A 72,089-nucleotide genomic window follows, 5' to 3' on the forward strand; every position below is an offset into this window, starting at 1 on the left:
TTTGAGAAAGTTTTCCTAAATAGTTGTTTTTAAGGTTCAAAAAAATGAACAGACAAAAAAACTTTTCACTATGACAAAAAGTATTAGCCATAGATTGTGATTTAAAATGACTATTTCTTTTTTCTTTTTTTTTTTTTTTTTTTTTTGTAAATGATGTGAATGGTCATGTTTAGAAAAGTATTTTTTTAGTCATTTATTTTTCACGAAATGAATTTGAATAGATTAGTTGAGATCGTAAGGTGTGATTTATGTATAGCCAACTCGTCAAAAATTAATGACGTTGGAAAAAACTGAGGACATGACCTTGTAGAGGCCTATCGTTAGCTGCCCATTGACAAAATATAGAAGTGGAGAAGACACAATGTTTTCATAAAGGTCGACAGAAATACATAATATTTTGACAATAATTTGAAAAAGTCAACCAACATGTCGATGAATTGACTTAATCAATAACATTGATTTCTAGGATTCAATTATCACGTGTCATCACAAATATATATAGTTCCGCGCATGTTTGGTTGTGCAAAACCCCTAAAAAGAACACAAAGACATGGTAATTGAATTTCATGTTTGATTCTATTTGTATGCTAGTGTTACTTCAAAAGAAGTACTCATCCAATGTGATTGTGGCCCCAAAGACCTACCATCCTAAGTGGAGTTGGACTGATATGGATCCTTTTTATATAACAAAATAAGGGCATTTATACCTTTTGATACGAATAATTTACTTAGATTCGAGTAAATCTTATTGTGATATGCATAATTTTATATTTATAAAATCATTTTTACGGAGGATGAACATGTAAAGAATATATTGTTTTGGTGCAAATTGAAGGGTTTGAAAGCTCAAAGGGTAGAAAATGAAGGACTTCAAAAATTAGGAGATCACAAGTGTAATTTTAGGGCAAAGCTCTGGTTAAATTTTTGTAGTCATCCACAAAGGAATCTTCATACTGTAGAACCAAATATTTTTTATATTCATGTTGGGTCCTTTTCAACTTGGATTTTTCAGGCTGGTATGATTTGATAGAATCAAATCAATCGACAAAATGTGTAGCCTAGGGTAGCTACAAAAAATGGGTCAGTCGCATCTGGGACACTCGCTATTCAGAAAGCACCCAAGTTTTCCCCCAAAGTATACATAAATAATTCACAAAATTGAATATGTTGCTTTCTGACGTCATATGACTTGTAAATGCCATCAACAAAGGTAATTTGGATTTTTTTTTTCCAATTATTCTACATCTTTTAAATCCATTTTACTTAGAAAAAAGCAGATTTTATTCCTAAGAAAGAGATAAAAATCCTCATCCATGTCCACATATTTTACACTAATTAAAAAAGTGATACCCCATCCACCGCGCAATTCACTTAGACAAAGAGATTTGGTCTCCGCATACTAGGACAAATGGATCATTAGGGTTCTTCTAAGTTTAAAATAAATAAAAACAGAGGACTGGATAAGGATGTTTTTTTTTTTTTTTTTTGTAAGAAACTGGATAAGGACGTTCATTTGCCTCAGATGCAACAACCTTAATGCCACCAGCTGTTATTCAAGTTTCAATTAAAAATCTAATGAAAAATTTAAATAATTAATTGTGATAAATATTTCTTTACTAAGAAAATTGCAAAATAAGTCTTTAAACCTATAATGAGGATGCAAATTTAGTCATTTTTTAATAAGTCTTGAACTTTTATGTGAAATTTTAATATAACCATTTCAGTTAATATTCGTCAAAATTGCTAACATGGCTTACTAGTCATCACTTGACGTCTCAACGTGACACATCATTATATTAAAAATTTTAAAAAATTATTGAAAGGACTATATTGGATCTTCACTCAAAGACTTAGAACAATAATTAACAAAATTTAAAAATTTAAAATTGAATCTACAATCGTAATACAATACAATATATATGTGTGTGTGTGTGTGTGTGTGTGAGAGAGAGAGAGAGAGAGAGACTAATGAGATAACATCATCTTTATTCATCGCCACTCAAATTGAGACTCCCTGCCTTACGAATCAACCTTAAATCATATCCATATTGATTCTTGAGTGTGAAAAATGTCATTAGCACCACTATTCCACACCCACGTGCTTATCTTAACTTCTGTGGATAGCCCACCTTTCCCCAAAAGAAATGCAAAATTTGCGTCTCCATTTGCGGCGGTTGACAAAAGAAAAATGTGGAAACACACGAGGAGATTAACCAAAGGGTTTGATCCCTCTTTTTCTTATTTAGTTAATAATTGGGAGGACTTCCATGTGAACCCAGATTAATTCTTAATTCTAGAAGTTTGAGAAAAGTGGCAAGTTGTAATTGATGAAATAATTGAAGACGTGGGTCGGACGCAGGTGCCCAATAAAATTCTTTTTTATCACATTTTTTTGAGAAATTAATTTTTTAAGTACATCTTCATTTGTCATTTTAAAAATGAAACGTGTCGAATTTGCTGGCTCAATTTAGAAATTAAAAAGATTTTTTTTTTTTTTTGTATGGTTAAATCGTCCTTCCTCTAACCAAGAAGCGATAACCAACATGCCATTGTCCTTATCTAAGCTTAACCAAGTGGTTCCAATTGACCTATTTTTTCATGTGCTTTTCTGGAGATGATACCGCATTCCCTCCTCAAAACGTTTGGATTTGAAAAGTCCAACCACCAATCTATTCCTAGAGATGTATTTTTCAATTTTATCTTATTTAGTATGTCGCTTTCAAAATAATGTCTATGCAAACTCAACCGAAAGTGGTCCCAGAGGGAGAAAGAGAGTTACAATAACTAATTCATCCCATAGATAGTCGAACGTAGAAGAAATGGTGATGACAAGTGAGAAAAGTGCACTAAAGAAAATTGAATTTTTCGCCAGAGTACTCAAAAAAAAAAAAATGGAATTAACAAGAAAGAGAAGAAGACAAAGTGAACAAGGCGAGTCACATGGTACGATGTTGTCCCACATGCTACTGTTTCTTTGCACGCTGGGATAGCATCACATTTCATCTAAGATTAGTTAATCTATATAAATAGGCAAACCAATGTGCTGTTTTCTTAAAAGGAGGCCATTTTAGTAAACCCATAAAATCATTGGTAATTATTGAGTGGAATGGAGAGCTTTAATGTTGCTATGTCGTACATGATTTTCTCGTCAAATGAGTAAATGGTTTTCTTTTTCGAGCTCCTCAGCTGTTTAGTTGAAGTTGTTAGATTTGGTGATTTGGTAGGTGAAGTGAGTCCTTAAGATCGTAGAAGGATAGAAATTTCTACAGTATTTGGGTATAGTGAGGCTCTAGCGAACAAGTTCTGCAATATCAACCGATCATTGATCCTTAGGCCCAAGTAGATAGGGCAAATTTCATCAACATAGATTTGCACACAATCCCAACAGTAAGAAGCGAGGAAGGTCGGCAATCTTGAATTGGCAATGCATAAATTACTGGTGCCATTCTTCCACCGCATACATGTACGACGCATTCATCGACTCGTCTTAAATATCCGTGGCTTCTCCCGAGCCGAGACACTATAAAGGCATTGAGCTGCTCAAAGTTCTGCACAAGTTTCTCGAAGAGCGAACAGGAAGGGAATTCAAAACTTGATTTGCATTTAACTTTCTCAGTCCAATTTACATGTTCAGTGAGCATGGGTTAGCACATAGATCAACCGGAACAAAAACCTAAAAACTCAGCTTTTGCCCAATTCTACTTTGGCACTCGCAGCAAAAAGCTGCGGAAGGAATTAAAAGAATCTGTACACTCTATAAACGAAACTAAAGGAAATGTGTGGATGTCCCCGTTCAAGAGAAGAAACTATCTTCGATGCTTCAATCTCTGCCAGCTAAGATTCGTCTCCGCTTATAGACTAATTGGTACCGATGCAACACTCCTTTGCAAGATCCCATTCTGTTTTCTCTTCCGAAACCCGTCTCTAAGCTTGCGCTTGTAACTTAATCCGTAAAATCTGCTCTGGTCCACGGATCCAGCTACCTGCAACACGTAGCACGACGACCAAAAGTTTAACTTGATGACTAGCCATGAAGCTTTAATCAGGTTAAAGGAGATACATAAGCCAGCATCAAGGAGCAATCAGGACCAACATGCATTTCACACCATAGAACATAGTCAAAACTTGAACAGTTCAGTCAAAGATGATGAATGCAAAAACATACCAGAGATAAAAGGGCCGTACTCCCAGTGTCATGGGATGCTACAGAAGCCAAAACAAGATTAGTAAGTAGAAGCATAAGGTACATGAAGTAAAGAAATTAACTAGACGAAACTAGTTAGGGGAAGGCATAAATAAAATTCTCAAATATATACCCCTTGTCGCTTTGCATATAGAACGGTGAAGATATTTTTGTATCATTGTTGTCCCTGAAAGCCCAAGAGGGGATAACCCAGTAGCTCTTGCATATCGGAAACAGGCATCTCTGAAAATCCAAAGGATGCTTCCCATGTTGTCCGCACTTTTTTTTTTTTTGGGGGTCAATAATAGTGTTTCATTCATTCCTTAAAAACGACGAGCTTTACATGGAAGGGATAAGTTGGAATCATAACACAAGATAGTCCAAAGGGGAGTGGGTGGTTCTCGCTGCCAATTTGAAGGAAGAAGTTTAAGGTGTTGTGCCTTTGCAACCCAATCTACAGCATGATTGGCTTCTCTCGGGCAAAAGGTGACTCTTGCGTTGGTTAGTTGCGCCAAAAGTTCTTTGCATTCCTGTACTTGGTCCTGCACAGCCCATGGCGCTACTTCCCGGCCCAGAACGGATTCGACAAGCGTGCGGCTATCACTTTCACAAAGCCAACTCCTTCTCAATTCAAGTACTTCCCCCACGTGACAAGCTTCCCTCTGTTTCAACATGATGGTTTTATTAGTGATGGGCTTAAGGCCCGTCCGCCCAAGTTGGGCCCAAAAAGCCCGGCCCACGGGAATACGGCCCATGGATGGAGGGACATATAAAAGGAGGAGAGAGAGAGAGAACGTACCGGTTGAAGAAAACAGAAAGCAAACGTACGTCTTTTTCTTCTCACGCTCTCTCTCTCTCTCTCGCTTTTCTCTCTCAAAAGGAAAACAGTGAAGCACAAAGGCAAATTTCCTTCACCGGATCGAACAGGACCAAGTTTCTCTTCCTCTATCGGCGTCGGTGTTTAATCTGTGGCTTAAAAGGTACGCTCGAATCCGTGGTGTACTTTAAGATTGGTGATACGTGTTGTTTTCCCGGACTCGTCTTCCGCATTGATTTAGGGGTTTGATTTAGTGTCGAATCCGCTTTTCGGGGATCTGTTATTCCCAATAATGGTATCAGAGCCCTAGTTCACGTTTTCCCCACCTGTTTGATTTTTTTTTTATTGATTTTTCACGAAAGTAATTCGGCCGTACGGATCGGGGCGAGAAATCCCGACACCCGAGCGTTGTTCGCCCATTTTTCCGAGTTTTCGTAAGTCAAAATCAAATTCTGATGGCATAAGGGGGAAAGGGGTCGTCGAGACGAGTCCGGCGATATGTCGAACGCCGCCGGAGATGCCGCACACGCCCACACGCGCGGCCGAAGCCGCTGCGTGGGCGCGCGCGTGGGCGCGGTGAACCGGCACGTGCGCGACGCCGGCGGCGAACCGGCACGCGCTGGTCGGCAGACCGACGCGTGCTGACATCACTCAACGGTCAGTAACCGCTAGGGTGACGTCATCGATGACGTCAGCACGACGATGGTTGGCCCGGCGGTCACCGACCGGCGACCCGACCCGACCCGAACCGCGGATGCCCGGCACGCGCGCGGCACGTGCCGTCGGTTCGCCCGAACCGGCCCGACCGGTCCGACGACCGACGACCTGACCGTTGACCGTTGACCCAAAAAAAAAAGAGGAAAAGAATGTGTTTCTTTTTCAATTAAGTCTATGTGGATTATTTGTGATCCCTTATTTGTTCTGCATTTGTTGCAGGAACAGTTCTACATTTGTTGCACGAACAATGCCTCCCCTGAGGTTGCGCACACCTATTCGCGCAATTACCGATGAACAAAATGATAGGCATGCTAAGTTGATAGTGAGCCGATCGATCATCGATGGGAGAGTGGAGACTTAATTGATCATGTCCTTGAGGTCAATGGGAAGATTCAACAGGTCATATGGAATGATCGTCCTATTCCACAGTCAGAGATGGTGCGATTTTTTATAAACACTCTTCCACCTGAATGGCAAGATGTGTTGAATCGCATATGGGATGTCAATGGAGTTGCTTCATATAAGAAAATTGTGATGGATTTTGTAAATGAATATTACTGCATTGTTACAAGGGAAAAGATCAAGAAATTGAACAAAAAATGATCATTCCCAATTCGTGTGCTGACTCTGTGTTAGTTGTATTGGCTGATTTATGTTAAGTGTGCTTTGTGGACATAATTATGTAATGTTTACTACCTAATTTTTTGTTGATGTAGCAACCAATATCTTTATTGTATTAGTTGAAAGCATTATTGTTTTATTGGAAGTCAATTATCTGTTGCTTTCTGTTATTGCTGGTTGCTATGGGTAGTTATAGAATTTTTTGTAACTTCATAGAATTTATTTTGCATAAGACAATTATATTAATGATAGTTTTAAGTTAGGATTATGGAGAATGATTGGAAACATAGTGACATTTTGATTCTGAAGCCTTACTTGAAATTATTCATTAATATGATGGGTCTATGTAAATAGGGATGCATAAATGTTGGGCATTAATAATTTGTGCATATATGTCGATGTGTTCGAGATCAATGGCTTCAATACAAATAGCATAGTTGCCGAGCTGAACAAAGGTGAAAAGCTCAATGGTGACAACTATGAGATATGGCATATGAAAATCCAATATGTGCTGGAAGAGCAAGAGGCACTTGAGGCTCTTAACCTGACCATGGTAGAACTTGAAGAAGGAAATACTGCACGGCACAAAAGAGATAAGGAAGCTTTTGCTGCATGGAAACGAAAGAACTCTCTTGCTCGCATCACGTTGTTGAGCAACATGGAAAATGACATCATGCGAGAGTTTAGGCGTTTTGACAATGCCAAGGAAATGTGGGAGGCATTGGCAGCTAGATTTGGTCATACTTCGGTGACCAGATTGAGACAGCTCACTATTAGGTTTGACTCCTATAAGAAGCCTCATGGTCAGACCATGAAGCAACATCTTAGAAAGATGTCAAACATGATAAATGAGCTGAAAGATGCTGGTCATATCCTCACAGCCGAGCAGCAGATGCAAGCAGTGATTCGTTCCTTACCTCAGAGTTGGGAGCATATGAAGGTGCACCTAACCCATAATGAAAATATCAAATCTTTTGAGGATGCAATGCGCCATCTTGAGCTGGAAGAGGACCGCCTCTTGGCGGCTAAGCGGATGCAGAACTCTATCATGCTAGTTCTAGCTCAAATGGAGCTTCGAGCTCCAAGCACAAGCGCCCTAACTGGTTTGATAAAGGGAAAGGCAAGGAAGAAGGTCCTTCAAGGAAGAAACCCAAGTTTAACCAACATGAAAGAGGAAAGCGTCCTCGCATGAAGAAGCTTGCAAGGGTGAAATGCTACAACTGTGACAAGAAGGGTCACTATGCTCGTGACTGTCGTGAGCCAAAGAAGGTATGCACCCTTTGTACTTTTCAGAACTTTACTTTTGTGTCGAGTTTTGTGTTCTTAACTGAATCTAATCCTTTGTGGACTGTAGATTCAGGAGCGACGGACTATGTAGCGAAGAATAGAGGATCCTTCGTGGAATTCCGACGAGTACCAACTGGAACTAAGTGGATCTATGTGGGAAACAACTCCATAGCTGAAGTGAAAGGAATTGGCACATGCCAACTGAATATGCGTGGTGGACGCACTTTGTTCCTACATGATGTGTTGTATGCTCCGGAGATTTGTCGGAATTTAGTATCTGTATTAGTGTTAGTTAAATTAGGTTTTAATATGAACTTCTATAGTAGAGGTGTGAATTTGTTTTTGGATACAAATTACTATGGTTGTGGTTATTTTCTGGATGATTTCATTGTATTAGATATTGATTATGTTAATGCAAATGTTTGTTATTCCCTTCTCACGTCTCCTAATACATATGATAATGATGTGAATGTGTGGCATGCTAGACTTGATCACATTGGCCAACAGCGTATGAATAGACTAGCCAAAGAGGGCTTGTTGGGCAACATTGAAAAAGTCGATTTGCCTATATGTAAGCATTGCCTAGAAGGGAAAACAACAAGGAAACCATTTGGGAAAGGTAAAAGAGCAGAATTTCCTCTGCATTTAATCCATTCTGATGTCTGTGGTCCAATGAATGTGAGGGGAAGACATGGGACTGTTTATTTCATCACATTTATTGATGATTATACTCGATTCGGATATGTCTATTTGATTTCTCATAAATCTGAAACAACAAGTTGTTTCAAAAGGTTTATGAACCTGGTAGAGAATCAATTAGACAAGAAAATAAAAGCATTGAGATCCGATCGAAGTCGAGAATATTTATCTGATGAGTTCAGAAAATTATGTGATGAAAAATGAATAGAAAGACAGTTGTCTATTCCATATACTCCTCAACAAAATGGTGTTGCGGAGAGAATAAACAGAACCCTACTAGAAATGGTTAGATCCATGATGGCGTATGCTAACTTACCTATTACCTTTTGGAGTGATGCGTTGTTAACTGCTGCCTATATACTTAACCGAGTGCCTTCCAAATCAGTTACTTCCACTCCATATGAGTTATGGACAGATAGAAAATTGGACTTAAGTTTTCTTAAGCCATGAGGTTGTGCTGCCTATACACATGAGTTCTCTCACAAGTTTGGGAAATTGAGTCCCAGAGGAAAGAAGAGTATTTTCATAAGATACTCTGAACACTCGAAAGGATATGTGTTCATAGGTGAGCAGGAAAGTGGGAGTATAACTGAGTTTGAATCACGAGATGTCACATTCTTAGAGGATGAATTTCCTAAGAAGGGCGAAATAGGGGAAGATTGTTCCCTATTTGAGACCTTGGATCAGGATAATGATGTTAGTGGAGTTCGTCCAAGTGGGAGTAATATGAGAAGTGATGAATTGAATTCAACTCATTCTCAATTGCAACCACATGATGAGACGACATCATCATTACCTAATCCAAGTGGAAGCATGATAGGGAATGATGTGCAAAGTGTACAATCTCCCCCATACGGCGAACAAGTCGCCAAAGTATTCCCCGTCGACGTTTTGACATTGAAGGGGAAACTTTTATGGTTGCTCCACAAGATGCGGATGAGCCAAGAAATATTAATGAGGCTCTGAATTGCCCTAGTAAGGAAAAATGTATTAATGCAATGGAAGAGGAAATGGAGTCAATGAAATCAAACCAAGTCTGGGAACTGGTTGATCTTCCAAAAGGACGCAGAGCTATTGGGAACAAGTGGGTTCTCAAAATAAAGCGAAAGGCTGATGGTTCGATTGAAAGGCATAAGGCTTGCCTTGTGGCGAAGGGGTATAATCAACAGGAAAGAATTGATTATGAAGATATGTTTTCTCCTGTAGTGAGATTTACCTCGATTCACATTATTCTGGCAATAGTGGCTAGTCTGGATCTTGAGTTACATCAAATGGATGTAAAGACTGCTTTCCTCAATGGAGAATTAGAAGAATAAATATATATGGAACAACCTGCTGGTTTCATAGTGAAAGGCCAAGAAGAAAAAGTATGTCATCTTTTGAGGTCGATATATGGTCTTAAGCAGTCATCAAGACAATGGTATATACGTTTTCATAATGCCATAATGGCATATGATTTTACGATGATTGATGAGGATCATTGTGTATATATCAAAAGATCCAAGGATCAATTTGTGATCATATCATTATATGTTGATGATATACTAATTGCCGGAAGCAATATGGAGTTTGTTCATACTGTCAAGAGTTGGTTGTCTTCCAACTTTGAGATGAAGGACATGGGTGAGGCTGCATACATTCTTGGAGTTAAGATTTCAAGAGATCGTTCGAAGAGATCGTTGTCTATTTCGCAAGAAACATATATAAATAAGGTTCTTGAACGATTTCGTATGCAAGATTGTAAACCCATAGACACTCCTATTGCAAAAGGTGAAGGATTGAGCCATAGACTGTGTCCAAGGACTCCACAAGAGAAGGAACAAATGAAACATGTTCTTTATGCTAGTGTTGTTGGGAGCTTGATGTACGATATGATATGTACAAGACCCGGCATATGTTTTGCAGTTGGAATGGTGAGTAGATACCAATCCAATCCAGGTCCAGCACATTGGAAGGCCGTTAAGAGAATAATGAGGTATCTGAAGGGAACTGCTGATTACAAGTTGAATTACCAAGGAAAGGATCTACGACTTGAAGGCTATTTAGATGCTGATTGGGGAGGAGATTTAGATGAAAGGAAATCTACCTCAGGATTTGCTTTCTTATTGAGCAATGGCGCCATATCATGGAGTAGTAAGAAGCAAACATGCATAGCCTTATCCACGATAGAAGCTGAGTTCGTGGCATTATCGGCAGCAGTACAAGAAGGAGTTTGGCTTAAGAGATTCTTGGATGATTTAGGTGTTATTAAGAAAGCTGCAAATCAATTATTGGTTAATTGTGATAGCCAAGCAGCTATAGCATACACCAAAGATCCAAAATATCATGGCAAGACCAAACATATAGATACCAAGTATAACTTTGTCAAGGATGTGGTTGCACGAAAGGATGTGAACTTATAGTACATATCTACGCATAGAATGGTAGCAGATCCTATGACAAAGCCAATACCTAGAGATGTGTTTTGTGGTCATATAAAATCTCTAGGATTACGTAGAGTCTCGATGTCTTGGATTGTAATTTCCCGAGTTGTTCACATTTATGAACTAGTGTTGTTTCATTATTAATGCCTATGAATCTTTGTTTAATCTTTATGCATCTTAATACTCAGTGTATTATTTTAAGTTGAGGAAGTATGTCAGACAGATAAAAGATTAGCCCACTCACACGGATAATCGCCTCTATTTAATGTATGATAAATAGAGATGAGATTGTTTTTAAGCTTATTATCTAGGTGATAATCGAGAGCTCAAGCTTAAAATACGTATGTCGCATTAACTGAGTGTTAAGATGAGGACATAATACTTACTATGTCTGAAAGTAAAATACCCCACATATTTTACTTTATCTGTCTAAGATACCAGATGTGAGTTCTGATGAATTTTGTAAATAAGTAGATACGTGAACTCAAGTTAGACATTAGGTATGTCTGAACTATCATCTGTACGGTATTGAAAGGTGAAGACATACGCTCCATGGGAAATGAGTTAATACTGTAATACGTATTTCATACTACGTATGCATGAGCCGACCAATAAGAGTGGAAAAAAAGTTTGATCTCAACTTTTATGACGTGTGAGACTCTTGAGGAAAAGAGTTCCTCAATTTTAGTGCCCTCATGACTTTTACTTATTCTCAAGGTTTCTATTTAGTGTTTGCTATTTTAGGATGTTGCCAATGGTCATGAGTTGATTCGATCTAATTGGACATTTCTAGAAAAGCAAGCTGAACTGAAATTGAGAGTTTGAAGGAAAGAGGAAGATCGATTTTGGGGAATCACGTTATAGTTTTGTATTCACTGGTTGACCAATTATGATTGTCTTTGTAATAATTATAATTGTGAATACAATATATGTATCATTGTTTAAAAGAGATCAAGGGAGATATAAATGTGATCGATCAATCTAGGGTACTGCATACTAAATCTACTTAAAGCATGATGCCCATTAATGAGCTGTTATATATTCCTAAGAGATGTATAGCAACGAGCTCTCAAAGTATGCTGGTCGCACGGATTATTCACCGGTATGAATGTTGAAGAGAGGTAAAGAGAATCATATTCGGCCCACCATGTGCGAGTGGGAGATGATGGTTTTATTAGTGATGGGCTTAAGGCCCATCCGCCCAAGTTGGGCCCAAAAAGCCCGGCCCACGGGAATACGGCCCGTGGATGGAGGGACATATAAAAGGAGGAGAGAGAGAGAGAACGTATCGGTTGAAGAAAACAGAAAGCAAACGTACGTCTTTTTCTTCTCACGCTCTCTCTCTCTCGCTTTTCTCTCTCAAAAGGAAAACGGTGAAGCACGAAGGCGAATTTGCTTCACCGGATCGAACCGGACCAAGTTTCTCTTCCTCTATCGGCGTCAGTGTTTAATCTGTGGCTTAAAAGGTACGCTCGAATCCGTGGTGTGCTTTAGGATCGGTGATACGTGTTGTTTTCCCAGGCTCGTCTTCCGCATTGATTTAGGGGTTTGATTTAGTGTCGAATCTGCTTTTCGGGGATCCGTTATTCCCAACACAATAGAAGCAAACCTTGACGCAGGGTTAGGGTTTCCGCCTGCAAGGAGGAAGACGCATGAATCTCTTTGGCAAAACCATCTACCATGATGCCGTTGGAGTCACAAAGGATGCCTGCAATCGAGTTGAGCGATTCTCCGTCTACCCACGAGCTATCCACATTCAACTTCAAATCTGGATCTTTCAGCGCTATCCAGTTCGGAGGGTAAGTTCGCCTTTTCTCTCATCTCTTTGCTCTTGCTCGGGTTCCAGCACCGATAGCTCTGTTTTTGTGCGAGGGCTGTTGCGATTAACACCTCAGGTGGTGCCTTCTTGTCCCGGAATACCAAATTGTTCCTGTTTTTCCATATTTGCCAAAGCACCTCTACGATTAATTCTACATTAGGTAAGTTTGTTTTTGCTTCTAGAAATTCCGCCATCCATTTGTCCATTCTAGTTACTGTTTTTTGTAGTGGTTGAGGTTTAATCGTGGATCTGACCATATTCTCTGGACTGTTTTGCAATAAAAGAAGATGTGCTTGACTGTCTCAGGGTATTTAGAACAGAGAGGGCATAGTGGGTCAAGTAAGATCTCCCTTTGGTAGAGTTTTTCTTTGGTTGGTATTGCATCCTGATATAGGCTCCACAGAAATATTTTCAGTTTGGGGGGGATTGATAGGTTTCATAGTCTTGTCCAGAGGACCCGGGGAGGCTGGTGTGAGGATGAAGCTCTGTTTCTGTCCTGTTGTGGGGAATTGTTTTTGACGCTATTATAACCACTTTTAACTATGTAGCTCCCATTTTTGTTACCTGTCCAGATCAGTTTATCTGCCTTTGGCTACGTAGCGATTGGTATAGACAAGATTTCATTTACAATTCTTCTTTCAAACATCTAGTTTAACAGCAGTTCTTTCCACTCCTTCCTTCCCTCATCAATTAAATCAGCCACTGTTTGAGGATCTTCTCTGTTTGCTGGACCTCCTAGTACTCCTTGTGATAGCCAGTGATCTTAACGGATGTTAATGGACTTCCTGTCACCCACAATCCATCTTAGGTCTAGTGCAATGGCTTCACGTCCCATTAGAATACTCTGCCATCCCCAAGATGGTCTTTGACCTCTGTTTACTTTCCATAAGACTCCATTAGGAAAATATAAACCTTTCAGGATTTGGCTCCATAATGCTGAAGGTAATTGGGATAATCGTCAGGCCTACTTTCCCAACATTGCTTTGTTGAAAGTAATTAGGTCTTTAAAACCTAAACCTCCCCTGTCTTTTCTGGACTTTAGAACCTCCCATTTTTTCCAATGCATGTTGTTTTGGCTTCATCTTGCTTCCACCAAAATGCTGCAATTCTTTTCTCAATTGCTCGACAAACTAATATAGGTATCTTGAAGATTGACATTGCGTACTGCGGCAGTGCTTGCACCACAATTTTGATCAAGATTTCTTTCCCAGCTTTAGACAGGTATTTTTCTTTCCATCCCGCTAGTGTCATGTTCACTCTTGCCAAAATCCATGCAAACATGTCTTTTTTTGTTTGGCCCCAGTCTAATGGTATTCCAAGGTATTTTCCAGTCCTGTCAATGCTTGGCACTTGCATTTCTTATGTCATATTCTTTTTCAACTCCTATGGGCAGCCATTGTTGAAAACCATTCCTGACTTATTCAGATTGATTGCTTGACCCGTAGCATAGTAATATTGATTTAGTACATCCACCAAACTTTGACATTCTCTAACAGTCCCATCCATAAAGAAAATAGCATCATCAGCGAACAGCAAGTGGGATAACGTTGGATAATACCTGTTTAATCCGATCCCTTTAATACTTCCGTCTTCCAAGGCTTTGTGTAGCATCCATGAGAGGCTATCAATATGAATAGGTAGGGGGATAGTGGATTGCCTTGTTTAATTCCACGTGTAGGAGAAAAATACTCTGTTTGCTCTCCGTCGATTTTCACATTATAAGAAACTGTTGACATACATTGCATAATCAAATGAACCCAGTGATAAGAAAATCCCATCTTTAACATGCTCGTTCGAAGAAAATCTCATTCCACTCTATCATATGCTTTTTGCATGTCCAGTTTCAATATCGCCTGAAATTTCTTTGTCCTCTTCTTGATTCTCATTTGATGGAGCACTTCTTGAACAATTAGGATATTGTCTTGGATTTGGCAACCTTGAACAAAAGCACTTTGTTCATGTGATATTATCTATGAAAGCCATTGTTTTAATCTATTTACCAGGACCTTCGATATGATTTTATAGCTGAAATTGCATAGGCTGATTGGTCTGAATTGGCTAATATTCTCTTAATTTTTAACTTTTGGTATAAGAGCAATGTATGTCATGTTTAGAATGGGATCAAGATTACCTGACTGAAAAAACTGTTGGACCATAAGCATAACATCCATTTTTATATCATCCCAGAAGTGCTGGTAGAATTGCCCATTTAGATCGTCTGGTCATGGAGCCTTTATGGAGCCTAATTGGAAAACAGCTTCTTTCACCTCCTCCTCAAATATATTAGCCAACAAGAATTCATTCATCTCTGTAGTTACAACTATTTAGCATTGATTTAATATAGGCTGGAGATTCCGTCGTCCCACCAAGTCATAGAGAGACCGATAATAGTCCATAATGTGTTGTTTGAGCACCTTGGGATCCCTACTCCAATTCTGTTCATCAACTTTCAGCATTGTTATTTTGTTTCGCTGCCTCCTTCGAATTGTAGTGGCATGGAAATGCTTCGTATTCTTATCTCCTCATTGGAGCCAATTGATTCAGGACCTTAGTCCCCAATACATATCTTCATGCCTCCATAGTTAATCAATGTTTGCTTTTAACTTCTGAATTTCTTCCTTTCTGGTTTCTCGAGTATTGTTATTAGTAACATCCGTTAGGCACTTCTTGAGTTCTTTTATTTGATAGGATGCATTAGAAAATTTCTTTTTGCTCCATTCAGCTAGTGCCTTTGTTACTTGCTGAATTTTTTGTGGCAATCTTCTGTGGTCTTGATAATTTCCAGCCCAAGTATCCATAACAACATCTCTACAGTCCTTTTCATCTAACCAATAAGCTTCAAATCTGAAATCTCTTTTCCTTTTGCCATGAACAGGATATAAGGAGAGTAGAAGGGGGTTGTGATTCGACCCCACCACTGGTAATGCCAAAACTTCAGCATTTGGAAAGGTAACTTGCCATTCCATAGTACATACTACTCTGTCTAATCGTTTTTTCACCAATTCTTCCCCTTCTCTATTATTGGTCCATGTAAACATCTAGTCTTTACTATCAATATCCATTAGTGAACAGTCATTTAACATATCCCGAAAAGCTGCAATTCAGTAATAATTAGTCTCCCTTTTTCCTTCTTTCTCCCAATTATATAGGGTATCATTAAAGTCTCACATACAAAGCCATGGTAGTCGATTAGTTGTATGAAAACCTCGTAGTTGGTGCCCTAACTAGATTCTCTCCTAGTAGTTTGTTGAAGCATGAAGGAATGTAATCCTCATGATTTTGCCACTATTGGGATCTTCACATTCTGTATCTATTAAATAGTTTGAGCTGCAATTCACTTTTACTTTAGCCTCCTCACTCCACATGAGTGCTCGTCCCCCGGCAATTCCTGTAGGCTGAACCAAAAAGAACTGCTGATAGTTAAGTCTCCTCCTTACCATTTCCACCGTGGTTTCCTTATTTTTGGTTTCCATCAAGAAAACCACATTAGGCCTTTTTAGAGCCACTAAGGCTCGAAGCTCTTGGAACGTCAAGGGGTTGCCCAGCCCCTGACAGTTTCAGCTCAAAATCCTCATGATGTCGCCAGTGGCTTATTAGGGCTAGCCACCAAAGCCCAATCATTCCCCTCTTTCACCTGGTGGATAGGTGTCTCTAGTAGCTCCATCTCTTCTATCATTAACAAGCTTGATTCGTCAATCTTCTTCTGTTTTTTGCTCTTATGAACTTTGGCCCCTTCCTGTTAGAGCCTCCTCTTTCAATCTGTCCTGCTTCAGTCGAGTCTAGCAAGTACAATGGTTGTTTCCCTATTGATTTTCTAGTTGTTGTATCCCTCATATCTTCTGTTCTGTTTTCATTCGGTGATGGATTTTCTGCCCTTTTTTTGCTTCAATTAGGTCCAGCAGCTAGTCCATGGTAGCCCACAATCTCAAGATTAGACTGGAGGGGAGTATCAGGTACGCATTCCTCCTCCTCTGAAGTAGATATTATTGTTCCATAAAAAGCTTCCTAGTGAGGGCTTTTGTCTCTAACCTCTGATTTAAGCCATGGCCCGTATTTCCCTAGCTTGTTTGCTGCCCATTCTGTTTTTTCATAGGATATTTCTTCGCAATTGGTGACATAATGCCCTAGCTTTCCACAGGAATAGCAGTAATGAGGAAGACGCTCATACTTGAACTCAACCCATAGCTTTTTTTTGCCAATCTTCACCGGAGCCCCTGTTTTAAGGGGAGCTGAAAGTTCAATTTCCACTCTTGCTTTTCCTGTTTTATAGAGCATATTTCCCATTTTCTCTAACTGAATTTCCTTCACTTTGCATACATAAAATAAGAACTGGAAAAAGGAACCCATATCTTATCCAAAATATGTACCTCACTATGGCCATAGACGCGATTTCATTACCTCTTTGCAAAACCATGAGATAAAAACCCCGAAAATCCAACTGTTTAGGCTTTGATATGCAAAAATAAACAATAATGCACATCTTACTCATACATACTGTCCACCAAATAATTGGCAAACAAATTACCGTGCTAGTATGCTACCAATCTATATGATCATGGGAAAGAGAAAAGGTCACCAACAGAATAATGTGAAGTAAAAGGAAAAGAGAGAGAACAAGCGACTTCCTTCTACCCACTACAGTTTTCTTTACAGTACTTGTGGTGTATGAGACAATTCATCACAAAGCTCAACTAGATCATGTTTAAAAGAAAGCCTTTCTATCTCTTCTTTTTCCTTTTTTCCATGTTTTTGTTCTTCTTAGAAAAAACGGATTAGACAAGCCAATTAAGCCAGCTCTAAAACTAATTTCAACATGAGAAAGCTTACTCCTAGGTCTTCCCACCGTAGCACAACCATCACAAAGCACAAGACCATGAAAAACCAATCGACTTGATGAAAACAGCGAAGTGATCCAACTACTCTTGATAATACAAAAATCAAAAAATAATAAAATAATAATAATTTATCTTTTCAGAAATTAAAATAAAAATCAAAAATATTCTACAATTTCCCAAAAAAGAAAAAGTCAAAAATGATTTATATTTAAAAAAATCAAAAAATCCGAAAATGCAAAAATAGAAAAAAGACCAAAAATATGTTTTTCTCCACAAAATGCATGAAAAATCCTTAAAAATCCAAAAGGCCTTAGGGTTTAAACAAGATTAGGTAGCGGAAAGGACATTAGTGATTAACTAATGTAATTAAGTTATTGATCCTAATTTCTCTGATTGCGCGGGAACGAAATATTTCTCCCAATATTTCGTTTGGGTTTCCAATCAACCCACCCTAAATTGAATAGTGATGAATTAACTTACAAGTTAAAAACTCGGAGCATAAGTTGTGAATTGGTGGGCTTGAGAGAGCCTGAGCTAAGCATAATAGACTTAGCAAGCCATTAGCCTCTACAAGCACCAGCACATTAGGGCACCGAAAGGGAGGTCGTGACAACAAGCAAAACACCTATTTAATCTTACACCCTATTTTCTGATAATCCAGAAGATACATGGCTACACTACTACGTTCTTGTTTTACTCTCTCTTTTTTCTATACGAAGATTGTACTATATGGGGAACAACACATGATTGATCGAAGTCGTGCCTAATTTAAGGGAGATGAGGTTGAGAGTATCCTAGCCTTAAACCAACCAATTTAGATTTTCTACGAACCTTTCAATTTGGATCGACTTTCTTTTAGCCAAGAAGACTTGCAAAAGGGGCATGTTTCCACCTTTCTCGATGAGCGGGTTTACAAATATGTTACACCAAAATTTAATTTTAGTTAAATTTGCATGCGGTGAAATACATAACTTGTAATCTACTAACCAAAAATATGGTTTTAGCATGATTCTTCCAACCCTACAATGGCAGAAAACATTAGCCCCGGGAGTCAAATTATAGAGCTTATCAAACATCAATCCCTACCGGAATACATCAGAAAAGTGCTGAGAACGAAACGCGAGGAGAAGATAAGAGATGCACAGGACGTGGATACGTGATGGCCAGACGAACTCAAGTGTTGACTGGCGACTGGATTTAGACACTGAATAATTCGTGCAAATTCTTCTTCGACTAGACACCACAAACATCGTTTGACCCAGAGCAGGAAAAAGGACGAAAATGCCCAAAAGGAAGGTGGTCAAAATTCAGCCGTGACTTCTGATTTCCAGAGGGCATTAGCTGCCAACATTAGAGCATGATAGCATACGTTTTCAAAGACTTTTATCATGTACCTTGGATCATTATCATCATAGAAAAAACCTAATTCAATAATTGACTCGAAATATAAACGTTACTCATGTGATGAAAATCTCCTAGAGCTTTATGCATGGTCAATGGACCTACTAAAGATCCTTGGTTTGACTATCATGGACATCAACTCGGGGAAATCAACCAGATGTTATGATTTCCGCGATGCTTGTGCAGCTAGGTCCCATGAGATGGCCTATAGTATCTGATGAATGGACCTATTTATGTGCACAGATCAGACCATGGTGATAGGTCCGACTCCCTCCGTTGTCAAGCGCAAACATTATATCTGGAGCATATTCGATTTTCTCTCATATGTCGCCTTTAATAGGAGATCATAGGCACTCTATGGTCTCAATTTTTTTGCTCTACTTCAATTCGTGCCTTTAAGTAAACTTTTTTTTCACTTACCGAAGTACTTGTTCTCAAAAGAAAGAAGAGATCTTATTCTTGAAAAACGCCCACGTTAGGAACACGCTAAGCAAGTAAGGCCCTGTCCCACTGTATTGAAAGCGAGAACCACTACAAGAGGTCGAACCGAGGACCTATGGAATTGGGGACCCGATCAATATTAGATCAAACAACTGGGGGGGCTGGCTACACTAGTACACTAGCCTTTATTCTAGCCTATATTATACTCAATGACTATGTTAGTTGAACTAGCTCATTCGTTGGCTTGAGATAGAGCTACTTTAATACCAACATGAGGGACTGGCGGGGCTATAAAGAAAGAATAAAGTAGTTTCAACAAGATTCCATAACGTATAATCCTAAACTTTTTTGACCATCCCATACGGGCAGGTCGAGTACAAGATACATTTCTCTCTTATTTATATAAGATCGATTCTTTTGACTATTCATTTGAAAGTTTGATAATACTGGGAGTGATTCTAGGTTACTTATCTTGATTTTTCTTGTCCAAAAGAGCATTTATTTCGAGTTATTTCTCATATTTTGGAAGTGTTTTCCTTGTGAACGAGTACAATTCTCACTTGAGTAGGAGACTATGAAAAAAAAAGTCTTAATTTTATTGTACGAATGTCAATTTTGTTTTAAACCTTTTAATTTGACCAATTTAATTTCAAACATTTTGACAATTTGTCAATTTAGTTTTCCTAATCAATTTCAGTAAAAAAAATCATTGATGCGGACATCTACCACACTACTATGTGATACAGTTAGCACTAACGTGGACAATTTTTTGCAATTTTTTTAAAGGAATTGAAATTTTAAATTTTTTTTTTCCTTTTTTCTGTCATTGTGCATCAGCCACTAGGGCAAAGGCCTACAAACCCTCGTCGACCGCTAGCGAGGGCCTTCGTGCCCTAGCCTATGGCCTAGGCAAAGGCCAATTACAACTACAAAGAAAACATAAAATAAAAAATTATTTAAAAACTCAAAACATTTTTAAAAGTTACAAAAAAAAAAATTGTCCATATTAGCACCGATCGTCCTACATGGCATAACCAGCATCCATGTCAGCGATTTTTAATCAAAATTGGCCAAAGTTGGCAAACTATCAAAAGGTTGAGCACTAAATCGGCCAAATCAAAACATTTCAAGATTGAATTTATTATAAATTTAAGATTTTTTTTTTTATAAATTTCCCTCGAGTGAGAGTCGCATTCGTTCACAAGAAAAACATTATCAAAATATGAGAAATAACTCAAAATAAACACTCTTTTGGCCAAGAAGAAATCAAGACAAGTAACCTAGAATCATTCCTAGTATGATCGAACTTCCAAACCGAATGATAATGGATCGTGTGCTGTATGAAGAAAAAGTTGCCCTGGAAGAGGATGGTCAAAAGGGCCCGATCCGATGTCCACTCCCAGTGCCAGCATGCCTCACCAAGCACGGTGTGACCCGCCAAGTTTTCACCTTTGCCTTTTTCCTTTTGTGCGTTGCACGTGGGTGCTTTGCTCGGTTGCTCTGGTATGCAATGAGCTTTTTATTAAATGCAATCATTCAGCACCAGAAGAATCGGTCATCCGTAAAACTTTGTCTCCATCTCTCCTTTCTTCTTTCAGTTCGTGGGGAATTCATTAGTGCCAGCTGGGTCGTTTGATTTGGTTGTGAATACAAATATCAATAATGGATGGGGAGGGCGATCATATCCAATGATCCCATCTTTACGTTACCATAAATATTACGCACCCACTACAAATTATTTGATTTTAACCATAATTATTTTGCACTATCTGTGATTTGAAAATTCGAAATTAACGAGTGTGTTGAGACAACGTGTCAAAACACCATCGGTAAAAAAATCTCTCCACATGAGACATGTCATACTTATACAAAACAACGAGAGGTTTCTAGGGTTTGTTTACTTAGGTTTCTCGTGAAACTAATATGATGGTCCGCGCGTAATTCACTATAGTAAATTTCCAAATGTTAAAAGATCATGTATGGGTATTTGGTAGAAGTTTTGGCTTTTGTTTTGATTTTAGAGTTTTAGGTTTTGGTTAACGTTGAATGTGCTGCATATATTTAGAGAGAAATACACAAGATGCTAACGTTTTGAGTCGCCTTAAATTGCTCTCATGATTTCTCCGTTAAAAGATTATCTTCTATTTCAACGATAAGGGATTTTCGGCTTAGGAAAGCCAAATCTGAAACGTTTTTGAGTAAAAAGCAAAAGCTAAAGCCATTTCAAGGTAAAAACCACTAGTTAGAAAGCATTCATACACCCCGTGACGATTCGTGCTAAATCTAAAAATTTACAACGATCCATTCAAACACCCAAATATCAAACCTAACTTTCACTTAATTATTTAAAATTTTAGATAATAAAGTATACGGTAGGTTTACAATACCAAAAAATACACACGACAATAATGCGGGGGTTAAAGTTCACTAACTCAAAAGGGAGGCAAACCAATCAATATGTCCTAAACAAAGATAAGATTTGATCTTGGGATTGTTCAAAATAGAGTTCAAACGTTCTGGTAGGCAAGGATTCCAATCAACCATCACTTGAAAAAAGGAAACTTTGACTAATCAAGATGATGACAAAGATCTCGACCGAATAATAGCTAGGGTTTTGACCATGGTCTGATGCCAATCCCCCTCATAGACCTCTGCCTTTCTGAAAGCTCGTAACTACAATTCGAAATTATACTTTAGGGAGTTATATTAAGGGAAAGAGATCCACTCGTATCTCACAATTTAAAAAAGGAAGGAAAACAAAAACACAGATCATACCTTCTTCTTCTTTTCTTATTTTTCCTGTTTTAGATAATTGCCCTAATTGCTTGGGCTCTAGAATGGGTTCCTACTATGACTAAATATTGGGATAATTATCCAAAATATCTTAAATATATAATACGTGCACGGTACTGATTGAACAGCAACATTAATGATTTTGGTCAAAAACCCGATTTTGGCCGGAATGATTATGCTGAATAATTGTCAAAAGGTCGAGATAAAATTAATCAAATTAAAAATTTTGGATTGAATTGACTGTCAGTAAAGATTTTCTAGAGAATTATCCCTTCAATTATTGCTCATATGATATCTTATAATGAGAAACGGAGCGGTAGGGTGCAAGAACGAATGAACGTGTGAGTGGAATCTTGAATTCAAAGCACGAAATTCCTTGAAATTTCATAAAGTGGGGAAGAAAGCGGTATCTGGACAATTAACATAAACTGATGGGCGAACAAAGAGCCACGTACCACCTTTGCTCCATCAAGTTGCACATTTGATTCCAAACAAGTCATGCCACTTGGCCAAAATGCACGTCACTCTGCTTGTGTCATCCCTCGTCATCTAATTCGTTCGGGTATGAAACTGTTGGCCCAATTGATCAATCGAGTTTTAAAATATTTAATTTTTGGCCGATTGAGCTTTTTCACTTTTTTAAAATACATTGAATCAAGTCGCCGATCATCGAAAGCGGTTTACTTCGATGCCGACAAGTGCTAATGGACGAACATGTCCAGCACTCGTTGCACATTTTAAAAGCGTGGAAGACTCGTCCGGACAAGATAAAATGTGGAGAGCTCAATTGAATAATGGTTGATTCATAAAAGGTTTACGATTATGGAATTTATTTAACTTTTACCTAAGATTAAAAAAAAAATGAAAATGTTTCATGAGACCGGCACGTCCAAATGCCTTTAATTCTTTGCTATATGCATCTATTAATATTATTATATGGCTTCAATTGCTAGAAAAATGATGGGTTAGATTTTTATGATAGCTCAGTACCACTAACCCTAATTAAAATTCCTGTATCAATGAGAGTCAACACTGCAACAATTTTGAGTAGGACTTTTTAATTTAATAGTAACCAACTTTCAAATACAAACAAAATGATCATGATATATGTCATATGTCGAATTAGATACATTGAATTTCCCCTAACAAAGTGCCGGTCATCGTTCGAGTTTCAATTAGCAAGATTCATGTATGGAATGTTTGAAGCCCTTCCATCATCTAACTATCTTTCACTAGATCCAACGGTCTCCATCCGAAGACATTTACATTCCGACAACATCGCCAAAGCGTACGAGACATGCTTCTACTTACGTTAACCTCGAAAGGAAGACCGGGGCGCACTGTTTCACACCCGCTCTTTGAGCAAGAAGATGCATCACGATAATCACTTCAGTAACCCGTTTGAATTCTTACGACGCCAATATGCTCGAGCCTTCAACAGTGTCGTCTCGGCATCATGATCAATGACTGACCCACACTTCACGTGCCCACTTGAGTTATTTTGGCATGTGGTGATTAGAGCTTTGGAAACAAGTGAGAGATCTTAAACCACGTGGGTCTAAGGAAAACAAAGAAAGAAGGTTGTATAAAATAATCCAACTTGTGGCAGCGTGTGTATAAATCTCAACGAGTAGCTGCTGAGCCTCTTTGAGCTCACTTCAGCAGCGGCGCACGCAAAAACTCACTCACCTAACACTACTCAAGGAGCAAGAGGAGGAAGAAGAAGAAGAAGAAGAAGAAGATGAGTACTCAACCACCAAACCCGCCACCGCCTCAGAAGCCCCATCCAGCCCCATCCTACGGCAACCAACCACCACCGAGAGGCAATGTCATCAAGAAAATCATCTTCGGCAATAGCTGAAGCTGTTATGATCTTAATCCTGGGGAGGAGTAAGTAGGTTTTCAATTAAGTGAATTACATAACCTGTGTCCTATCTTATCAGAGGCCCCTCTGGCCCCATCCTCCGGCAATCAACCACCTCCGAGAGGCAGTGCAGTTAGGTTTTCGATTATGTTAAATACATAACCTCTATCCTATCTTAAGTGCTATGTGTAATCAGTATACTAGAGTCGAGGTCGATGTACCCATTATAAAGGGTACGCCAGGATGACCCAGACCTAAGTGTTGTACAGACTTGGTGTTTTCGTGATGTGAAATGTAAACAAAATCCTCCCCCAAATTAAGCTTCTGATGTTTTTACAGGGTAGGCATATTTCCAGATAATTCTCATACCCGCATGCGCTAATGAATAGATCTCGGCTTCCTCTTGTGCTTTCGTATCGTCCTGTCGGGCATGTGCAGCACGCATGTTCGTATGTATTTGCTTGTGCGCAGCGCGGGCAAGCGTGCTGAACAGGTAGAATAATCTGGTTGAACTTCGAAGCAGGATTTCTAACCAGAAACCTCATATAAGCAGACGAGGAGCATCAGCTTGAATGTCTAAACCGACACGTCGAACCTCACCGGAGGCTAATGCCGAAAAGGATCCCGAAAAAGCAACTCTTTGCTTGCGTAACTCATCTCTGTTACTGTTGACCATTCAGGGTTTTTAACCAGAAACCTCGCATAAGTGAACGACAAATATCAGCTCGAATGTCTCTACCGACGCAACTAACATCGCTGGAGGCTAACGCCGATAAGACTCCGGATAAGCAACTCCTTTTCTGCTTAATTTTTCTATATTATTGTCAGTATTGATTATTCTTTTTTTTTCTATTTTTGAGAATTGTTAAGGAAAGAAAATCTGACTTAGCTCTGAAATAGGAGATGAAGATTTGAGCATAATTCAATACATAAGAGCATGCATGACCCACCATGACATGAGAGATGAAGATTTTTATTTGTCAGAGAGATGAAGATTGAGATGATAGTTTTTGGATATTAATTTTCGCCAGTTGGAAATTACTGCTTAAATAAAAAAGTTATCAGTCTATATCAAAGGAGTGTGAATCCAACTTTTCTTTCCCTTCGAGTTGCTGGATTGTGTGGTTAGTGCTGTGTTCTTTCAAGAGCTATGTTTCGGACCATAAAAGCCGATGTAATATCTTCTTTTTTGTCACCTCTAATATCCTAAATACCCAATAACTGAAAACGATATTCGGATAATTTCTTTAGACGACAAGCGAAATCCACCGATTGACACGACGTCTTTGTCATCGTCCGTTGAAAAGCAAAGAAGCCATGTACATCGGAGCCTCCGTCGGTAATAGGTGAGACCAGAATTCATGCGATGGGGGATATTAACAGATGTCATAAGCTGATCAATTGATATATTGAACGACAGCCGTCGCTAGACGAATATCGGGACGGTCACGCCCGCCTTTTCGATAGAACTTACCATAATTACCGTGCGGGGCCCACCAGCATCTGGAGTCGGAGAATTCCAGATATGTTGGACGATAATGAAATGGAAGTTCATCGTACGCAACCCCGCGTGCCTGGCCAAGTTGAAAGAGGACTGGGGAAACAACCACCAAAGAAATTTGAATCACATGCCCCAGATGTAATGGTCCCACCGACAGCTCTTAAAATTCACCGAGCGAGACTGATCGTTTGGGAGTGTTGGAATCTATTGGCATTCGATTTGATTTGGACAAGCATGAGGGGTCCATCTCCAAGTGAGAAAACAACGTATATCAAATCAATACATGCAGAATATAATCAATTATAGCATCCGAATTCTATAGGAACTCATCTGTTTTCTAGGGTTTGATGTAGAATTCTATGAGATGTTGTGATGGATAGCTGCCAACTGTTCTCATTTTAGGGTTCGGTTTCATTGAATCTTGGCATGGGATTAGTTTACTTCGTAGATCAGTGCCTGTGTATTTCTGCTCCTTCTGTCTACTTAATTGTCATTTGATATGTTCCATATCTTGGATCGAGTGTTGATATAGAAATACAATTTTCATAATTAGGTACTAAAAGGTTATATGCTTCTCTCTCGTCTCAACCTTTATCTTATGGTTCCCATGTAATAATAGATTGGAGGAATATATAATACATATACAAGAAATCAAATTAATTGATACGTAGACTTTTCTTTCATATAAGGGGCCACGTATAGATTATTAGCTTTGTCATTGTATACCTAATCTAAAAGTAAGCGAAAGGACACGTCGCGTACACATGATAAGACTTGTATAATATGAACTCTATGTGATAAGATGTTTACATGTTATATAATTTTCAGAAGGTATTGAAAAATATCATCGTGCATTTGCATATTTGGACAGGTTTTAGGCGCTTCACGCTGAATAAAAACTAAATAAATTGAATGGTCATATGCTTTATAGAAAGTCAAACATTTGAAATAGAGGACAGCACCAATTGGATGGCACTTGATCAATTATTGTGATGGCAAGCCTTTTGACCTATTGAGCCGTGGACTGTTCAATGATATCATCTTATAGATAGATGAGAAGTTCACTAACCCAGCAAACTCACATTGGCCAATTGCTATTTGGAAATCATATTGACTTTAAGCATAGCCCACAATTTTTTTTACGTTTTATTTATTTCTTTATTAGTTTTTTAAAATTTTTGCGTGTCTGAACACCAATTTTGAGGTGACACGACCTTAATTGGCTTCTTTTGAGTGGCTTTTTGCCAGCAAGTTGTGCTTTCTTCCTCTCTGAGGAGGAAAACTTAGGTAGCCATCCTTCATCAAAGTCAAACGCCATGAAAGTCACGTTTTTTGACAAGGTACCGCGTTTCATATATCAAAGGTCGGCCAAGACATTATTAGAGAGATTTGGAAGATATGAGATTTGTTTTGATGGCATCATGGACTTTTAAGATGTGTAGTGATTGTTACTAGCCCTAATTTAGAGGAAAATAAAAAGTTCTATTATATAATGGTCATACCTCTAGTGTAAATAATATAAGTTCCCCAACTGGAAAATGAAAATATAGAGTAAAAGTGAACTCGCTAGATCCCATTTGTTTGGTGGAAAATCGATGATTTTGAGAATGTTTTCCTAATTAGTCGTTTTTAAGGTTTAAAAAAATGAACAAATGAAAAATATTTTCATGGTAACAAAAAGTATTAGGCACTATGAACAGTCATGTTTAGAAAAAAATTTTCTGAGTAATTTATTTTTCGCGAAATGAATCTAAATAGATAAGTTGAGATCATAAGGTGTGATTTATGTACAGCCGCCCCAACAAAAATCAATGATGTTGGAAGGAATTGAGGACATGACCTTGTAGTGGCCTATCGTTAGCCGCCCATTCACAAAACATAGAAGTTGAGCAAACAAACACAATGTTTTCTTAAAGGTTGACAGAAATACCTAATATTTTGATAATAGTTTAAAAAATTTAATCGACATGTCTAACTTATGAGATTGACTTAATCAATGACATTGATTTCTCGAATTCAATTATCACGTGTCATTGGAGACATATATAGTCTCATGCACGTTTAGTTGTGCAAAACCCCTAAAAAGAACACAAAAATATGGCAATTGAATTTCATGTCTGATTCTAGTTGTATGCTAGTGTTACTTCAAAAGAAGTACTCATCCATCATGATTGGTCATGGGCCCGAAAACCTATCATCCTAAGTAAAGTTGGACTGATATGGAACTTTTTTACATAACAAAATAAAGGTATTTAGACCTTTCAATACGACTAATTTACATAGATTCGCACAAACCTCTTTGCAATGTGCGTAATTTTATATCTACAAAACCATTTTTACTGAGGATGAGCATGTAAAGAATATACTGTTTGGGTGCAAATTGAAGGGTTAGAAAGCTCAAAGGGTACAAAATGTAGTACTTTAATTAGGAGATCGCAAGTGTAATTTTAGGGCAAAGCTCAGGTTAGATTTTCGTAGTCATCCACGAAGGAATCTTCATATTATGGAACCAAATAATTTTTATATACATGTTGGGTCCTTTTCAACTTGGATTTTCCAGGCTGGTAGAATTTGATGGAATCAAATCAATCAACAAAATGTGTAGCCTAGGGTAGCTAGAAAACATAGGTCAGTCGCATCTGGAACACTAGCTAGTGAGAAAGTACTCATGCATTCTCAGAGTATACATAAATAATTCACAAACCTGGAATTTTCCGTCCACACAAAATTGAATTTGTTGCTTTCTATGTCATATGACATACAAATGCCATCAACAAAGGTAATTTGGATTTTTTTTTTCCAATTATTCCACATCCTTTAAATCCAAATTACTTAGAAAAAAGCAGATTTTATTCCTTAGAAAGAGATAAAAAAAAATCCTTACCATGTCCACAGATTTCACACTAATTTAAGAAAGCGATACCCCATCCACTACGCAATCCACTTAGACAAAGAGATTTGGTCTCCGTATACTAGGACAAATGGTTTATTAGGGTTCTCCTAAGTTTAAAATATATAAAAACAAAGAGAGGACTGGATAAGGATGTTCATTTGCCTCAGATGCAACAACCTTAACGCCACCGGCTGTTATTCAAGTTTTCATTAAAAATCTAATGCAATTTTTAAATAATTAATTATGATAAACATTTATCTACTAAGAAAATTACCCAATTAGTCTTTAAACCTATAATACAGATACAAATTCAATCATAAACTTTTGTGTGAAATTTTAATATAGTCCGTTCAATCAATATTCATCAAAATCGTTGATGTCCTACATGGCATATCACTATATTAGCAATTTTCAAAAAAATTGTTGAAAGTACTATATTGGATATTCACCCAAAGACTTAAAACAATAATTAGTAAAATTGAGAAGTTTAAAACTAAATTGACAGTCATAATACAATATATATATATATATGACTAATGAGATAATTTGCTCTTTATTTTTATTTTTTATTTTTTTTGGTAAAGATAATTTGCTCTTTATTCACTGCCACTTAAATCGAGATTCCACGCTTTTGAAAAAAAAAAAAAACATATTATTGCACAAATTCGAAAGGATTGACTTCACCTTTGCAATGAGTCGATTGTGATGTATCAATCACAGGGTCACCATTTCTAATCCACGAATAAATCAACCTCGGATCATGTCCATATTGATTCTTGAGAGCCAAAAATGTCATTAGCACCACTATTCCACACCCACGTGCTCATCTTGACTTCTGCAACTAGCCCGTCTTTCCCCCCAAAGGAATGCAACATTTGCCTCTCCACTTGCGGCGGTTGACAAAAGAAAATTGTGGAAACACACGAGGAGACTAACCGAAGGTTTGGATCCCTCTAGTTCTTATCCAGTTAATAATTGAGAGGACTTCCATGTGAACCCAAATGAATTCTTACTTCTAGAAGTTCGAGAAAAGTGGATTGATGAAATAATTAAAGACGTGGATCGGACGCAGGTGCCCAATAAAATTCTTTTTTATCACTTTTTTTTTTGAGAAATTAATTTTTAGGTGCATCTTTACTTGTCTTCTAAAGATGAAACGTGTCAAATTTGCAGGCTCAATTTAGAAAATAAAAAGGATTTTTTTTTTTTTGTGGTATAGTTAGATCCTCCTTTCTCTAACCAAGAAACCATAACCAACACGCCGTTGTCCCTATCTAAGCTTAACCTAGTGGTTCCAATTGACCTACTTTTCCATGTGTTTTTTCGGAGATGATACCGCATTCCTTCCTCAAAATGTCAGGATTTGAAAAGTCCAACCTCCAATCTATTTCTAGAGATGTATTTTCCAATTTTATCTTATTTAGTATGTCGCTCTCAAAATAAAGTCTATGCAAAATCAATTGAAAGTGGTCCTAGAGGGAGAAGGCGAGGTTCAATAAGTAATTCATCCCATAGAGAGTCCAACCTAGAAGAAAAGGTAATGGCAAGTGAAAAAAGTACACTAAGGAAAATTGAATTTTTCGCCATATTACTCAAAAAGAGAAAAAGAAAGGAACTAACAAGAAAGAGAAAAAGACAAAGTAAACAAGGCGAGTCACATGGTACGATGTTGTCCCACATGTTACTGTTTCTTTGCACGCTGGGATAGCATCACGTTCCATCTAAAGATTAGTTAATTTATATAAACCGGCAAACCAATGTGCTGTTTTATTAAAAGGAGGCGGTTTTAATAAACCCATAAAATCATTGGTAATTATTGAGTGGAATGGAGAGCTTTAATGTGTTGCTATGTTGTACATGATCTTCTCGTCAAATGAGTAAATGGTTGTCTTTTTCAAACTCGTCGGCGATTCAGTTGAAGTTGCTAGATTTGTTAATTTGGCAAGTGAAGTGAATCTTTAAGATCATAGAAGGATAGACACTTCTACAGCATTCGGGTACAGTAAGGCTCTAGTGAACAAGTTCTGCAATCTCAGTCGATCATCGAACCTTAGGCCCAGTAGATGGGGCGAATTTCATCAGCATAGATTAGCACACAATCCCGACAGTACGAAGCTCAAAAGACTATTAAGGCAATCGAGGAAGGTCCAGATCTTGAATTGGCAATGCATAAATAACTCAGGTCGTCTGAAAAAGGTCCATGCCACTCTTCCAACACATGCATGTACAATGCATTCATCGACTCATCTTAAATATCCATGGCTACTCCCGAGCCGAGACACTATAAAGGCATTAAGCTGCTCAAAGTTCTGCACAAGTTTATCGAGGAGCGAACAGGAAGGGAATTCAAAACTTGATCTGCATTTAACTTTCTCAGTCCAATTTACATGTTCGGTGAGCTTGGGTTAGCACACAGATCAACCGGAACAAAAACCTAAAAACTCAGCTTTTGCCCAATTCAACTTTGGCATTCGCAGCAAAAAGCTGCGGAAGGAATTAAAAGAATCTGTACGCTCTATAAACGAAACTAAAGAAAATGTGTGGATGTCCCCAATCAAGAGAAGAAACTATCTTCGATGCTTCAATCTCTGCCAGCTAAGATTCGTCTCCGCTTATAGACTAATTGGTACCGATGCAACACTCCGTTGCAAGATCCCATTCTGTTTTCTCTTCCGAAACCCCTGTCTCTAAGCTTGCGCTTGTAACACAATCCGCAAAATCTGCTCTGGTCCATTGATCCAGCTACCTGCAACATGTAGCACAACGACCAAAAGTTTAACTTGATGACTAGTCATGAAGCTTTAATCGGATTCAAGGAGATACATAAGCCAGCATCAAGGAGTAACCAGGAGCAACATGCATTTCACACCGTAGAACATACTCAGAACTTGAACAACTCAATCAAAGATTATGAATGCAAAAACTTACCAGAGATAAAAGAGCTGTACTCCCAGTATCATGGGATGCTACAGAAGCCAAAACAAGATTAGTAAGTAGAAGCATAAGGTACATGTAGTAAAGAAATTAACTAGACAAAACTAGTTAGGGGAAGGCAGAAATAAAATTCTCAAATATATACCCCTTGTTGCTTTGCATATAGAACGGCAAAGATATTTTTGTATCATTGTTGTCCCCTGAAAGCCCAAGAGGGGATAACCCAGCAGTTCTTGCCTATCTGAAACAGGCATCTCTGAAAATCCAAAGGATGCTTCCCATGTTGTCCGCACTTGCCTCGCTGCTGGCAGTATCAATCTCTCAACACCGAGCTGGACAAGCAGCTGCAACGAAAAGAAAGTTCAAGCCAGTTATTCCTCCGTCTATGAATAAACATTTCCTGCTGGAAAGCATACCAAAAGATGCAGCCACTAGAAAGTACCTTCTCCAACTCGTTCATCAAAACACGACACATACCCTGTCGCCGAAATTGAAAAGACGTGGCAATGAGAGGCATCTCTGCCAGCCTCAGCCCAAGAATCCTGAATTACATGCAAAAGGCTTTAGGTATACATTCAGACAGTCTGTGAACAACAAAACGCATACAGAAAATAAGAACTGGAAAAAGAAATCCATATCTTATCCAAAATATGTACCTCACTATGGCCACAGATGCGATTTCATCACCTTTTTGCAAAACCATGAGATAAAAACCCCGAAAATCCAACCGTTTAAGCTTTGATCTGCAAAAGTAAACAATAATGCACTTTTACTCATGCATACTATCCACCAAATAATTGGCAAACAAATTACCATGCTAGTATGCTGCCAATCAAGATGATCATGGGAAAGAGAAAAGGCACCAACAGAATAATGTGAAGTAAAAGCACAAGAGACAAGAAACAACCCATTACAGTTTTCTTTACATTACTTGCGGTGTATGAGACAGTTAGTTCATCACAAAGCTGAACTAGATAACGTTTAAAAGAGAGCCTTTCCATCTCTTCTTTTTTCTTTTTTCCATTTTTCTGGCCTTGTTAGAAAAATGGATCAGACAAGCCAAATAAGCCAGCTCTAAAACTAATTTTAACATAAGAAAGCTTACTCCTAGCTCTTCCCAATGTAGCACAACTATCACAAAGCACAAGACCATGAAAAACCAATTGACTTGATGAAAACAGCAAAGTGATCGAACTACTCATGATAATACAGATCCCAGTTGTTTGTCCACACCTAAACATGAAAATCACAATTACAAAGAACCCTTTTATAAAGTGCAGTGATAACGATAAACATGTCGAACTACAATGTCTATATCTTAAGCTAGAAAAACGATAAGGCTCAGACATTTCCCCAAATCCAGAGAACACTGCATAGACAACTGACCCTCAACAAGTTGGCTATGTTAGCCTATGCAGATGTTCATTTGTTGCTGTGCTCTATAGTGCTGCATCTTCAATATTTAGATATCTAAGGTCTTGAATCACAGTTTCTTTAACACATTTTAGACACTCAATATCCATGGAATGATATCTTATAAACACATCATTTTATGTACCCAAAGAACCCTGCAAATAAAGCATAGAAAACTGACCCTTTTCTATTAAAAGCAGTTGGCTGTGGGGCCTATGCAGATCGATGCCCTATCTAGTGCTGCATTCTCGATGATATTCATATATTCAAGGTCTTGAAGGATGTTTCACCAACCCATTTTAGACATTCACTGACCATGGACTGATTCTTATTACAGCATCATCTTACCCCCGCCAATATACATATCTAAATCACCCCACATTACTAATGTTGTGATGGATCCACACAATATTTAACCCATCATTATCTTTTCCCTAAAACCAATACAATTGTCGACATGAAAGAAACAGTTGTTATTGACAGGCAAGGTCCAGAAACAAAAGATAAGAAGGCACTCTGGCTACCGATGGAGAAGCATCTCAGACACCAACAAATCTTTGCTAAAACAATTTAGGAAGGCCTTGGTCAACCCATGACAAAAAAATCTCTCAATGCCACCTCGAAGGTGGCAGTTGCCATAACATAAGGTCCTAAAAATTTTCACAGGAGAATGGACATACAATGCAGATTCCCCTTTATGAGCCTTTCAGTAACATGAAGCTTCTTATTGAAGAATAGCAAATATCTGCAAGACTATTAAAAAGAGGGCATCTCATTTCATTGGGCAATCAATTAGAACCTACCAGGTCATGGACACAATTTCTTTGCAACCAAACTTCATAAAAAATGTGCTATAGCAACTCTCTCCAGAAAGTCATCTCACAGTTCATAAAAGCATATTTGCCAAAATAGGGGCAACAATGAACACCTATAATCCAGTATAAGTTACCTTGCTTTCTAGATGACATCAGAAGCCCCTTATAGTTCTGCGTTTTGATAAGGCATACCTTTGTCCTGACTCTAAGGCAACTAATTCATTAAACTTTTAAGTGGCATTTTAAATTAGTTGAAAAACTCAGCCTCCAAAAGATTGTTTTTCTATGCTTTCTAACAAATGAGTGGCATTTACAGTGGTTAAAACAAGAGGAGCCCAATGCATCGGTGAACCAAACAAGCTAGATCCTTTGTCTCATTCTCATATCTTTCTCGATATAGTTCTTGGGTTTATATTTGTTCATAGCTAAATGACTTCAATGCCAAACAGTTCTATAGAAATGTCATGCTGATATGCATGTAAATACAGCAAAACGACAGAAAACAGATACATGATCTGGAGATCAGTTCACAAACCACAGTTAATCTGTTCAACAAGATCACAATATATAATATCACGATCAAGAGGAATCAAGGATGACACATCTTTCACACTTTTGTTATCATGAAGGTCAAATATAATGTCAACAGCTGCTTCAGTTTTCTCTACCACTTGGCACTGTATAGCTATAATGCGAGTAGAAATTACTTCATCCATTTGTGTTGTACACAATAGAACAGGTAGTCTTACACAGAGTTGAAAACAATATCTTTGATCAGATCCCTATTGGTATGAAGCTCAGTGATGGGCTGGAAACTCTCTTTGATGACCTTAAGAACATGGGATATCTTCAAAGAGCTGTAATTCCTTGTGATGCTGCATGCTTTGCAATCATTTCTCATGGATCTGATCAGGGTCCAGGTCAAGCCATCCACAGAAGTGGTATTTGATATTCCCAGAAGCAAATGAAGTTGCACATATAACTGGTAGAGAAAAAAGACAGGTATATAAATGACAGACTCTCAGTTCACAGCATAACTGGGGGACAGAAAGAATTTAAGGCATCCCATGATAAATGGTGCATTCATTCAGTGATTATCATCCTTCTAGTGTTGAGTCAGTTATCTGAAACAACTCATCTCGTTTGCTACCAGGAAAATGCACATACTAAAGTCATGGTACCTTATAACAAGCATTACTGCAGAATCTCTCCGATGGATAGCTTGAAGGATATAATGACCCCACTTTGTCCAAGCAATTCACATGATCTATAAAAAAGAACAACGAGGGTTACCATGAAGCACTAACAATACTGCAACATATATCCTAGAGGCCTAACTTACATTGGCGGGTGCACTGGAAGCAAGCATTAGTCATTTGCCGATTGCCATTAATGGAATCCCTCACACCACACAAACCACAACAGCAAGATGGACAAATCCATTTCTCATTTGGAACAACCTAGACAATAAAACAAATCAAAGTTATGAAAGGAAACTCGTATCGACATTTTAGGGGAATTCCATCACATTTATGTAGGAAAGGAACTACAAAGATGATTAAAGGATTATTCAATGCCCTACAAAAAAATGGATTATCCAATGCCCTACAACAAATGCAAGTATTGCGAGCTTGGGAATTCGAGAAGGCATCTTCTGATATTCTCAACTGAGCACATCCAGAACAACCTCAGAGACATCTTCAGTCCAGTACACTTGCTGATCTTTTAGGAAAGACTCGGAATGGAACATACTGAGTGGCAATTTTTGTAAATCTGTTGAATTGATTAAGTGTGACGAACTTAACAAAGACATTTGCCAATGAGTCTTCCTCTCTATCTTGTGTTTGGGAAATAGCATTTCCCTATGTGAAATTCTTATTGATACTCAATAGTTTTATCTGAAGGTTTACTTATGATATGCAAAAAGAAATACATTTAGCACAAGAAAGAAAAATCTTTAGTAAGGATTTGCCAATAACAGGGAGGCAAAGAGGCTTTAGCACACAATCTGCAGCATAATCTGTTTATAAAATATAATGCCATGAAGCAAGTTAAAAACCTTAAGTTGGAGGCAACCCAAATGATATGAGGAAAAGCAGCGGTGGCAATGGATCAGATCTTCAGCGTAATGACAAATAAAGCATATGGTGTCGCTTTGAGGGCGTGCAATATGCGCCCTCTTCCTTCTGCACTTTCGGGGACTAGAGACCATATTTTTGAGCCTGAATCGTTTTCCAAAGCTTTGAAATACTCTAGTATTCCGACAGCGATTAGCAAACAACTCGCTGTCTGCTCTGAAGGCCTCAGTACTCTCTTGGTTTGATGAAGGTTTTAAGCAAACATCAGCATGCTGGGCCTCCACAGAGTTCTTAGTTCTCCTAACCGATCTCTTCCTTTTGATACCAACAAGTAGAAAAGCCTCCCTGCTCAACTGCTTCTGTTCACATTCGGGAAAGAAGATACCAACTTTCTGCTTACCTTGCTTCAACTTCTTTAAATTTTTGCTCGGCGAGTGGTTATTTTCCATATGAGATCTTGTATGGACTGCAACAGTATGTTGCCTTGATTCACTGCATGACGGCCCATGAATGTCATCATCAGCATCCGGTTTTGACATATGATTTTCTTTAATTCTTACCTTCCTGAGCAGTTTTTTATGGATACGCCCATGAAAAGCATTTACTCTTTTCCTACTTAAACCAGAATTAATGCAGGGGATTCTGGCACAATCCACTTCCATATTAACATTAGTCCGATTGAGATTTGCAATGTGGTTTCCACTGTATAAACTTTCAGAAGAAGCAGCATTACCATCAGCAACGGCATCATCAGCGTGGTCAGGATTTCTGGATTTTGATCTCAACTTCATGGTATATATTTCCTTTTGGGGTTTGCTGGGGAGGGATTCTCCTCCATTTGGAGCTGATGTAACAACATTCGTTTCCTTTTGATACTTTAACTCAACAGAATAACCAATTAAATCACAATTGCTTCTAAGTTTTCGTCTTTCCTTTCCAACTCTGCACACCACAACTTGTTTCTGAGGTAGACTCTTCATGCTTGATCCCCTTGCAAGTTCATAGGCAGCGTCCTGTAGGTACTTCTTCCACATACTCCGAACCCCACAAGTCCACTCCGAAATCATTTTCATGAACCCATAATTAGCCTGCAGCTGAGCCAGAGCTTTTTGATATAATTGGAGGAGGGCATATTGACTTCAAGCTCTTTTACCACCTCCAGAAATACCCAGACACCACGATCTGTCCAGATGCCTGAGAATTCATCCCAAATGTGACTCACGCGCAAGTCACTCAAATTAAATTTGCGCTCATCACCTTCATCAGGGAAATACACAGACCTCTCTGAGGCATCTTCATTACAGTCAAAAATGACACCTTCCCACCATGCATCTTTAAAAAAGGCATCAACACACACCCCAAAACCTAACTTTGTTTCACATGAATTTGCATGAGATGACAAAGGAAGGGGTCTGATATGCCCACGGTAGGTCGTAGAAACATGCCGGCGGCGGTGAAGGCCCTCAATTGCCTCTGTTACCGGAATTCTCTCGATAAGCTTGGCGTTGCCCGTCTCACTCAAAAGTTCATCATACTTGACTGTTCTGCACATATCTGAGATGCTAACCACCTTTCCCTGGTGCCATGACCCTTGTAATCCTTTCTCAAACTGGCGAACCTGAAAAACTCATGGTTTTTGTTTAAATTAGCATCTACAAGAACAGCACGTATAAGTTGAGAGCTAATTAAATTAGCAAAAGAAAATATGTAATTAATAGATTCTTGTATCTGCTTAGACTGAAAACATGCTTGTCTAAAATACAAATATCGCTCGCCAAATTTGATATAGCAGTCCTATTATTGGTACGAGATACAACTAGCTTGAGCTCTATAAATCTTTTAGAACCAAAGAGTTGCAAAACATGCAATACATGGACAAGGTCAATCGTACCCATGCCAATGGAAGACCTTGTCTTAGTATATCGCTAGTGCAAATGCTCATGTATATAGAGACTTTGTAGTTTTTTAAGCAATTCATTATAAGTTTCTACTCAGAATACATTAATCAAACTACATATGAGGGAGAGAAGAGTGTTGTGGTAACTTTGGCAAGATAAATTCCAAGATTATCGAATAGATGAAGCACCTTCTGAATCGGTTATGGCACTAACAGAATGTATTTGTGCTCTACCAAAGCTTCATCGATTGACAAGATGATAAATCAAACAAAATTACTCTTTTCTGTTCGCAGTGAACTTAAGACATTGGTAACACTCGGTAAACCAAGTCAGAATGGACTTTGAAAAACGAAGAAAGGATGAGTGGAGAACGCCAGCTGGAATGACATTAATAAGTTCGACATCCTAGCTAAAATTTAGACTCTACTACGTCTATAGCTACCGGAGCTAAAAAAACAAAATGGAATCAATCAAACGTAATACCAATGAATCCTCAAAATCCAAACATGGCCGGACTTATTTCTTGTAAACATTATTTAGATTGGTCGTCGCCACATTATTCAGGAATCGTTGGTCATTGGCCAGGGATTGACAAGAACAACAGCTACACAGTTTCCTCCACAGCGAAAATTCACACGCTTTACACATACAAGCAACACGAACAGTCGCGCGAGTCGGCTAATCGGTAAATTCCAAAGAATCGCCATCCGCAATCGCGCGACCAAATCAACGATCCTACTAGCATTGCGATTCCAAGACCAAGCAAAAGAAGGCAACCGATCGCCAGACAGAAAACGCACGGCACGGTCTCCCCCCGGATCAACGCGACCAACAAGAAAAAGAAAAGGCAATCGCCGGGGGAGGGAAAAGGCCAAAGAATCGCACAATGCCCGCAGCTCGCCGGCCGATCGAGACGCGACCTAAAGACCTGAATCGCTCGAGCGGCCGGCGGCGCCGGCAGCGGCCGGCGACCGGAGCCGGCGGCGGCGGGAGAGGATTGGACGGGGTGGAGAACTCACCTCGACGCGCTCGTTGAGGAGCAGCTTCCTCCGATCCATTGCCGAGATCGGAGTCAAACGGCCACTGCAGCGATCCCTCTCTCTCTCTTCGGAGCCTCAATTTGAAATTCTAGAGAGAGAAAAAGAGGACGGGCCGGACGGGGGGGAAAGGGACTGCTGCGCCTCCACCTGCAGGCCTCCCCCCTTAAAAACAAAACAAAAAAAAAAAAAAGCAGGGAAGGTGTTTTTGGCTCGAACCTGGGAACACGGGGGGGCGGCGATCCCCTGCGCTCGAGCCCACGGCCGTTCGGGCCCGCGAGACCGCATCGGACGGTCGAGGGGAGGACACGCCGCGTTGTTGCTTTCCACGGCTGCGATGGGATCATGGGAGGGTCTGGGTGGGTTGACTTGACCGGGGATGCGGGCGCAGGCCGTTCCCCGTGAGGCCGATCGTAGGTTAAACCTGCCGGTGGGGTACGTTTAATTTCTTCCTTTTCACTCTCTCTATCAGGAGGTGGCACGTGCGATGCCGTACCGAACGTGCGCGAAATAGGTGAAGGAGGCTAAAAATTTTGATTTTTTTTTTTTTTTTTTGCTTTTTCTGATTTTTTTTCTTTTTCCGGAAAGGGACGAGGCAAGAAGATTTTGCTGCGCAAAGGGAAAATAGGTTATCAAGAATATTTCGTTGCAGAAAAATCGACATGATGACGCAGGCACGTGTATTTGAGGGAAATAAATAGCTTGTATTCTATCAATAAAATCTATAGATCGTGTGCCTGAAAGTGAGAGGACTGAGGAGCAATAATTTGGTGAATTCACCGTTTGTGTTGAATGAAAATTAATTCGTCAAATTTGGTAGGACACACAATGAAAGATGCACTATTATTAATGATCACAAGTAATTATTTGGTGAATTTGCCGTTTATATTAAACGAAGATTAAATCATCAGATTTGATTGGATCCATGAAGAATGATGCACTATTATTAATGATCGGTATTCAGGTTTTGTATATATATTAACAACTTGTTTGATCCAACTAGAAATAAAAAAAAATAAAAACAAATTTTGAAAAAGAAAACAACATTAATAGTCCCTAACATGTGATTGGGTGCGTCATATTGTCATTGAATTTTTAATTTATTTGATATGATCATTTAATTATTCTTAAATTTTTATTTGTTCATTCTACTCCCTCAACTTTCCATAACAAAATCAAATCAGGTCTTCAGTTATCTTCATAAATTTTCATAATTGCACTATTACTTGATTATTGAACATCTTTTCATTTCAATCCATTCCTAAATCAACAAAAAAAAAAACATATTATCTTTTTATTACCCATTTACCTTTTTGGTCTCCATGGATATCAATATAGTTCCATCTAAGTACATGTAACCTCATTTAGGCACAGGGCATTCACCTAATTCCATCCAGCATATAACCAAGCAAAAGCTTACTGATTTCTGTGGTCCCCCTCCGTCCCTGCCGCTGCTGCAACATCCGTAGGCATCGCGCAGCTAAAAAAGCAACATGTCCATTCTCAAGATTGAAAACTTTATGCACTGTTTTGAGGGAATCGGAGGTGGCTGGGGAGGAAGAGCGTAGAGGGAGGCAGCCGTTGTTAGACTCTCTGAACTAGGAGAGTATTCACAGAGAGGTGTGCAGCTTAGCCCGTCGTGGACGGCACTTGGATGGAGTCTATGAACTTCACTAGCAGCAGCTTCTCTATCTACACCATGCTTGGCAAGGGAGGAAGTGGGAAATTGCTAAAAATGTACCATATTTATTGCAATTATGCCAATTTAACCAATTAAATCTTAAACATTTTGCAGTTATGCAAATTCAATCATCTAACCAATTTTGACTGGCCGGGCACTAACCATCCGACCTACGCCGATGTGGATAATTTTTAAAAATAATTTTATTTTTCTGAATTTTCTTATTAATTATTTTCTTTTTCTTTTTTTTTTTCTTTTTTTCTTTTTTTCCCTCTTCTCCCTTCTTTTGCTTTTAAATAAAAATTTAAAACTTAAAATATTACTAAAAATTATTCACTTCAGCGTTGGCCAAATAATGAGTGCCAACAGGTATCAATGTCAGCATTGATTGGTCAAAATTGACCAAATTGACTGAATTTGTACAATTACAAAAAGTTTTTTTTTTTTTTTTTTTTGGTAATCGAGGGAACCCCGTAAGCCAACCGCTGGCAAGCAATCCCTCCACCACCAGAGTACTCTAGGTAAGAATTCCTAACGATGTTTCGGGATTCGAACTTCTCCCTTTCGTGAGAGGGAGAGAGCCCGAGGCAGTTGCGCCGCTAAGGGCGATAGTGGCACAATTGCAAAAAGTTAGTGATTGAATTGGACCAAAAAAAAATTATAACTAAATTGATACAATTGTAATAAATTTAGGGTTTTTCTTGTAATTCTCTCAAAAGTGAGAGAAGCAAGTGTTAGTTCCCCATTTCCGAATTCAATCATCCGGTCAATTTTGGACAACCAAGTACCGATCGTCCGATCGACACTTACGTGAACAATTTTTAAAAATATTTTATTTTATTCTGAATTTTTTATTAATTATTTCATTTTTCCTCTTATTCATTCTTTTGCTTTTAATTAAAAATTCAAAAAATAAAACATCATTAAAAAGTGTTCATGTCAAAGCCGCTCAAACAACAAGCACAGGCTAGCGTCCATGTGAACACTACCAGCCAAAATTGGCCAAATGAATTGAATTGGTACAATTGCAAAATGTTTAAGACTGAATCGCCTCATAAACAAAGCAACCAGCCCCTGCTCAAGATTGAAAATTCCATGCACCGTTGCCACGTGGAAAGCCAGGGTTTTTAAGAGAGCTGAAGATGGTTGGGGAGGAAGAGGGTAGAGAGCTAGCCGTCCTTAGATTCTCCGAACTAGGAGAGCATTGACAGATAGGCGTGCGAGCTAAAGCTCATTTTAGGCGGCGTTTCGATGGCGTCTGTGAGCCTGAGCTTCAGTAGTAGTAGCTTCCCTATGCTGTTCAAGCATAGCCTCCAAAGGATTGTGACAGTCCCTGAGTGATCTCATCTTCTGGTTTTACTTACATCCGATAACTGTTGCTCTTGACTTTGCATGTGCATGTGGAATCAGCAACACCTCCATAAGGATCAAAAGTCTCTTTCGTAGAGTGTTTTTTCTTGAAGTGTGCATGCGGCGGGAATGCAGGGGAGCTTTTCTGAAAGGATAAACTTGGCATCGAACATAATTCCTAGGTTCTTAAGGATCTATGACCAAAGTCCGTTTCTATTGATTTGGTCGTTGCCTCCCGATCTAAGTGCTCGTTCCATAAAATCACAGAGTATGTGCTAAAAATTTAAGTACTGAATTTTAAGTTTTGACAACTTTGAGTGCTGAAAGTAGAAATCGGAAGTTGTTTATTAGTAATTGAGAACTCATGACTAGGTTTATTGATTTCTCGCCCTACATGGAGCAGTGATTTATTAGTATGTTTTAGCCATATAGTTCGTAAGATTCTAATCTCAATCAACTCATTTTTCTACAATAAATCAAGTATAACATCTTCATTTATCTCATTAAGTGATTTTTTTAATATAGTCATTGCTAGTTATGGTTATGAAACATATTTAATCTCATTAAATATTAAACTTTTTAATTTTCACACAAGCACTTTGCAATCAAATATTGTTACTTTGGACTAACCGTAACCTAAAGGCCTAAGCTTGGCGAGTCCGCTACTATAGCCTCATTACGCTTGCAGTAAGAAAATCTTTCCGTATAATGTATGCCACGACTAGGTAAGGCCACACTAGCTATTCGGAGGTTCGCTTCCAACGTATATCAAGCTAGTGATTTTGCAAAAGAAACATGACTCGTTTATCAATAGACCAAATAGGGAAGATGACACCGTAAGTGTCATAACTTTTGTACGACACTCATTTGAATATCATAATTTTTTTTTCAATCACTTAAATATCGTAACTTTTTTAAAACATTTACCACAAGCGTCATGTCAGATCAAATTTGAGAAACTTGGATGACAGTTTTTTAAAAAGTCATGTCACTCAAGTTATCAATTCAAAGTTATAGCACTCAAATTAACATTTTTTTTTTGTTTTTTAGAAGTTATAGTGCTCAAGTGGTCAAAACAAAAAATTATGGCATCAAAATGAACATCATACAAAAATTATGACATTTGTGGTTATTTATCCTGATCAAAGTATCTTGATGGTCCCTTAGAAAGGAAGTTATTTAGTCACTGAACCGGGGGTACATATTCGGCCAGTCGATTCAGTGACTATGTTGTAAGGTATGCCAAATCTACCATGGGCTTTTCACCCATCCTTACTCACTTCAAGCGCAGGAGGCTACTCTACCTACCTACCCGGCAGTAGCTAGAACCGAAATCCTAACGTGATGTCTACCTGTCACGTCCCGAACCTCGAGCACGCAACAACCCCTTCCTTGATTGATAGAAAGCGATGTTCCAGGACTCATCGCCAACCCTTCATTTTTAATATTTCATTATGCGCAAGCGGAAATCGAACCATCTCCCCATCAACAGACAATCGAGCAATCAAACAAGGATAGTGAGATGAACGGTAGAAACATAACATCTACTCATATATACATTTTCATATTGGATTAACCTACGAATGATCGTTTCTGATTTATAAGCCCAACAGAGGGGCCAATCCATCCACTAAGCCAGACTAAAAAAAAACTAGGCTAGGCTAATCTAACTATACACAAAAAGAACCATCGGGCTCGATAATATAGTCACTCGAATCCAGCGAACTCTATGGCATCCAAGAATTTCAACAAATCCCCGGAGAGGTGACGATCGTGACCAATCGATAGAAATATCATCGAACTATGGCATTGGTATCAATTATGGGCAGTCATCTGTATTTGTTTATTTGTTGGATTGATATGGTATGTTTAGCAATGGACCGATCAATCGTGCAACAAGAGAAAATCTTTGAACTATGATTGAATAATATTTTTATTTTTTAGACCCGAAAGGATGGAATTCGGTCATGCGTGAGGAAGATGCATGCTGAAATTTAAGAATAAAATTTTGAGGAGTTGGACTGCATGCAAGAATTTTGGTTATACATTTGTTCATGTAGCAATTGGATTATGGGAATATAAATTTATTCATTTAGAAAACAAAGTGCTTCATAATTATGGGCTTATATTTTAAAGACCATGGGCCTTTGAGTTTGGAGTTTTGGCCTCAAATTTTTGGGCCCAAGCAGGCCCAAGGAGCCTTCAAGGCTATCGACCGAAAGCGGGGGGGTTCAACACAACATAGGTCATCGAAAGGATCTCGGAGACCCACCAAAGCACGAAAGCTAGGATCTTTCAAAATTAGCAAATTAATTAATCAAAGAAAGCAAAAGCTTTCGGTTTGAGCAAGGGAGAGTGAGGCCGAGAGAGTGAGCGGGCGAGCGAGAGAGAGAGAGAGAGAGAGAGAGAGAGAGAGAGAGCAAGAGTTCGAGAGAGAGGGCGTGCAGTGAGCGGTCCGAGCGTGTGAGGGCAGAGAAGGAAGGCCACCCTCCGCCCGTGCCGTGTCCGAGCTGCCGCCGTCGACGCTGTCGATCCCCATTGCGGATTGAGCCAAGTTGAGATCCCCGAACCCCTGTTGTTGGCTAGCAACCGAGTAGGAAGACTTGAGACAAGTAGAAGTTCATTGATCTATGTTTTGCTTGCTGTTATTATCTAGTGAGGAGTTGGTAGATGTGAGAAAATGAGGATTTGAAAGCTACATGTTGATTTTGGACAAATAAGATGGAACTAGATCAAGAAACTAAGTAGAAACAGAGCATGTTTTGATGGATTTCGGTTTTTGAATTGAAATAAGAACTCAAGGATCTAGCTATGGTGGATTTTTGGAAGTGAAGAGGCTGTAATGTGGTGTAATACACTTGTAAACACTTGGCTGTGGACGTTGGATGCTGAGATTCAAAGAGTAGGAGTAGTTCTCTTTAGGACAGTAGACTGTTTTTGCATAAGACAGCGGGACCTTCGGTGATTCCATGAATTTTCTGTAATTATCTAGCCATAATTAGACTTCTGGCCCTTAATGAAAATTGTAGAGAATATCTTTAGGAATAACATATAAAAATTTTAGAATAAATGAACAAGGTTTGATCGATGAAACGATTTTTCTATGAAAATGCTAAATCTGGAAGTCATTACAGAACGTTAGCAAGGAATACAACAATTACTGCTCTTGATACATAAGGAATTTGACTTGGTGTTCTTCATGAAACTTTTTCTTTAGGTCTTATTGATAACATGTCAAAATTTCATAATTTTTTGAGTTCATTTAGGGATTATTCCGAAATTATGACTAAAACTGTGCATTGTGATATTTGAGCTGTTTTGTTCCGAATTTGCTCAATTTGTCTCAAAGGTGAATGCATCTTGAATTGCTATTTGACATGATGATATTGGCATTGGCATATTATGCAATATTTAGATTGATGACGGATTCTTGGGACATCTTGTCATTGCATTGAAAGTATTTTTGGAAATTAAGATGTTAATTGTTGCCGTTGAACCTCGGGTCAACGATGCCCCAGAGTTGGGATGCCCAAAGGATCGAATGATTCGATGCCTTGTGAATGCCTAGTGGCCCTAAGTGGCTGAATGCCGGAGGTTTTTCCTCGGGAGCTTTGGGATGCCCGATTGTATGCTAGTCAGTACGTAAATCCGGAGGGCCGAGGTAACCATTCTCATGGTGAGCTTCAGAGGTATTTCTCGTGATGTCAGGTGGGGTACGAGATGCCTAGAGGTGTGGTACGCTCCGGATGCCTGGTGGCCCTAAGTGGCTGAATGCCGGAGGCTTTCGCGATGCCAGGGTGGATGCGAAATCCCAGAAGGACACAAACATTGGTCCTCTGGGGGGATACGACCGTTTGAATGATTAAATCTGATGATTATATTAAGTGTGAGTGTGGTCTAGTTATGGGACTAAATTATATGGCATAGAATGGGGCGTGTCATTACAATTTGGCCCTATAATCAGGACTTGTGTAATTGGACATGATGTATTTTGATCCTTTGAAATTGCATTTGCCTTTGCATGAAAGAATTTCATGATTTTGATGCATATTTATCCTTTGATTACCTGTTTTTGTTTATCTTGCATGAATCTAGATATTGATGGTACTACTTAATATAGTTTGATGAATCTTTTATTGCTGAGTGACTGTACTCACCCCATGTGGGGACTAACATTTCAGATTAAAAGATGCCAATGCTGCCTATCACTCGCGGTACTTTTTACGATGTCCCAGTTGACGTTGAGTGCATGTGTTCGAAGCACACTCATATCAGGATTCGAGGATTGGTTTTCATCCGAGTACGAGTTCTAGTCATGTATGACGCCGGTTTACATGATGGCCCCGTGATTCAGGAGTTTCTGTTGGTGCACGTTCGTCGTGAGGGGATCATGCTAGGGATGTTGCCATCGCCAGCCGATGGACTGGGCTGGGTGTGATCGTGTGTGACGGGTAGCAGATGAAACTTTTTGGACTGCCGGCACTGTTTAATAGACTTTTGTATAGGGTTGAATGGAAAGGAAAGCCAGAGGGAGGTTAGGTTATCTTTTGTTATGAAGCCGGGTATAGAAAACCACTGCAAGTTTTGATGTACTGACCAATGTTATCTATTAGACCTATGTAAAAAAAAGTGTTCGACTTAACTTATAAAACTGTCTAGTGGGTGTGCATCATTTCAAATTTTTGGGATAGGGAGATGTGATTTTCACTTCTGCTATACATTTATACGCTGCACAGGGACCGTTTAAAAATTTTAAACCCCCAAAGATGGATAAACCTTCAGGTCAACCAAAAGAAAAGGTAAGCGCACTGTGGCGACCCCAACGAATCGGGGGCCATTCGAGGGGTGCCACAAACTCAGACCCCGTCAAGTTAGAGCTAGAGCCATACAGGTCAGTCACTGGTGAAGTGGGGCCAAGATTCTCCACTGCATCGTCAGGAGGGCCCAGCTCCATTGGATCCCAGTTAGAGTCCTCGGGGGCTCTACCGAGCAGCTCATCAAAACCTTGCAGAGGACCAATCAACATATCTCCATTCCAAATTGTTGACACCTAAATTTTGGCGACCCGTTTATTCATTTAACGCATTAAAAAAATTAGGGATTAATTTTAACCCCTAAAATAAAATATTAGTTAATTAATTGCATAGCATATAGATATAGGTGCATTTGCATTTTTTGCATTTATTGGACCGGTGACGGATGGGTTTGAATTAGTAGTTCTGAGCTTTAAATTGACAGGTCAGACTAAGCCCACGAAATGAGCAAATTGGCTCAGGCCCGTTTTAAAAAAATCTCGTGAAAATAGGAATTTGAATTTTTTTCAAGATTTGATAGGGCATATGTGAAAAGCAAATATTGCGTTTTGAAAAAGAATCTTTATGGATATGAATTTGGAAAAAAATTAAAACCCTAATCCTCACCCTATAAATAAGTTGTTTGCGTAGGGTTTATGGGGGCCACACCTATTGACACATACGGCCACACAATTGAGAAGACACGGATGCAGAAAACATGATAGAGGGTGAGGAGTGTTCAGCCAATCATCACATGTCGAGCCTCTCGTGGTTGCGACCTTGCTGACCTTCTTGACCTTGCCACTGAGCTTCACATCGGCCGTCGCTGTTCGCCGTCACGAGACGGTAATCCATTGCCGCACCTACCTCCCGACAACAAGGTGGCCTTGCCATGATATCTCCGTAAGGCTACGAGATCTACGTCGCTCGTTGCTTCCTTCCCGTTGAGCCTACGTCATTGTCGCTACTCCTCGTGTGGCCAGGCTACCAATTCCACGAATCATCAAGGAGTCCAAGTGTTTAATAATTGCTCCAAAGAGATCTTCGTGGTCTTTTGGTCAACATCTTGCAAAAAAAAAAAAAAGAGTAACAAGTGTCCATAAGCAAAGGGAGAAGAAGACAAAGGAGGAGTCTTTGCTTCGTCCAATAGGAGGGGGGGCTTTCTCTCTCTCCCTTGGTCAACACCAAGCACACAATAATCCAGAGAGAGAATAGAGGCTAGAGCGAGGTATTTTCTTCGCGGTCTCGGCTTCACGACTCCTCCCGCTGCAACGCTGTGCTCCGGCTAGTTACAGCGCTTCCTGTATTGGACCGAGTGAACGAGCCGCAAACCTGATCTTCACCACCACCAACCGTGATCTACTCCAACTACTTGTGAACAACAGTCCAAGAGTCCCTTAGTTGGCCTTCTCAACATCGACGCTAATCCTTGCCTCGTTTCACTGAGTTGTTGTTTATTGCTGAACCATTGCAATTCCAGCGAGTTCACCGGGATTAATATCCTAGACGATTCCTTTCGCTCTCTTTTGCAGGTTTACCGGTGCTTTTGCCCACAACCAGCAACAAAACCGTGGCGTCCCACGAATTCAAAAAGGGAACAAAGTTGAGAAAAACCACGAGTGTAAAAGATTGATGAGCTTGAAAAAGTAATCCGCTCTAGTAGAAAAGGTCACAATTCGGCCAAATAAGGGCAAAGGTGGATTTGTCTTCTTTGAATTTTGTCTAGATTTGACAATTTGTGGGTTTTGTGATTTTACTTCATGCAATAAGAAAGATTACTTTTTGGCCAGGAGATCGTGAAGATGTTTACTCACTATCATATTCGACACAAGGACTCAAGAACATGCTTCCTTCGAAATAGTGGATTTTGTCTCCACGTTCAATAACCTAGGCGGAGCTCCTGCACTCATCCGGTGCCCCGATGCTGCCATTCCCGCCTGTGTCCGAACTGAGTTGATTTTACGAACTTTCTATTCTAGCAGGTTCATTGGTCGTGAGCCCGTCATTGTCCGTCTTGACGCAAACTGTTATTCATGAATCCTCCACGCTAGTCCCATCGTGGAAACTAATTATCCGCCCATGGTTGCCCGTCTTCGCATCTAGCCGAACACAACCACGCACTGCCGTCACCCATTGAGTGGATTCCGTTCGGTTCAAATTTGGTAGCATTATTTGCGGAATTTAGGTAATTATCTTATCTAAATTTGATTTGGATATTTTATTGTCTAATGCTGCTTTTCAATACATATTTGAATTATGAACGTATTTCCGATTAGGATTTGTTGCCCAATTCGCAACCGCACATGGATTTTTTTTATTCCATCTATAAGGCTTTAGATGGAATAATTAATTACGCGGGAATAAAATTGATATCTTGATCTTTAAGGTTTAAGATCAGTTTATTGATTTTATTAGCGAAATAATCAAGTTTGATTTGGATATTGTTCCCTGATTCGAATGATGTATGATATCTTTGATGATTTTGAATGATTTGGTGTTTATCTTTTAATTGTTTTATTTATCCCAAAAATACAAAAAATATTGCATTTGCATATCATGTAGATTACAATATTCCTAGATAGAATCGCGTGATAGAATAGTAAGATTTTTTTCTGATTATATAATAGCACATGTTTAGATGGTATCTAGGTTAGATAATATCCTTGAATTAAATTGCATGTCGAGATAAATTTCCGAGTTAAGATAGGATTCAGATTAGTCTATTTCCTAACTTAAGATAGATAAAATCTCACTTTAGTTAGATTTTTAATTATGATTTTTTTATATAAAAACACAAAAAATGTCATTGCATTGCATGTCATATGAATTAGATTCATGAAATGCATGTCATTTAGTGATTGTTTTTTTTTTTTTTTGTAAAAGGTAAGAAGTAAAATAGCAAGAGAACCAAGGAGCTGTACAAAAGCACAAAGAACACAGCCGACTCCAAGAGAACATACACTCAGCTAGACACATGCATCAAGATGAGTGGATGGGAGACGGGAAGAGCCGCGCAAAGGAAAAACAAGAAAGGAGAAAAGCGCCAAGAGAACAAGGCGGCAAGAACAAAACAGAGAAGAAAGGCCAAACATTACGGCCAAAGGGAGAGAAAGAAACCATCCTTAAAAGAGGAAACCGACACACCGAAGAAAGCAGAGGTCACCCCAAGCCGGCGGAGAAGGAAAGCCCAAGAAGACACGAGCGGGAGAAAGGGGCTCCCGGGAGAAGAACAAAACACAGCCCTTGAGAAGAGAAACTGTGGCACGGCACCAAAAGAAGCACAAAGCTCGCTTCAGTCAAAAATAGAAGGATGGATTCCCCAAGTCATTTAGTGATTGTTGCTAGGTCCATTTAATTAGAAATTGTCTGTCATTAGAATTAGGTCATTTAGTTATATTGCATTGCATAAAGCATGATTCTCATTAATTAAACAAAAACAAAAAGAAATTGCGTGTTAATTAGAAATCATATCTATGGTTGATGATGTGAATTCTGATCTAATAATGCAGATGCTTTTGTTACTCTAAGGTAAGTTTCGTAATTTATTCATTGTTTTCTTGGATGTTAAATTGGTGGTTTGTGCACCTGCATGATCACCTCACACGTTAAGGAATAGATTTAAAATTAATTCAAGCTGCTTGCCAAACACTTTTCAAAATAAAAGAGAAAGGTATTGAAAGAGCGTTAGAGAAATCTAGCGTAACTAAGTTCCCGAACTCATAAATCTCTAGTTCATAGGAGTTAAGTAAATCTCCCGTTACTTTACTTGGGTTTCTAATCGACCCATCAAAAATATATTAGTGGCAACTCCTAATTGAAAATCAATTGCATGTTAAGAATTTGAATTTAAGTCGTGAATTGATATGGGCTTGGGAGAGCTTGAGTTAAGTCTAGGTTTAACAATCCATTAGCCAAACCCTAGGTGGTTCACACCCAAAAATTTGGTCGCGACACAAATGAACCATGCCAAGAACCTATGGGGTATCCATTGCCCCAGTCCCTCATCCACCCAGATGGTGGTGAGATACTTCTCATACAGATGCGTCCTACTCGGGAAGCGGTGGTGCGTCACGATAGTATCCTAATCCTTAGGGATACCGAACCTCATTGGTGGAAGTGTCATCCTAAGGACCTAAAAGTGGTTATACAATAATTAGTGAGATATAAATCTTAGCAAGTCCTCCCCTAAACCCCTAATTAGAACACTAACTCAACTCATGGTATCTCTCCAGAACCACCCTCACAAACTTACCACAACTAACAAGCAACAATCAACAAATCACAACAACTAGGGTTAACCACTAACTACATAGTCGATTTGCATGCAACCTTACTTGGTATGTCATACCCTGCACGTTGAATTTCAATACAATACATGCAATGCACATAGCCATTAGATGATGCAGATCATCAATCACATATGAGTCGCATCATAAGCAATCTCACCTAACCATTGCCACACTCCGCACGTTATCGATTCATGCGTGCGTGTCATAAACAATAAGCTCAACTCATGCATAGTCACAAACCAATGATGCCATGATTTTCATACGCTCTTGCACATTAGTACACCACATAGCACATATCGATTACACGGGTCCCGATTATAAAATAAAATTGTTATGACATGTCATATACCATGCCACACAATTTTATCTCATAATAAGGCCAAACAATCTCAACACTCACGAGTGTTCCACTTATTTATGACCTCCCAGCCATAGCCAACTTTCTAGTCAGCGATCATCCAACTCCTGTCGAGCTACAGATAAATATCGGGTTTCATCTCGCTCCGTCGGGCATGGCTACGTCTAGAACTCTGGTTTAAACAGTTTCCCAAAAAGGGACATCGGTCCAGAATCTACTATGACTGATTTCCAACTCTTACCGGGTATTGCCCCCAAACGCCTATTGGATGACGGATTCCATTTCTTGATCACACAAGCACACCATTAATACTCCCTTCTTATCTTTGAGCATTTAACCAATGCACAATGCTTGCAAATACTATTTCAAATCATTTTCCCTAAAGGCAATCCATTTTGGTGTCTCTCGGACAAAGCATATTTCCCTTTTTTGTGAAATTCACTCAATTCATACGGATCATTTATATACTCAAATCACCTCATAAGATCGAAACACATGAAATTGGACAACTTTTTATTCTCGGGTGAACAATGTCTCGTGAAGAGTGAATTTCAAAAATTAAATAACTAATAATTAAATCCAAAAGTCATTAAAAACACTAATTAAAGCAAGCAATTAATCAATTAAAGTTAACCAAGCTTAATTAAGCACATAAGCCACAATTAAGCAAATAAAAGTAAGATTAAACTAATCTAATTTTAACCATTAATCTAACCACCTATCTTAGAACTAATATGACTTAATTAAACCTCCTAAGCTAGAATCAACACTAATTAAACCAACTCTAAGCAAGTTTATGCGTTAATTAAAGGATTATGAGCTAAACTCACCCGTTAAACGGGCCAGAGACACGAACGTTGTGGCGACGACGAGGCTACACTTGGGGACCTCTATCACAACGATCCAAGGTGATCCTGGGGCTAGAACAGTAACCGCAAACTTGGACTCTCACTGAAACACTAAAAACTAGACTACTAGAGGAAGAATAGAGCTGAACGGGCTTAGCCGAAGCTCTGGCGAGGGGTTGGCCGACAATCGACAGCACCAGGGGGTCAAAGGGGAGTGGCCGGTGGCTAGGCTAGGTGGAGGAAAGGTCGAAACAAGAAGAAAATGGCTTAAACAGTGAAACAGCGGGCAAAGGTGCAGGCAGCGGACCGACTGGGACGCGAGCGCTTTTGGCCGGTTGGTGAGTCAACCGGTGGCTCCGTTCAGCGAGCAGCAGGGTTTGTCCGTACGGTCTGGGCCTTTTGAAGACAATGGTGGGTGGCATGGAGGCTGATTCTTACGGGAAGGCAACTTTTAACTCGGGTTTTTGGAGAAAGGTCAACTAGAGTAGAAATAGGAAGGAAGGAAAATATGGGATAGAGAAGCTACGAATTTGCTTCACCAAGGAGGGAGAGAGAGAAAGGAGAGGGCTGGTTGTCTTCCTTAACAAGGCTCTTCAATGCATGCTTCAACTCCTCATGCAAGTGACCTCATCTTCTCTCTCTTCCTTTGCCCTTATCCACATGCTTTTAGGGGCAATTTGGTCATTTCCACCTTGCACCAATTCCCAATTTGCCCTTGAGCTAAAAATGATGGGTGGGCCTAAGAAATGGGCTAGGCAATAAATAAGAGTGGGCTTGGGAATTGATTGGGCTCAAATGGGCTTAAGGTTTACCAATGGGCTAGAAAGATAAAAAGGTGGGTTGGGCCTAATGGGCTCATTTGATTGCCTTGGGCCTACTATGGTGGCTGTCCCACCTTGGGCCTAAGGCCCACATTGGCTTTACTCGGCCCACGTCCTCATGGACTCGTTTCCTCGGTCCGTAAGTCCTTTTTCTCAACACTCAGCTTGACTGGCACTACCAACTAACGAAGTAGCAACATCCGAAGTCCATTCCAAACATTCTCGATAATTCAAAGTCCAATCTTGGGTTCTCATGCCATGTCAATTTCGCCCAAATGCCATTTTGGGTACAACTCAAACTAATAGGCGACTTTGAGAATTCACGTGTAATCAACTCGTACCAAACACGTTCAAGATATCTTGACACATGGACGTCCTTAACTACATGAATTTGTGGAGGATAGATTCTTATTTCAAAGTACACGATTACCGAGGATCGACTTAGGGTTGTTCGCGGGCTCAATAATAATAAACGAAATCATCCGTCATTCCATTATGTTCTGTCCGCAAATCGACTTCTAGTCGTCCTTGAAATCGACCTGCCTATTTACAAGATCATCCTCACGCAAGTCTCACAATCAAGTCGTTTTCCCAAGTTAAGTCCTTTAGTCGTACGAGTTCTGTCCTCATTAGCATTTCCCCTCAAAGTTAGTATCTCAGAAGTGATCAATTTCAAGTGAGATCAACCAACAATGCATTGACAAAATTCACATCCATTCATCCCTTTGAGGACTCGAATTTCAGGATGCCACACTACCTTTACCACCGTGAGGCCTCCTAATTTCCTATCTATTTTTATCTTCCTGACAAAGAAGGAATATGAGGGTAATATTGCTGGGTCTCCCACCCTAGGGCGGATCTCCCGTCTGTTTCATCCCCTTGAGCCTTTTGAGGACTATTATCCCAATCAAATTTCTTGATGGTCCCTTAGAAAGGAAGTTACTTAGGCTCCATTCGTTTGAGGAAAATGTGGTGTTTCGAAAATATTTTCCAATAAATCATTTTCTAGGAAAATGTAGTTATTTTCTCGATGTTCTCATGAAACCCGAAAATGAAGTGGAAATATTTTTCGTTGTTCAAGAAGGAAAATATTTTCCTAAATATACTATTTTTCATTTATTTATTTTATTTTTAAAAATGGAATTTTCATTTATTTAAAGTCGATTTTTAATTATTTTTATTTTTTAAAATCGATTATTCAATTATTTTTTCAATTTTATTATTTTATTTTATTTTTATTTTTATTTTCTTTGTTTTCCATATTCTTCTTCTTGGTTGGTTGCCGGCCACAATGATTGCTAGTGACCAACCATGGTGATGGCTAGCAACCGCCACAAGTGAGCCTCGAGTTCACCAACGAGCACAAGGCTCACCGATCCGGCAACGCCCGAGTCCAAATGAGGTCGAGGCTCACTAGATCAATGAGCACAAGCTTGTGGTCGACGAGCGGCGAGCTTAAGCTTGCCGAGGTAGGATAGCCTTCGTGCTCGCCGGCAAACCCGAGGCTCGCCCGTAACCGCCGCGCCTATCGCCGTGGCCTCGGTGACTAGCCAAGAAAGAAGAAGCTAGGAAACAACGTAAAGAAAAAGAAAAAAAGAAATATAAAAGAAAATGAAAATTAAAAAATAATTTGAATTAAAAAGAAAAAGAAAATTAAAAATAATTTGCATAAAAAGAAAAAAAGAAGAAGGTGGAGGAGAAGGAAGTGAGGATTTGTAGAGGTGTGAGATAAAAGATCAAGTGAGGAAAATGTTTTCCACTTTTCAAGAGTGGAAAACATTTTCCTCTAATTAAGAAGACTTTTTTCCTTTCATGGAAAATGTTTTTCCCAAAGAATTCATTTTCCATTAAATGAACGCTGAAAATTGAAAACATTTTCCTAGAAAATGTGGTGTTTCTAGAAAATATTTGCCAAGAAGTCATTTTCCAGAAAATGTAATTATTTTCGATGTTCGGAAAAATCTGAAAATAAAGTGGAAAATATTTTTCGCTGTTTAGTAAGGAAAATATTTTCCTCCATATATTATTTTTCATTTATTTTATTTTTAAAAATTAATTTTTAATTATTTTAAAATTTTTAAAATCTATTATTAATTTTTTTATTTCTTTTTTCTTTATTTTCCATCTCCTTCTTCTTTGGCTAGTCACCGGCCATGGCAACGCCTACAACGACCACCGGCGAGCCTCGAGCTCGACGAGCATGAGGCTCGCCTCTCATCAAATTGGTGAGCGCGAGTGTCATGCTCGAGGCTCGCTAGATAGACGAGCGAGCTTGAGATTGACGACCTTGAGGTTCGCCCGGTGATGGCCGACGACTAGCCAAGAAAGAAGAATATGGGAAACAAAGAATAGAAATAGAAAAGAAAAAGGAAATTAAAATTAATTAGAATTAAAATTAAAAATAATTCGAATAAAAAAAGAACATAATAAGAAGAAAGGGAAGGAGGGAGTAAGGATATGTAGAGGTGTGAGATAAGAGTGATCAAGGAGGAAAATATTTTCCACTTTGAAAAGTGGAAAACATTTTCCTCTAATTTAGAAGAATTTTTCCTTTCATGGAAAACGTTTTCCCAATGAATTCTTTTTCGTGAAACGAACGCCGAAAATCTGAAAACGTTTTCGTAAATTATTTTCCATGAAACGAATGGAGCCTAATGTCTGCGTTTTGGTTCAAGATTTTCAATGGGCTTTGAGTCCAATGCAATGCTGAAAACCCAAAGCTATTTGGGAAAATACAATTGTGTTTAGTAAAAAATTTTGCAAATGGACTTTGAGTTGAATGTGTGTTTGGTAAAAAGAACTTTCCAAGGGGCTTTAGGTATAATATATATATATATATATATATATATATATATTTCTTTTTTCTTTCTTTTTTCTTTTTTCTTTTTGAAAATTAACTAAACCCCTTCGCCGATTCGCCAAGGGCCGCGGCCGCCACGAGCCAGATCTCGCGCCGACTATCGTCGCCGAGGTCGCCCGAGGTCGCGACCTCCGGCGAGGGTCGCACGACTGCAAATGAGGGCCAAGCTAGAGGTTGCCCGACTGGACCCTAAGTGAGGGTCGCGCGACCCACTCGAAGGTCACTGAGGTCGCCCGACCTCGGCAACTGTGGTTGCTCGACCTGGGCCGCACGACTCCAGCGACCGCCGCCCGGGTCACGCAACCCGTCGTGCGACCTCACCTACGGCCACGAGACCCAGTGCAGCCGCCCGGTCGCCCAAGGTCGGGCAACCTCCCAGCAGCCTCGGCCGGGTCGCGTGACCCTCGACGAGGGTCGACCGAGGTCGCGCAACCTCCGACGGCCGGCTGGGTCGTGCGACTCGTCGAAGGTCGCCGACTCTTGACCTTAGCCGACGGCCGCGGCGCTAGATCCGGCTCGCGGAGGCGACCGCCGCCCGGGTCATGCAACCCGTCGTGCGACTTCACCTACGGCCGCGAGACCCAGCAAAGAATCGCCCGGGGTCGCGTGGCCCCGGGTCAAACGACCCCCGGTCGCCCGAGGTCGGCAACCTCCCGAGCCCCTCGGTTGGGTCGCGCGACCTCGACGAGGGTCGACCGAGGTCACGCAACCTCCGGCGGCTCACTGGTCGCGCGACTCGCCGAAGGTCGCCCGACCTTGGGCGACCTTAGCCGATGGCCGTTCTGCGCTAGATCTCGTTCGCAAAGAACCGTCGCCCTTCATTGGTTCGGCGAAGGGCTACTCCTTTTTCATTTAAAAAATAAATAAATACAGAGGCAATAACGGAAATATGCAAAATTAATGAGGGTAGTTTAGGGAAAAAAATGTTTTCAACATTTGGTAGAATGTGAAAGCCCTACTGCCTCTTTGGGCTTTCAAGATTCTAATGGCTGGCTTTCATTTGAAAGCTCCTTGAAATTGGCTGCCAAACACTCATATTTTGGTCAAAGGGGCTTGGGGCCGAATGGGCTTTCTAAATGCCAATCTAAACGCACCCTAAATAGCCTTATTTTTTCTTGGTTTGAAAACTCATGTACAAATGCTCCTCAAGGAACGACGAGAAAATGCAAATAGGAATGGCAAAGTGCCTAAGTACGTTGGACGTATAGAGACGGTGCAGAAAAGAAGTATTACGTATTATCGACAGCAAACTTCTCATCCTTTTCTCAAGATCGTGGTTGCATTGCCAACGATGGTGACCACATATGTCGTGGTAACATATCAAGCCTGTTTTGTTTGAGAAACACTCGAGAAACTCGTCCAGATAATAGAAATAAAAAAAAACTATTATTCAAAAAATTATTCCCAAAAACATAAATATTACCAAACATGGCCTAAGTCACCGTACATTTCCAAGGATACAAGCAATCAAACTCCAACTGGCAATAAGATATGGCTGTCCTTCGGTACTTCATTCCAGTTGCCACCAACAACGTTGCAGTCCATCATAAAACAAAGTGCAAAAAGGATCTTGCTTCTCATGTTTCCATCTAAAATCATTTTTGTGCAGATTGCGGAAGACTATCGCTTTATATTAAAACTTTATTTGGGATAGAAAACTTGCATGTTTATGCAAAGTAGTACGTCCTGTTGATTAGAGATTTTCATAATGGCAGGCATTCTTGACGGAGACAGGGGCTATCAGATTGATGGGTTGGGAATGAAGAGCTTCATGACGTATGAAAGCAACATCCTTTTTGCACTTCGTTTTATGATTGACTGCTCGAGATTGGAAACTCCATGCACTGTTGCGACGTCGAAAGCTAGGGTTTTTGAGAGAGTTGGGGATGGTTGGGGAGGAAGAGGGTAGAGAGCCAGCCGTCTTTAGACTCTCTAAACTAGGAGAGTATTCACAGAAAGGTGTGCAAGCTAGCCCGTCATGGGCGGCATTTGGATGGAGTCTATGAACTTCACTAATAGCGGCTTCTCTATCTACGCCATGCTTGGGAGGGGAGGGAGGGAGGAAATTAGTTTAAAAAGTACTACACTTATTGCAATTATACCAATTCGATCATAATTTTTTTTTTTACCAATTCAATCTTAAACCTTTTTGCAATTATGTCAATTCAGTCATCTCACCAATTTTGGCCTACCGACACCGACCTTCCGACCGATGTCGATGTTGACAATTCTTAAAATATATATTTTTCGAATTTTCATATTAATTATCTCCTTTTTCTTTTACCTTTCCCTCTTCTTCCTTCTTTTACTTTTAATTACAAAAATCAAAAAATTAAATATTAAATAGCGTTCACGTCAACACTAGTCAAATAACAAGAGTGAACAAGCATTCACATCAAGACTAAAATGTGAAAATTGGTCAAAATAGACTGAATTTGTATAACTGCAAAAGTTGAAGATCGAATTGGCAAAAAAAAAATTATAACTAAATTGACATAGGTATAATAGATTTAAGATTTTTTTTTTTTTGGTAATTCTCTTAGAAAATGAGAGAAGCAAGTGTTAGTTCCCCCAGCCTCCGAATTCAGTCATCTAGCCAATTTTGATCGGCCAACGTCAATCGTCCGACCGATACTAATATGGACAATTTTTTAAAATATTTTGTTTTATTCCGAATTTTTTGTTAATTATTTTATTAATTTTTTGCTTTTAATTAAAAAAATTCAAAAATATTATTAAAAAGTATTTATGTTAGCCCAACTAAACAATGAGTGCCCATCGATGTTTACGTCAACATTGGCTTGTCAAAATTGGCCAAATGGATTAAATTTATATAATTGCAAAAATTGAGGATTAAAATGACTCAAAAAAAGTTTATAACTTAATTAACCAAATTATCTCATTCGATCTACATGTATATCTGTTATTAGCAACACTCCCGTAAGGATCATAAGTCTCGAGGACTTTTCTTAAGTAGTGTGCATGCAACAGGAATGCAGGGGTTGCTTTTCAGAAGGGATAAACTAGGTATCAAACATTATTCCTAGGCTCTAAGGGATCTATAACCAAAAGTCCATTCCTATTGATTCGTTCGTTAGCGGGTTGCCTCTCGATCTAGGTGGTCGTTCCATAAAATTGAAAAGTAGGTGCTGAAAATCTTAGTGCTGAATTTTAAGTATTGATAGTTTCGAGTGCTAAGAGTAGAAATTGAAAGTTGTTTATTAGTAATAGAAAACTCATAACTAGGTTTGTTGTTTTCTCGCACTACGTGGAATAGTGATCATTATCGGTATGTTTTAGCCATATTGTTGGTAAGATTCTAATTGCAATCAACTCATTTTTCTTCGATAAATTAATTATAACATCTTCATACACCATTAAGTGACTTTTTTTTTTTAAAATTCAACTTAACCTTAATAGTCATTGCTAGTTATGGTTATCAAACAAATTTAAACTAATTAAACGTTAAACTCTTTAATTTTCGTATTAAGTTAAGCACTTTGTAATCAAATTTTGCTACTCTGCACTACCCATGGCTTGAGGTTCGAGCTTGACAATCCTGCTACTATAGCCCTACTATACTAATAGTCAGGAAATCTCTCCATATAATATATGCCACGACTAGGTATGCCACACTAGCTACTCAAAGATGCACTCGCCACATATATCAAGCCAATGATTTTGCAAAAGATACATGGCCCATTCATCAACAGACTAAATAGGGAATGCCATAAATGTCATAACTTTCATACGGCGTTCGCTTGAGCATTATAACTCTATTTTCAATCACTTAAGTATCACAAACTGTTCAATTGATCACTTGAATGACATAACTTTTTAAAGACATATAATATAAATGCCATGCCACATTGGATTTTTGACATTTGGGTGACCTTTTATAAAAGGTTATGGTACTCAAGTAATTAATTCAAAGCCATTGCACTCAAATTATTTTTTTTTAGATGTTATGGTATTCAAGTGGTTAAAAAAAAAGGTACGATACGCAAGTGAGCGACGTAAAAAATTATGATACTTGTGGTTACTTATCCCAACCAAATATCTTGGTTTTCCCTGAAAAGAAAGTTACTTAGTAACAAGATACGCTTCTTAAAAAGCTTGTCAAACTGCATTTGGTCATTTAGAAGTTAATTATGATTTGACTATTTTTATGGGAAGTTAAGGGACTAAATTTGAAAAATAAAAATAAATGTTTATCGACTATATTAAATGGTAGTTCAAGAATCACATTGAATGAATTATAGTTTCAAGAAGACAATGCACATTTGGTCAAAATATTTGGACGTCAAAATCTTTGGACTATTTATTTCATTTTCCATTATTGAAACTTAATTGCTAAATCTTAAGTGTTGAAGTCCTTAAGTACTAAAAACAAAAGTAAAACATTGTTGGATAACTAATGAAAATTAAATAACATTTTAAATTGATTCTTACTAAACATCAAAAGTAAATAATGTTGGAAAGTTTGGAGTTTTGACCACATAAATATTGCTCACCCAATTAAGTAAATCCATGGTTTACCGCATTGAAAGAGTTTTTTTTACTTAAACGATCAATGAAGTTGTGTAGCTAGAGGTTATCAAAAGCATTAACCACATTAAATCTTACAAAGTTTAAAGGTTATCAAACACCTCTGGAGTTTATGAAGCAATTTCTCGAGAACTAGCTAAAACCTACAATTAGATACCGCTCACAACTAAGGTCGGCAGCATGAAGCACGATCAATTTACACGAAATTCAAGATCCCTCCACCCGGTATTCTGATAAGTGAGATATAAATCCGGACATCATTCACCTGTTTACCATTCGCCAACCAAAAGTATGATTGGAGAAATTTTCGAACCCGCAGCTTGAGTTTTATATATTATATGGATGCTAGAGAGAGAAGGGAATGGAAAAGGATGCCATATAACCTAAGTTTCCTTGGAGGTTTTCGAAATATAGACATGAAGTTAAGGTAGGGGTATCTATATAACATAAATTTAGCGACATTGCTCCCTCGTAATCAGGTCCTTCCTTTAACAACACTCCCCCTAGGGGTGAGCATGATTCGGGTTGGGCCGATCCGTCCCTTAACCCCAGGATCAACTCGCACAGTACTGGTCCTCAATTTTTTGGACTGATGACCGACCTTATTGAGCTTAGAACTGATGACCGGATTGACCCAATATGTTCGGTCTAGTTCCAAGGTCAACCCGAGATCAATCGATAATTTTTTATTTCATTTTTTGTATTCCATAAAAAAATGATAGAGGACTGAACTGACCTAATAAATTCGGTCCAGTTTCGGGGTCAACCTAGGACCAACTAATAATTTTTTATTTCATTTTTTGTACTACTTAAAAAGACAACTAAGGACTATACCAACCAAATGGGTTCGATAACGAGTGAGGTCAGTTAAGAAAGGTAAGTAGTGAGGGTCAAGTGGAGTGAGTATCGAACAGAATAAGCATTGAATGTCAAGCAGGAAGCAACAAGTCAAGCGAGCATCGAACATCACGAGTGGCCCAAAGCGAGTAAGGCGAGTGTCAAGTGATGAGCGAGAAGTTGTTTATTTCGATTTTAACAAATTGAAGACTAAGATGACAAATAAGATAGAAAATAACGAATACTAGAGAATGATGTCATAAGGAGTTGTTTATGATTTTTGGACACCGTGAGGACTCCTCACAAAAACATTTTCCTTATTCGTAAATTATAATTATTGATGCCGTAAAAGATATTTAAAATCTAAGTTATTAAAGAATAATGTAAAATTACTTAAACTTCTCACTAAAGAGCTGTTTAATATTGTTGACGCCGTTTATTTTTAGGTTTTTTTTTTTATATAAAAAAATTATAAGTTATATATATAGTTAGGTTGGTCCAGTTAGGATCGATCCGAAATTCTTAGAATTGAGGACTAACCAAGACAAATCTGGCCCATTTAATTTATGACTAAAGACCAACCCAATTTCCTTGAAACCTGACCAAGACCTGGGGTTTGGCTTGCCCATCGGTCCATGACTGACCAATGCTCACCCCTACCCCCTCTCTTTTCCTCTTTTCTCCCTTCCTCCCCTCAATCACCGGACGATTATGCCTCGGGGCCTCGCCTTGAATGGAAGATTGGTCACCTAATTTCAGTCGTGCCTCGGTGAGTTTCGATTCTCTAACCAGCATCCTTTGGCAAATTTAGAAAAACAGGAGTAACTTCATATTCAGAAAGCAAAAGCCAGAGCCACAGTACCTCATTCGAACGGCCATGGCAGAGCATCAATCACTTGTCCACTGGGCTAAAATGAAGAAATCTGGACCAGAGAACGCCAACGCACCTCAAGTCTGGAAGTGCCCAAAAGAAGGTACCCTTAAAATCAACATTGACGGCTCTTTTGTGGAGGGGTCGACTTCTCGAGCTATTGGCTATGTCGTTCGAGACAGCAATGGAGTAGTGGTGGATGGATTCGCGTAGTCGGTGAGGACGATCTCGGCTGAGCAAGCGGAAGCTTTGGCTTTGGTTGAAATCCTAAATTTCTTCTTCTGACTGCACGAACAGAAGATGCCGTTTTACTTGAGTCAGATTGTGCGGTACCGTTAGGAACTCTTCAAGGGACAAATCAATTCATGTGGGAAGCAGAAACTCTTGTCAGTGAAGCCAAAAACTTAACCACGGGCTTCAAAAATCTGATTTTGGCCCATTGTAGCAGAGATTCAAATAAGATAACGGACTGGATTGGAAAAACCCATCAATGTGAATTCCTATCTCACAATTGGTTGTCCAACCCCGCTCAAGTCATGTAGGTTTTATTGTGTTCGGAATCTCGTTTTTTGTACTTGAACTCGTTAAGATAGTAATGCAATTCGTATTTTTGACAAAAAAAAAATCACTCCCACCAAAACCCATTACTAATGTTCCTAGATAGGGGTATTTATCTAATTTCATCCATCATAAAACAAACAAAAATAAGGAAGAATCTCTCGCTATTCACCGCTAAAAAAACCATAAATAAACAAATGGTGATAATCTCAATCAATCAATCCATGAATATTGTTGGTCCAAATAACAACAAAGGAGTTTGTTGTAGCATTCTAAAGTTACAGGCTCGACTATGACAAGAAATGCAAACGGGTTACAACAACATTGATAGAGTAAGTTAGTTGATATACACCAAATCTAGTAAGAAAGAGAAAATATAATCATTTACTTTCACGATTTTGAAAAGCATAATTCTTCAATTCTCTTGCTACTTTTGTGAAACTTTAATGTGAACCACAAAGTTATGTAGGAAAATGAGCTTAAGCTCTCTCGCTACTTTCATGGACTCTTGATGTAAAGATTAAGGAGCTTCGACCCTTAATCATTTTCTCGAAACTTTGACATGAACCAAGAATCTTAAAGCTTCAACATGAACAAAAGATACCAAATGAGAAAGGTGAGAAAAAGGTAGAATTTTGATTCATGAATTTTTAATACATATTCAATATAAAATATTAAGTCAAAGTTCAGAAATTATTTATGTAATTCTTAAAAAAAAAATAATGATAGATATGTAGAAGACAACAACGGAAGGAGGCAGAGATTAATGATAAAGGAGAAAGAAAATTTAGAACGACATGACACCTTCCCTTTCCCCCAGCAAAACTGGCGGGAATCTCATCTTTCCCTCCTCCACCTTCCCCCCTCTCTCTCTCCGTGAACTCGAACTCGCGCGCTCGACTCACCGAGAGCTCCACTGAGTCGCCGCCATGAGCGCTTCCACCAGGAAACGCCCTCCCCCGGCGGCGCACCCTTCCCCGGCGGCGCACCCGCCGAAGCACCAGGCCACCACGCCGCCGCCGCCGCCGCAGCCGGCCCCGAGGCCGCCCCTCGAGGAGGAATTCCTCGACGAGGACGTCTACCTCGACGAAACCCTAATCCCCGGCGACGACGACCACGACGAGGAGTACCTCATCCTCCGCGACATCGAGGAGCGCCAGGGCCTCGCCTCGCGCCTCGCCAAGTGGGCCCGCCCTCCCCTCTCCGACGGCTACCTGTCGCAGTCGAAGAACGTCGGTGAGCGCCTCTCTGTGTGCCGCCGGGCTTTTGAATTCCGCCGCATCGGTTTTTGGCCCTAGGGGTTTGTTCGGGTTTTAAGCGATTTCCGTCTTGTTCGCTCGACTGTTTTTGGGGATTTCAGTTTATCAGCAATTGGCGATCGATTACGTGATCGCGGAGAGCCACAGGGAACTCTTGCCTGATCGTTCCGGGCCTGCCGCGATTATTCGCATTTTCGGGGTCACGAGGGAAGGTTAGTATGGCTTCTCATTTACTCAAGGTGATTTCTTTGGTTGAAATTAGCTTTGTCAGGGCAAGAGTAAGTAGTCAGCTGTGTTTGCTCAGTTAAACACGGCTTGTAGATCTCATTAGCCTGAACAAGTGACAGTTTCTCTGATGTTTATCTAGCTTTAATTATTTAAATTCTAACCTTATTTGGTAGGGCATAGTGTTTGCTGCAATGTTCATGGGTTCGAGCCGTACTTCTACATTAGTTGTCCTCCAGGAATGGGCCCAGATGATAGTTCCCGTTTTCATCAAGTTCTCGAGGTATCTTCTGTCATTTGACAAAGACAAGTTGCTTCTTTAATTAAATAGCCTTATTTTTTTTACTTGGTTCGAAAACTCATGTACAAATGTTCCTCAGGGAAGGATGAGAGATGCAAACAGGAATAGCAAAGTGCCTAAGTACGTTAGACGTATAGAAATGGTGCAGAAAAGAAGTATTATGTATTATCAGCAGCAAACTTCTCATCCTTTTCTCAAGATCGTGGTTGCATTGCCAACGATGGTGACCACATGCCGTGGTAACATGTCAGACTTGTTTTGTTTGAGAAACACTTGAGGAATATGTTTGGCTGGATGCATGGTTCTTCTTCTCATGTTTCCATTTGAAGTTTTGTCTGAGAAACACTTGAGGGATATGATTGGCTCGATGCGTGGTTCTTCTCATGTTTCCATTTGAAATCATCTTTGTGCAGATTGCGGAAGATTATCACTTTGTATTAAAAATTTATTTGGGGTAGAAACTTGCATGTTTATACAAAGTAGTACTTCCTCTTGATTAGAGATATCATAATGGCAGGCATTCTTGACAGAGGTATTCAGATTGATGGGTTGGGTATGAAGAGCTTCATGACATACGAAAGCAACATCCTTTTTGCACTTCGTTTTATGATTGACCGCAATGTTGTTGGAGGCAATTGGATTGAAGTACCTGCTGGAAAGTACCGAAGGACAGCCAAAAAGTTGTCTTATTGCCAGTTGGAGTTCGATTGCTTGTATCCTTGGACATGTATGGTCACTTAGGGTGTGTTTGGTAACATTTCTATTCCTAGGAAAAACTTTTGTTTGGAAATAATTTTTTCCACTTCTATTCCGTGGACAAGTTTCTAAGCATTCGAATGCATTTGCTAACCACACAAAATTTCTATCCCCAAAACATAAAAAGAACATGAACGTATTTAGTACGATACTCAATTTTTTTGTGACGTGGAATTTTTAAAAAATTTTAACAATTTTTTGAGATTTTTCTATTTTTTTTTTAATTTGTACTTTTTTATCGCTCCGATCTCCATCCTCCTTTAGCTGATCATTGGGTCGACCTCACCCGGCCACGCGAGGTCAGCCTTGCCATGGCCAGGTGAAGCTGACCTCAAGGTGGCTGGGTGAGGCTCCCTCGAGGCTGGTGATTGGCTAGAAGAGGAAGAAGAAAAAAGAAAAGAAAATTACCTGTTTTAGAAATTGTTCTTGGGAACAAAGAATTAAGTTTTTCTACTTCTTGTTTCTATGTCAAATCTATTCCCTGGCCACTAGTTTGTTTCGGGGAATAGAAAAATTAGCTAATATTATCAAACGGATTTTTGTTCTTTTTCTGTTTCAGGGAACAAAATAACAGAAAAATTGAGGAATAGGAACATTACCAAACAGGGCCTTATTCAAGGAAGAGGAGAGTTCATTTTAATCTTTGAGTTGAGTGTATACTTGTGTCGTGGTTTTACTTAACATAATTGCTCAGGTACTCTGAACTCATTAGCCATTCCCTGGAAGGTGAATTCTCTAAGATGGCTCCTTTCCGTATTTTGAGTTTTGACATTGAGTGTGCTGGTCGAAAAGGTCATTTTCCAGAGCCTAACCATGATCCTGTCATCCAGGTCTGAAATTTTCTATCCCTCTAGTCAGCAAAACTCTTGAAAGTACAATGGCTTAGTCATTGCAATCATCTTATTTGTCTATTTCTGGAAACTGTTTGTCTTTTAGGTGGCCAATCTAGTCACCTTGCAGGGAGAGAGCCAGCCGTTTGTGCGAAATGTGATGACCCTGAAGTCATGCTCTCCTATAGTTGGTGTTGATGTCATGTCATTTGACACAGAAAGAGAAGTCCTGCTAGCTTGGAGGGTATTGGGCTTGCTCTAGAATTCTTTTCTCTCTTATTGCAAGAGGATTTTGTCATCTTGATTTAGGTCTATATACTAAATCTATGCATGGCTCGAACTGCTTTAGCAGTTTAGCTGGTCATGGCATTGTATAGCTTAATTATCTACAAAGAATGTCTGAAACTGTTTTTTTTTTTTTTTTTTTCATGTATGCTTTTTTTTATTTCTCTATGGGTTCTCTGCATTCTCACCTGTCTGTTGGTCGTTTGATTGGCTGGATGCAGTTAGACTTCATGGTTGTAATGTTGTATTGATGATTTTGCTTGCAGTTAATTATCAAATGTCAGAGGGTGTTGTTTATTAGCTTCTATTATTTCATTCCTCCCCACCTAAAATAAAAAAAAACCTGCCATGTACTTTACTTGGTAAGGCAAGTTACGTTGTCTTTGTATTCATTTTTATTAAACACCTCCCAAGTACTACACTTTGTAAGGCAAGTTATGTTATCTTTAATTTCATTTTTTGTGTTGGGACATAATATGATTTTCTTTAGCAAGTCTAGCCATTATAATAAGCCTCGGTTTGGTTGCAGGATTTAATCAGGGAAGTCGACCCCGATATTATAATAGGGTATAACATCTGCAAGTTTGATTTGCCATATCTTATTGAGGTTAGTAAAATTGAGAATTTCCAATGTCCATGTTTGTGCATCTCCCTTGGATTTCTCTGTCACTGCTAAAGTTTACTACTGCATGGATCAGTTAGGATTGCTCAAGTCTTTGGACATGCATCTTGGAGACAGTTAATCTTTGGAACTATTGATGGCCATAAGTGGCTTAGAGTTTTTCAGTACATAATAATTCCATTGTCCTCCTCTGATAGCTGAATATGAGTCTAGTGGCTCGTCTTAGCAGAGATGATGGTTTTTTTGTTGTGGATATCTATGCTTTAAACCTTTTTTATATGGATAATCAGTTCTGGATATGAATATCAATCTTACCCAGGATACTGGGTCTTAGGGTTCTGGTTTTTTATGCTATTATTGTTCTATTTAAATGGAACAGGCACCTTAGGAAGTGTAAGCCTGGCAGCTTCTAAAGTCAAAGTGCATTTTTTGGTTCCCTTTCCTCTGTCATTGACCTCTTCCTGCTACTTTGGATACAACATGCTAGTGCACCAACCTGCTTTATAGTTGTTTAAAATTGCGGTGCAATTGCAATACATGAGATCTCTTGGCTGGTGACCAACCTTATATTTTCTATGCCTGATATTTGAGAAAATAAATGAGGTTTCAATTTTCTGTCATTATCATTCGGACGCTGGACCAAATTGATGGAGTGGTCAGCTTCATGGCTAGTGGGAGTTAAATTTGAGGGGTTTTTTTTTTCTTTCTTTTAATTCTTTATATGTTACTTGCAGCTGAGTAGATTTATGCTAGTTCCTAAATCAAATATCACTATGGTGCCTATCGTCAATAATTTGGTTTCCATATTATGCAGAGAGCTGAAGCTTTAGGCATTCCTGAATTTCCTATATTGGGCCGTGTGAGGAATAGCAGGGTCCGTGTCAGAGACACAACTTTTTCCTCAAGGTAATTAAGGCTTGACATCAAGTTAGCCACTACATCAGTCTGGTCTCTATAAAATTGAGTCGAAAGATCTAATTTTATAGTACTAGAAAAATTATAGTCCTTTTCGTATTAAGTGTCAATGATAGTTTGAATGCCTCATTTTCACAATATAGTTGCCAATGTTCTAACTCGATAGAGGAACAAATGATCAGCTACTACTTGACTTGATAGTTACATATTGGAAATGTCAATTCCACGGACAAACGGTACTTAGTTCCACGGTCAAAGCAAGTTCCAGAAATATGACCCTCAAGAAACACCAAAAATCCAACTTGACAAGTACAAGATCTTAGTGAACAAACGAACTAGCACTCCTTGAAAAAGTCAATAACAGTTGAAACAACAGTTATTACTTCTTGACACTGGGAATTGACTTGGATCTACTTCAAAACAAATGTGCTGGCACAATTAAGTTGAGGTAGTGAATGTGAACGTATTCCAATGTGCTTTTAGTTAACTGCTTGGGCTTATCAATATAAATTTGTGGAACTTTTGACAGTACTGCATGAGTTGATGTCACTAGCCAGCGTGGCTCATCAATGCTTCTTTGTATCACAGGCAGCATGGAACAAGGGAAAGTAAAGAAGTCACCATTGAAGGGAGGGTTCAATTTGACTTGTTCCAGGTACGGTTTCCAGAGGTTTTACCTGAGTAGCTTGCTCTTTTCCGAGGAGATATACGGATGACCCGAAGTTTTCTCTGTTGTGATAGGCTGTGCAACGAGATTATAAACTAAGTTCTTATTCGTTGAACTCTGTTTCGGCACACTTCCTTTCTGAGCAGGTGAGCTTCAATCTCTTGCTGAAGTTTAGGTCAACATTTGTTTCCATTGTGTCTGTCTTTATCATTTGGCATATGCGTGATTGAGATGCGAGTTAGTTTCTGTGGTTAGCAGGAAAAGTTTCTGTGACTTTTTTGCAGTTGGTAGTAACTGGTGATTGAAATGTCTTCTTTAGTTTGAGGGGCTTCTTTGGTTTTGGCATCAGAAAATGGTGTGCATCCTGGCAAGATGTCATCGGAATAACATATTCTAAATATAATGTTATAAGGTGAATTGTAGTGATGACGGGATAAGGTGAATTGTAGTATCAGCTTTGCAAGTTCACATCTGAGTTCCCTTATGCTATAACTTAAGGTTCACCAAGCATCTTCATTATGAGGGAAGACTTGGATCATTGTTCTCATAGTTTGATGAGCTGACGACAAAATGCAATTGCCATAAGTTGTTCAATGCTTGCCATTAATAAATGCATTGTTAGTCTAAGGAGCTGGATTGTTTTCTTCTCACCTGATTTCTTCTTCAACAGTTTTACTTTTGAGATTGCTTTTTCTTGAGGGCCTCAGAATTACCAGTCTCACATCTTTGAAGATGATTATTGAAGGCTACACATATTTAGAAGTTAATTTAATGTGTATTTTGATGATTGGAAAGATTTTTCATTGGGTTTGACCGGACCCTTCACTCTTATAAGGAGGGGTCAAGAGATTTAGATGATTTGGTTGTTTCAATTATCAGCTCCTTATACAGTGACCTAGGAAGCACAATATTTATTAGCTTATCATAGCTCATGTCCCAATGATGATGCTTTTCATCTGTATGCTTTGGTGACATGCATGGTTGAAGAAAATATTTGCCAGTGCACTGTGTTTCAGTCTAGAGATTATATTTGATGCATCAACAATCTCATTCACAATATGATGCTTCCACTAGTAGGATTTGAAGAATTGTTCTTCCAGGGATCTGGCTTTCCATAAGTTAATTAAGAAAATATATATCAACTGTGATTTTTGTTATTGAACATTTTGTCCCTTCATAACTTTCTTGGAAGTAGTCATACTATCTTATACAAGTTCATGCCACTTCTTTTCATTCAGAAAGAGGATGTTCACCATTCAATTATATCAGATCTTCAAAATGGCAATGCGGAAACGAGGAGGCGGCTTGCTGTATATTGTTTGAAGGTACAGACATTCTTTGGAAGTTTTCTTCTACTTACCAGTATATACCCTTGCTACATAGATGTTCCTCTATATTGGCTGGGTAGTATGTATGGTTTTGATATAATTCTAGAATTAGGTAGTAATCTGCAGGGGGGTGTGGAGCTTGAGGCTTCTCAAGCGCAGGCAAATCAAATGCTGTTGCCATTTATTTCTTTATCTAGTGTGATGTAGTGCATTTCTCTATTTGGATGTACATTTTGATACATTGTTTTTTGTTTATTAACAGTGGTCACAGCCTATAACAGTTGCTTGTCAAATCATGGTTTGTTGGTTTATGTTCCAGCAGCAATTATGTGGAAACATAGTGCTTCCATGATGCGCATTAGAAGTGTCCTGTAGATGCACGGTCTTGTTAAGAAATTGCTTGACTGGATTACGGAACATTTGAATCAGTTAAATTACTTTAGAGCATTTGATAGATTGTCCTGATGTGAGTGTATTGCTTTGCCTAACTTGTTTTTTTCTCAAGTGTTGCCTTCAGTCCTCTAGAATTAGATGAGGTTTGATTGCTGTCAGGGTGTAGATACTTTTGAAAACTTCCATCTATCTCCATTTACCTTTTGACTATAGCTTTGCTTTAGGAGACATTTCTTGCAACTAATGCATCAACTGGATGACATTTCTTTTGATCACAGGATGCTTATCTCCCACAGCGGTTGCTGGATAAACTGATGTTCATTTACAATTATGTGGAGATGGCAAGGGTCACTGGCGTTCCTATATCTTTTCTTCTTTCCCGGGGGCAGAGCATTAAGGTCATATATTCTTGGGTTTTAAATTGATGATTATTTCATTTCAGGGATCATTGCTGATGTCAGAAAATCCTACCATTCATTGTCGCAGGTTCTTTCCCAACTTCTTAGGAAGGCAAAACAGAAGAACCTTGTTATCCCAAATATGAAACAGGCAGGATCCGAGCAAGGAACATATGAGGGTGCTACAGTGAGTTAGTCCTATAAACTTCTCTACCTGAAAACTGCCAGATAGTTTTAGCATACTGCCAATTAGTCCCTTTTCTCACTAACTAATAGTTATGTTGCTCTCACTGAGCGTTTTTAGGAAAACCAACTTTACGTGGCTTGCTGCCTGTGACAATTCAAAAATAATCGTAATTCTTGATGGTCCATGATTTTTCAGGTTCTGGAGGCCAAGGCAGGTTTCTATGAAAAGCCAATTGCGACGTTGGATTTTGCTTCTCTGTATCCATCAATAATGATGGCCTATAATTTGTGCTATTGCACACTGGTGATTCTTCTTACTGTGGCTCTTTATAATGCCTTTAAGCTATTTTAAGACAAAATGATATAAGGAAAATTAGATTTCATTTTCATCTGAGGTAGAAGCATTTTGTGGTGACTGTTATATTCTATAAAACTATTCTTTGTTATGTTTGAAGGTTACTCCTGAGGATGTTCGTAAGCTCAGCCTCCCACCAGAGTGTGTTAATAGAACTCCGTCTGGTGAAACATTTGTCAAATCGAGTCTGCAAAAGGTTATACCTATTAGTGTTGATAATCTCTATTCCAATTGAATTTACTATTGTAATATTTTTAAAAACCGAATTGCATAATTTTCATGATGATAAATGATAAAGAAAAAAAAAAATTCCTTGCAGGGAATCTTGCCAGAGATCCTTGAAGAACTACTGGCTGCTCGTAAAAGAGCAAAGGCAGACCTGAAGGTAATTACATTTGTTTTTGAATAATTACAGTGACTGTAGTAGTGTATGTCTGCACTGCCATTCCAGCTTGTTCAGTCAATCTCCATGCTTTAAGTCTTAAGCTGGAAACTATGGATGTCAACCATCTCCACACCATGGCATGTTTTGAAGTGATAGCATTGCATGAACATGATTTCTATCTTGCATCACGTCTACCAGATACTAAAAGCACTAAGATGCATCTTTGATGCCAGACCTTTGGTAAACAACTCTTTTTTTGGATTATATTAGGAGGCAAAGGATCCACTTGAAAGAGCCGTGCTTGATGGTCGGCAGCTGGCTTTGAAGGTTCACTTAATTGTTTTTTTTATCTCCAATATATTGTAATGCAAACCATCACAACTGCCAGCAGAATGACTCCTGTGATTCGCATTACTTTTCAGATTAGTGCAAATTCTGTATATGGGTTTACTGGAGCTACTATTGGCCAGTTACCCTGCCTCGAGATATCTTCAAGTGTCACAAGCTATGGTGAGGTTCTGATAACATAGTTCATTGAGGTTTCAAATAAATAACTTTTGACTCATTAAGTATGAGAATCTTTTAAATGAAGGTCGGCAGATGATTGAGCACACAAAAAAGCTTGTTGAAGATAAATTTACTGTGCTTGGAGGGTATGAACACAATGCGGAGGTAGTTATCTACAATATTTTCTGTTTTATTTTTCGTCTGGTTGATCATAAAGCTGGCCAGAGCTGTATACAGAGTATTTATTATTTATTTTTTGCGGATTAGCATGCTAGCTGGAATACTTCCCCTAGATATTTACAGTAGAGATTCCAATTTTCTCATAATGAAAATTTGTCATTTATGCTTAAGTTGGCACTTTCTTTTGATTCTCTAGATATTTTGATGATAGAGC

At 39.0% G+C, this 72,089-nt stretch overlaps 2 protein-coding genes and 1 long non-coding RNA gene across 3 annotated transcripts in view; 1 reads left to right on the top strand and 2 right to left on the bottom strand.

Annotated features, from left to right (window-relative positions):
• Positions 1 to 3,581: 3,581 nt before the first annotated feature.
• LOC108955372 lies at positions 3,582 to 4,267 on the bottom strand. Its single transcript, XR_005546407.1, has 2 exons — positions 4,166 to 4,267; positions 3,582 to 3,983 (listed from the first exon to the last, which is right to left on the bottom strand). It is a non-coding gene; the product is annotated as an uncharacterized LOC108955372 (long non-coding RNA).
• Positions 4,268 to 30,634: 26,367 nt separating this feature from the next.
• Positions 30,635 to 38,621, bottom strand: LOC104418095. The gene is made up of 10 exons (XM_010029320.3): positions 38,452 to 38,621; positions 35,516 to 37,152; positions 34,799 to 34,916; positions 34,638 to 34,723; positions 34,206 to 34,438; positions 31,885 to 31,971; positions 31,671 to 31,770; positions 31,374 to 31,572; positions 31,223 to 31,260; positions 30,635 to 31,040 (listed from the first exon to the last, which is right to left on the bottom strand). The coding sequence occupies exons 2-10, from the start codon at positions 36,605 to 36,607 to the stop codon at positions 30,876 to 30,878; spliced, it is 2,118 nt and encodes a 705-aa protein (XP_010027622.2). The 5' UTR covers positions 36,608 to 37,152; positions 38,452 to 38,621; the 3' UTR covers positions 30,635 to 30,875.
• Positions 38,622 to 63,085: 24,464 nt separating this feature from the next.
• The window catches only part of LOC104418096 (DNA polymerase delta catalytic subunit), a 15,331-nt gene continuing 6,327 nt past the window's right edge, over positions 63,086 to 72,089 (top strand). The window contains exons 1-20 of the mRNA XM_010029321.3: positions 63,086 to 63,519; positions 63,644 to 63,754; positions 63,944 to 64,050; positions 64,148 to 64,307; positions 64,586 to 64,781; positions 65,519 to 65,654; positions 65,761 to 65,898; positions 66,469 to 66,546; positions 67,376 to 67,467; positions 68,065 to 68,131; positions 68,218 to 68,289; positions 69,382 to 69,468; positions 70,143 to 70,262; positions 70,351 to 70,449; positions 70,645 to 70,752; positions 70,904 to 70,999; positions 71,123 to 71,188; positions 71,459 to 71,515; positions 71,611 to 71,698; positions 71,781 to 71,860. Of these exons, the coding sequence (XP_010027623.2) occupies positions 63,213 to 63,519; positions 63,644 to 63,754; positions 63,944 to 64,050; positions 64,148 to 64,307; positions 64,586 to 64,781; positions 65,519 to 65,654; positions 65,761 to 65,898; positions 66,469 to 66,546; positions 67,376 to 67,467; positions 68,065 to 68,131; positions 68,218 to 68,289; positions 69,382 to 69,468; positions 70,143 to 70,262; positions 70,351 to 70,449; positions 70,645 to 70,752; positions 70,904 to 70,999; positions 71,123 to 71,188; positions 71,459 to 71,515; positions 71,611 to 71,698; positions 71,781 to 71,860 (2,265 nt within the window). The 5' untranslated portion in view covers positions 63,086 to 63,212. The remainder of the gene's footprint in view (positions 63,520 to 63,643; positions 63,755 to 63,943; positions 64,051 to 64,147; positions 64,308 to 64,585; positions 64,782 to 65,518; positions 65,655 to 65,760; positions 65,899 to 66,468; positions 66,547 to 67,375; positions 67,468 to 68,064; positions 68,132 to 68,217; positions 68,290 to 69,381; positions 69,469 to 70,142; positions 70,263 to 70,350; positions 70,450 to 70,644; positions 70,753 to 70,903; positions 71,000 to 71,122; positions 71,189 to 71,458; positions 71,516 to 71,610; positions 71,699 to 71,780; positions 71,861 to 72,089) is intronic.

This window comes from Eucalyptus grandis, chromosome 9, assembly GCF_016545825.1.
Source record: "Eucalyptus grandis isolate ANBG69807.140 chromosome 9, ASM1654582v1, whole genome shotgun sequence".
Classification (NCBI taxonomy): Eukaryota; Viridiplantae; Streptophyta; class Magnoliopsida; order Myrtales; family Myrtaceae; genus Eucalyptus; species Eucalyptus grandis.

Bases quoted from the DNA above. Each gene is read 5' to 3' on its own strand.
- LOC104418095 (XM_010029320.3), bottom strand. From the start codon at position 36,607: ATGAAAATGATTTCGGAGTGGACTTGTGGGGTTCGGAGTATGTGGAAG. The intron at 34,917-35,515 runs GTTTTTAACTTG...TTTATTGTCTAG, and splicing joins TGGGTTGCCTCCAACTTAAG to GTTGTTCCAAATGAGAAATG. The intron at 31,771-31,884 runs GTACATATTTTG...CATGTAATTCAG, and splicing joins GCATCTGTGGCCATAGTGAG to GATTCTTGGGCTGAGGCTGG.